Here is a 72,089-nt window from a genome sequence, read left to right as displayed (position 1 = left end):
GTTAGGGCACTGATTCCCTGTGCAGCTGAAAATCGGGGTATAGCTTTTGACTCTTCCCAAAATTTAACAGGTATTGGCTGGGAGATTTGCCCACAATATAATCAATTGGTTAACACATATTCTGTATGTTATCTGTGTATTATATAATGTATTCTTACAATGAAATAAGCTAGAAAAAAGGAAGAAAAAATACATTTACAATACTGTAGTGTATTTATTGAAAAAAAATCCACATATACGTGGACCCATGCAGCTCAAACCCATGTTGTTTGTGAATTCAACTGCATAGAATTCAAATATCAAGAGTATGTCAATCACACTTTCCTCCTTCGTAATCATCCCTCAACCCCAAATCTCACAAACCCACAGACTTTTACTTTGGATTCTAAATGTACTCAAGAGTATTACCCCCAGTGAAAAAAGAATGCTCTCTAACTTCAGCTTTCAAATAGATAAGAAAGAATGGGGGCAGTTATCTATACAGTACATTTCAGTTGTGAAAGTTACTTTTCTATGATTCCTTCAGTTTTTTATTTAAGTCTCCAATATGGAAAATATTTCATCTAAATATATCATAACCCTCAAGATAAACATTGTGTTTAAATATACCTCCACATGCTTTTTATGTGACATTATTATCAAGTAAAAAGTATGGAAAATATATTTACTGAAATATGTACAAACTTCAAAAAACACATCCCAGATTTTTAATTGCACATCTTCTGATTTTTATTGACTACATTTTTAAAAATGAAATATCTTTCCTCTTTTCTTTTTGGTTAAATAATGTAGGAAGACAGATCATTAGAAAAAAATCAGAAAATATTGAATGTATAAAAACTGAAAGTACTTTTATAAATCTAGAATATGTATATAAGTATATATGTATGTATTGATACATCTATGTATATATACCTTATAAACATCTGTACTATACATTCACTTATACATTCATATATGCATATATGCATGGATATATTCATATGTATGTATATGCTTTACATATACATATATTATAAAATAGATATTACAAAAACTAAGTCATATTGTTTTTCCACTGGTCTCCTTAATGATGTTTGAACACTTTTCTATGACTGTAATTATAGGCTCCACATCATCATTTCTAAGGTCTACATGGTATTTTACTAAGTGGACATACTGTTTCTTTATACATAGTCCCCTGTAGTTAGGCATTTAGGTTTTAGATGGTTGTTTCCTATTAAAAAAAAAAACAACTCTGTGGTGAATATTTTAGTCATTGTATATCCTATAGCCATATGGTTATTTCCTCAGCATAGACTGTAAGAAGTAGAGTTTTTGGATCTCATGGTATGTTCATTTTTAATACTTAAACATGGTACCAATATTACTCAAAGGTACAGATTATTCAATTTCAATTGTACTCAATTATTGTGCAAATATACATTTATTAAAACTTGTTGGATTTACTTGTTTATTTTTAAGTTTTTATTTAAATTCTAGTAAAAATTGTTCAATTTAAAAATTTCTCAATTTGAATTTTCAACCGAATTTGAACATAGAAATCTATTTTGTAGAAAATAATAAATTGTAGAATCCCAATTTTTAAAAAGCATATAAATATCCAAAATCCCAAATAGCATTTATAAAATATATTTGACCTTATATCAAGCTATAAAGAGTGACATCCTATAGAGCCTCTCAAACACTGCATTTGCCACAACAGTGTCACTTTGGGTAGTGGCTGTTGAATTGTACTCTCTGCTCACTAGCTCAGTGGTTTTCCATCTCACAGCCTGGAAGCAAAACCTATCAATCGTAGGTCTCAGTAAAGTTTTAGCTTGCTAACTCTCATAGGTCTTCTGGATTATTCTAATAGCCATAAAAATTAAGTCTGAAAATGCCACAATCTACAATATTTACACGTTTTGTTTCTACAATATTTACGTTTTGTTTCTCTTAAACTTACCCTATCTAAAATGGACAGATGTATTCTTATTCTCATTAAACCATCATTTAAGAATTAGAAAAATTATTTTTAACTTGGGAATAATTATTTTCTAGAAGACGTAAATGCAAAGATTCTCAAATTCCTAAGACAAAAAAAAAAAAAAAAAGGCGACATTTCGGATGTAAACTTGAATCTTGCAATACCTGAAAATATGAAATGTTAAAAAAATGATTGTAAAAAATACTTTTCTGACATCAAGGACTTTTAATAAGCAATAACATTTTTTCTAATTGAATTCCTTTTCTAAAATTTCAACATCTTGAAACATAAAAAACAGGACTACACTTTATAAAGGTTACATTTGTTTTCACATCTGGAAAAGAATTAAATCAATAGGCATATTTGGAAGAACAAAAATTGGATACTATATTCCACTGGGTGAAGAAAAAGGAGATACCGCAAGGTAAAAGTAGATGTTAACAGACTAATGATCATTTTTTAATAACAGAGGGACCTTTCTGTGGAAAAAAAAAAAAAGCCAATATATTTTTTTCATTGCTGTCTTCTCTTTCAGCTAACCTTTGAATGAGAGAAACTTCTGCTGATGTCAAATGACCACAAGGATATTAACAACTGGACTTGGAGCCTGTCGGCCGCTGTTGGGTATGTCTCCTTCACCAAGCTGGCTTTCTTCACTACTGCCACTGACCTTGCAAACAGCTCCGTCAAAGGTCGGAATGGATTCATTGATCAGCTAGACCAAGCATATGACAGTCTGTGCCTTAATTGAATCCCAAAAGGGGGCAGACTGGGTTTTTATTACAGAGGCCAGCCGATAGCACTCATTAAAAGCTCCACAGACTGTGTGGTTTACTAATTAGTTTATTATACAGACACCTTGACGATGGGCAAAGTTGTCATTTTGCCCTTTATCGCACAGGGGATGTTGTTAAAAGTTTAATCAGCTAACACTGACCAAGTTAGCTTGGCAGGCTGTGGATGGTCATTACTGAGGTCACCCCTGCTGTAGCAATTCTGACAGGGTCACAGCATGAACTTACAATAAAGAGAGTGTTACATAAGGTAAGAGCACACCTGAAAGGGACCCCAGAAAAGAGATGTGCTCTGCGGGGAGTAGGAAACAGATGGGCTGTTAGGACAAGTGAATCCTTTTAAAGTTTATCTTTGCCTGCCCTGTTTAACATATGCTTTCTGAAAAGATGGGGCATACAACAATCACTTTGATATGTTCATCAGAAATAAGACCAGTAACAGGTTTTTTGGGCCAAATATAAGGGTACCTGATTAAAAATTATTTTCCCGTGTTTTACCTAAGCTTTACATAGTTCCAGGGGAGTAGGCAAGATATTTTATACTGTTTAAACCGGCCCTCCTTGTAACAGAAAAACGTTTTAAAAAGCTCTTTTAGAGACTAGTATTATTATTATTTCTACTCAGAAAATCATTTCGAGTACTGCCCAATTCTATAAAATTCCCAAATTTACCAACTTTGTCTCATTTCTTTCAAAGGTTCTAATCATTCTAATGAGTTGATTTCTAGAGTGTATATCATCTAAGGAAATTTTTCATTGTGTGTCTAAGCAATATATACAGTGAGTGAAGTATACATAAATCCACTTTATAAATTTGCTAAAGACTCAGTAGGTGAATATAATATATGTCTCGTTACAAATTATTGATAAATTCAAAATATAGGCATTGTATGAATAAATGTATAAAATAATCTCTTTATGTCCATTTTTGACTGCCATAATGATCCTATTCTGTGTTCTCAGTAGAATAGTTAATGGAATCAATCTAATTCAATTGTTAAGATAGCCCCCATAATATTTTCAAACCACAATTTTGACTTTCTGTACATAGTCTTCATAGTTCTTTGCAAAGCGGTTATTTATGCATTTTAATAGTGAATTTCATTCAGCTCTATGGGTGATCTACACCAATGCAGATAACCAGTTTAGGAAGTGGTATTTACATGTTCTCTGTCTTTTCCTAGGAAAGTCAAATCTCTAGAGATCTTCATGTAACTGAATCTTAGACCCATATATAGTTTATATAATAGAATAGAATATAATAGTTTATATAGTTTATATATATAATATATATTATATAAATATAATATAATAGTTTATATAGTTTATATAATATACAAATTGTGCTGATCCAGACCTGGTCCTTTGAAGTTAAAGATTTTACCTGCATATACTCTTATTTTTTTCTAGCATCAGTTATCATATCTACTACATTATCTGAAGGCTTCATGATAGTAAATCCATATTGCTAAACAAGATAAGAATGTGTTCAAACTACAAGTTTATTTTTGATACAACAAACTTTTATTTTGAGTATGTCATAAGAAATAATGGGTAACACTGGAAGACATCTACCCTGGAAATTATGATATAATTTAATATATATGTGATCACATTGAAGGAGGCTTTATGAAGAGAAATGCAGAAAATATTCTATATTGCATTCAAACTGCAGAAGGAATTTTAGTAAGCACTGCATATTATCCAGGTTGGAACTGATCCAGGAATCTAGGTCTAGCATTTAGGCTAACTATAGGGTTTGTAAAAGGAGGCATCTTCAGAGGTTCACACTTCTTGGTAGTCCTGAGGAAGCTTCCCACAGAGACAGATTGCTCTGTCAAGCCCACACAGGCAAATGCTTCATCATTAACTCACTTTGGAACAAAAAATAAACTGTTTTAACAGTGGAATTAAATGAATCCTTTTATTGTGTATGTTTTCCCCCAGAGGCCATGAAAGAAACTGATAAACTTTTAGTAAGAAATCTGAAACCTCATCTTTTCAAGCATCTGAACAGCAGCACGTTAGTTTCAATACTTCTAAGACTTTATGCTATATAAAAGTTTGATAAATTTAACTATTAAAGATAAAAGCTTTTGTACATCACAAGACTACTTAAGGAAAGTGAAAAGTCGCATTATAGACCATGAAAAGATATTTGCAATACACAAAAACTTAGAAAGGCTCAATATCAACTATGTATGAAAAATGCCTAGAAGTCATCAAGGTAAGGAAAAATACAAGTGGAAGAGTGAACAGAAGGCAATGAAAATGCATTTGGTGGAAGCAAGAAGACATGGGACCAAATACACACACATATATGCGCGTGTGTGCGTGCGCACGCACACACACACGCAATATAAAACTGTATCTATATGTATACACACACATATATGTAAAATTGTATTTATTTATATATATATATGCATACACACATTACACATATAAAATATCTTCAGACATATTTATAATCAGGGAACTACAAGTGAAAACAATAATGACATGCTTCATTTTATATACATTTTGATTGGCAAAAAATTTAACTTCTGGTAACACCAAAGCTAAAAGAAAATACGGATAAATACAATCTTATATATTAATAATACTTTTGAAAATAGCTTGGTATTATATAGAATTGAACGTTCAAGCTGGCAACCATTCTCCTAGGTACAAATCACATGGAACTTTTAACTTTTAACAGGAAATGTGCATGAGATTGTTCACATCCTGACTTGGTACATCCATGGGCACTTGTTTATTAAATTATCAATCCATTAAGCAATCCACAGATATACAAATAAAAGTAGACTATATATAGCTAATGTTATAGATGTGACAGGAAATAAGAATCTTGTTTAGTACGTATTATCTGTAGAACAATAAAAAACTAGAGAATACAAAGAATAAAGAAAAAATGTACAAACGCACAATGAAGAAGAAATTGAGAATGAAATCATGAAGAGATAGATACATGTTGGAGTTTCCTGGATGGGGATAAGGAGCTTTGATCTTGGTAACCTAGACAGTCAGTTTTTATTTCCACTCAGAGACAGGCGATAAATCCTTGGGCCTCAGTGAGACAAGGAGTTAGAATGAATACTGCTGTATAAATCTATTACCTTCAAAGTGCTATGCCCTCCGTGAAAGGATGAACCAATAGCTCAGAGAGATGTTAAAGAGAAGTCTAAGCCTGAATGTTGGGTGAGAAAATAAAATATTTCCCTGAGAAGGTTAACCACTATCCTGATTCTCAAGACAGTTTAGAGTCTTCGTTATCTATATATTCTGCCAATCCTCGTGTCAAAAATAAACATTTTTTAAAAAGGAATAAATATTTCACCATGATTGAAAGACTTTCGACACTGCACAGAATATAAAGTGATTAAAACCACAACTTGATTCTAGCTATCAGGATAACTTTTAAAATATGTAAATATGGGGACACCTGGGTGGCTCAGTCAGTTAAGTATCTGACTTTGGCTCAGGTCATGATGCTGGGGTCCTGGGATGGAGCCCTGTGTGGGGAATCCCTATTCAGTGGGGAGCCTGCTTCTCCTCCCTCTGTCACTATCCCCTGCTTGTTTTCTCCTACTCTCTGCTGTCAAATAAATAAATATTTTTAAAAATGAATAAGTAAATAAATATGTAACTATGATTGAAATAAATAGAAACATTTAAAAATATATACAAACTTGGGGCACCTGGGTGGCTCAGTGGGTTAAGCCTCCGACTTCGGCCCAGGTCATGATCTCAGGGTCCTGGGATCGAGCCCCGCATCTGTTCAGCAGGGAGCCTGCTTCCCTTCCTCTCCTTCTGCCTGTCTCTCTGCCTACTTGTGATCTTTCTCTTTCTGTCAAATAAATAAAATCTTAAAAATATATATATATATATATATATATATATATATATATACACACAAACTATTACTAAAAGACAAAATACAATAAAATCAATGTGGAGAGACAAAGAAAAATAACTAAAACTATTGATGAGTAATATCAATACTTAAAATTTAAAAATATCAATATATATTAAAACGCAATTAAACAAATGATCTGACATAGTTAAGAAGAAAGGACATCAAGAAATATTAATAGGAAAAATAGTTTCAACAGATACTAAATTGTGGTTCCGAAAAAAAAAAAAAATGAAAACATGGAGTATGTGAAGTAATAAGGGATGTCGAAGAATCAGTTAAAAAAATGAAAATATAAACAGAATTCCAGAGAGAAAAAAGATGAAATATTTTGTCTATTCAGATGTTCTTAATTTTTTTAATGTTGATGACAATAAAACTCATTTTAGAGAACAAAACAATTTTAGGTTTCTGACCCACACAAGCAGACCTAATGTGTTATATTTTATTTCTTTGTCTAATGTTTATCTGTCACATAGAACATGAGTAAGAGCTGACATTTCTGTGTCTTGTTCACTTTTTTCCATTTTTTATTTAAAAGAACATAACACAAAGTAGACATAAATATTTCAATAATGAATGAAAGAAGGCAAACAATAATAATGAAAAAAAGGAAATATAGAGGTAAATTGAGAATTTTGTGCCTAGCTGAATTATCATTTTAAGGAAAGCAAAATAATAATATTTTCAGATAAATAGAGATTGAATTATACTCACTTTTTTCCAGAAAATTTTGTTGAATATATTTTAGGAAGAAATAAATTATGTAACAGAAGCAATATGAGCAACTAGTTGGTTAACATGGAAAACATTTAGGTAAATCAATGCCATTGTAACATTAATAATTGATTTATACAGACAAAGTAAAAATGAATTAGTAGCACTGATATTATACATCAGGAATTAATTATAAGGGTTAAAAAAGTTGTAGGGGCACCTGGGTGGCTCAGTGGGTTAAAGTCTCAGCCTTTGGCTCAGGTCATGATCCCAGGGTCCTGGAATCAAGCCCTGCATTGGGCTCTCTGCTTGGCAGGAAACCTGCTTCCTCCTTTCTCTCTCTCTGCCTGTTTCTCTGCCTACTTGTGATCTCTGTCTGTCAAATGAATAAATAAAAAAATCTTAAAAAAAATAAAGTTTTAAACTCCTTGCTTTTTTCCAGATAATTTTAAAGATTGTGCCTCATATTAGATATTATTAAGTAAATGAACACATCAAACACTTAAATGTAATTGATAAAATAACAGAACTAGAAGCTACAATTTCCAAATTACTAGAAAGAAGAAAAGGAGGGGAAGATGGTAAGTACCATGTAATCATTCCAACAGAAAACAGAGGAAATAAAACATACAAAAGAGAAAGCACATAAGACACTTAAAAGAAGTCCACATATACTAGTCATCACTCTAAATAAAAACAAACTAAATTTATAATTCAAAAATAAAAGTAAATAAAATAGTGAACAAAGAAGATTCCAAGTGTAAGTTCCCAAACAAAAACATTGAAAACAATCAGAAACTGGTTGAAATTACAGGAATTTGCACAGCAGTCAAAGGCTCATAGAGAACTAGTAAATGCTCAATCAAGAAATGCCACATTCCAACAGCAGGAAATTTCACCATGCATTTACTCATTGTTATTTTATTCCCTTTCTGCAAGGGATGGAGCTATAAAGAAGTAGAGATTTTTGCATGGAATCCAGCCAATCTAATTTATAAGAATTGTTAAAAGAAGCTCTTCAAGAGAAAGAAAGATGATACCAAATGAATTTTTGGATCTACAAAATGAATGAAAAACACCAAAAAGTTAATATTGAGTACACATAAAATATGATAATTGTCTCTTAGAGTCAGATGTAGATGTCTAAGAAGAATGATAAAGACACCTGACTGGAAGGACAAATCATTAGTCGAAATCATGGGACCTCAGTGGAGTTATCAGAGCATTCATGCAGTTGGGTGACTTAGCACGGGCAGACCAAAGAATGTTAGCATGCTGTCAGTGAACGGACATTGATGTACTTGCATCATTGTATCCCTGCATAGGGTGTCCAATTCTGAACAGAATAAAGACATGTTCCACTCTATGCAAAATAGTCTGTCATAAGATACTGGAGCCCAAGTGTGATGAGGATGAGAATCACATAAGATGGTGCTTAGTGTGGGAAATCTAAGCCCAGAAGAGTTGGGGGGACTCCACACATATCTGAAGTGGTTGAAGAGCTGATTATGGCTGATTAGATTAGAGAGAGAAGGATATATTGAAACATTCTTTTCTACATAATTTAGAAAGTGCTTTCACAACAACTCATTTACCCTTCTAACAACCTAAGGTAGGGAGAAATTCCATTCTGAGATATGAAAATTGAAGTTTAGTAAGTCAATTTGAATTATCCTTCTATTAATTTAAACTGTTGATAATTTTCTTCTTTTATATGACCTCATGGTATTTGTGACAAGAAAGTGCTTTATACAAAAATTGGCATTACCCCAATGGATAAAATCAATTTAGTCTAGTATGCTTTGAGCACAAAAACACTACCATTTTTTCTATCTCCAGTAAGAGAGAAAAAATATTTCTTCATTCCTCTTAGGATCCCTGACCGGGTCTGAAAATTAAACTGAAAGAGACAGATTAATAGAAGAAAAGCATGCAAATTTTATTAAATTTGTACATGCACATGGGAGCTCTCACAAGAGAATGGAGACTCAAAGGAAGGACTAGAGTAGGAAGATTTTATACTTCTTAAACAAAGAAACAATACATTTGTGAGGAATTGGGAAGAAAAAGGGATTGAGGCTACAGCATGTAAATGGCAAAGAACTAGGAAAATAAGGGTTAATTTAATGAGATTTATACAGAGGGAAGGGGAGTATACCTTTTACATAGGAATTTTATGACTTCTTTCAGAGAAGTCATAAAGCAAGGGGGTAGAGGTCAGAGAGTGACGTTCCTGATTCTTCCATTTAAAAAAATTCCTTCAGCTTAAGATATTTAAGATATCAAGCTTCTCTATTTAGGGGTAGTATGTCCTGAAGTGGCTCAAAGAACACAGGAAAACAGTTTACTTACTAGGTTACCAGTTTATTATAAAAAGATATAACTTGGGTATAGTCAGATGGAAGAAATGCATAATATAAAGTATAAGGGAAAAAGGAGAAATGAACAGAGCCTCTATGCCATCTGCAGGCATACCACCCTCCCAGCAATCCCATGTCTTCACCAGACTGGAAGCTCTGGAAACCTATACATAATGGAGTTTTTATGGAGCCCTTATTATATAGGCACAATTGATTAAATAATTGACTATTGATTAATTCAAACTCCAGCCCCCATCTCCTCCCCATTGGTCAGGGGTAAGACTGAAAATTCCAACTCTCTTATCACATGATTAGTTCTTCTGATAACCAGCATCCATCCCATTGGTTATCTAGGGGCTTTCCAAAAATCACCCCATTGACATAAACTCAGCTGTGGTTGAAAGGGGCTTGACAAGTAAAACAAAGGCATTTCTGAAATGGAGCCATTTCAGGAATGGAGGACAAAAGACCAAACATTGTAATAAAAGATGTTCCCATAACTACTGTTATTGAGGAAATGAGAAGGGTTTTCAGAGCTCTGCCAGGAGCAGAGACAAAGACCAAATATCTGTATATAGATATATATAGATATACACAGGCATATATGCATATATACATATATGTATATATATACATGCATATATGTATATATACACACATACATATATATACATATATACACATACATACATATATATAAAGATATACATAAATATCAGTGTCATATAACACCTGGTTTTCTTTCTCATACTAACTTCTCAATTCTTCTTAATATTTTAAGTAGGCACCAAGTTAATTCACTTTTTTATTATAAAAGTGAAATAAGCATTGATTTATTAATTATTTTGATTAATATTTGCATCTATATGTGTTAAATATTATAAAATATTTATTGTAATAGTGTGTTATTATAATAGTATGATTAATAAGAAATATATATTTGGTCTTTGACTCTGTTCCTGTCACAAAGCTCTTAAAACTCTTGGAATTTCCTAAGTAATGGAAAGGATAAATGTATCTTTTATTATGTTATTGAAGTGACTTAAAAAATCACCTCAAGAGGAGGAACTGGTTGCCAGTGGAACCAACTATGTAATTAGAGGGTTTGAGCTTTCACTCCCACCTCCCCTCCACACACACCTCTGAGAAGGCGAGAGGTGCTACAGATTAAGTTCAATCGCCCAAGGCCAATAATTTAATCATGCCAGTGTGATGAAGTCTCCATAAAAACCCAAAAGGACAAGGTTTAGAGAGATTCTGGGTTGGTGAATACATCAAGATTTGGGGAGAGTGGTGCACTCAGACAACATGGAAGCTCCTTGCCCTTTCCCCATAGCTTGCCTTAACTATCTCTTCCATCTGGCTCCTCCTGAGTTATATCCCTTTGTAATAAACTGATAATCTAGCAAGTAGACTGTTTCTCTGAGTTCTGTGAGCTGCTTTGGACAGGTAAACCCAAGGAAGAGGTTGGTCATCCTCTTCCTTGGTTGGGTCAATCCATCCATAGTTGGTCAATTAGAGGCCTAGGTGACAACTGAAGTGTTGAGGTGAGGAGAAGTGTGTAGATGAGGGGAATGGCACAGTCTTGTAGGATTGAGACCTTAATCTGGGGATTTGGTGCTATATCCAGGTAGATAATTTTACAATTTAGTTGAACAGTAGGATAACCAGCTGATGTTAGAGTATTGCTTGTTGGTGAGGTGAAACCACCCTGCACACACATTAGAATTGAGGTGCAGAATTCTTTAGTTTTATATGACCATGCTTACAATTATTTGTTATATTATAAAAAGATATGCAATATATTTATATATTTTATTTTCATGATTTAATCTAAATCAGTTTACATATAAAATTAATATTTTATAACATTTCATGCTTGTTAAATTATATAGTATGTCATTTATAATATATTTGTAACATATCTGTATGCATATCTTTTATAATGGTCTGATCAAGTAATATGTAGAAATCAGTAAATATATGTATTTGAGCTTTTGCCATTTCTGATAATAGATTTTGTGTATTATATCATTATTCTTCCCTTTGTGCCACCCATTTTAAGCATAAAGAGTAGATATCATTGAATTGATTCTTTTTTTTAGAGTCCAATCAACTATAATTAGTTCATTAATAATTTTTTATAACAGATGGCTCAAGTAAAACTATTCTTTAGGGAGAAAAACCCTGAAATTGAGTATTATAATAAATATTAACAAAGATAAATATCTTCTTTTAACTCAGAAGTTAATCAGTTTTAATTGAAATGTTATTTAAAAGCTTTTAATTTTGAGTACTTTTATAATTTGAGTAGATTATTTTTGACTATTGAGTAATACAGTACCCTTAAATAACTATGAGAATTCTCTTTACTACTGATATGTCTCAACAATTCTCTTTTGATATCTGACATTCAGAAAAAATATTTCTGGATTTCCAGCTGCTTTTTTGAAATTGCTTTATTTTTTTCCAAGACAAATAAATAATGTATTTCATTCAGCTGATAGTATAAGGAAGGAAAAATTTTTTCTCTACCTTTCTAAGTTCTTTTGGCTGGTCTACTAATTAAATCGACATAAAAGATTAACAGGGAAAAAAATTAATTTTGTACATATGGGAGCCCCACAAAGACATGAGAGGCTCAAAGACTGTCAGGCAATTGAGGTTTATATTTCACGCGGAGCTAAGGAAAAAGGGATGGGGGCTGGGGCTTCTGAAAGAAAGAAGACAATTCACATGAATATGGACAGAGAGTGTTTGGTAAACACGTATTTGTCATGCCTTGCAGGAACAATAGGAGAAAGAGAGGAATTTGATCATGCAGGCACTTCTGAATGTCCGCCAGCTCACCATACCTAGCCTATACTCTTCCTAGTTACCTCTGGTGACAACTCCCTTCCTTGACCAGCCTTCTAAATTCTTAGAGGCAATTAAGGAGAAGGTAAAAAGCTATCCCTGAGTTCTTTGGCCCTGATTGTCTTCAGCTCAAAAGTAATTCACATGTCATTTTGGGGAAGAATCCTTCTAAACAATAATAGGGGTTTGCTAATTAAGTCATTGATTCATTAATTGATTAAAAAATTTTATGTGTTATTAGTGTCAAGGTAGGCATTCATCAGTTTACTGTAATTTGTTCACAATAAGTGTTTTAGGCATTAGTTTTGTATGGCAGAAATGTTTTCTTGCCTTGGATAATGAAGAATCTCTAAGGGTAGTAGAAATGAGGTGGAAGTCAATGAGAGGAACCTGTGATAAGAAAGAGGAAGAAGGTTCTAGGAAATTTGGCAGAAATATAGATGTAGTATATTATGTTGGAAAGTACAAGCTAAGGGCACCTGGGTGGTACAGTTGGTTAAATGTCTGACTCTTCGTTTCCACTCAGGTTGTGTCTTGGGGGTGGTAAGATCGATCCCTGCATGGGGTTTTGCACTCAGTGTGGAGTCTGCTTGGGATTCTCTCTCCCTCTCACTCTGCACCTCCTCTTCTCTCTCTCTTTCTGTCTAAAATAAATAAGTGAATCTTAAAAAAAAAAAAAAAGAAAGAAAGAAAGAAAGAAAGAAAGAAAGAAAGGAAAAGAAGAAAGAAATAGAGAATAATAAAACTGAAAAAAAGAGGCTAGAATAAATGGGAAAAATTTGCCACATAAGTACAAAAATAATTACTGAAAATGTTTAGACTTGAAGACATTAGACAAAATATTTGCTTCAAACATCTCTTCAAATTCTAAGAAAGTCACCTAACACACTACCAATAGTAACATAGCAGATGGGTGGTGAAAATAAAGCAATATTCTGTAGTTTTTCAACATCCAAAAAATAAGTAATTAGAAATTATAATTGAATTCACATAATGCCTAATAATAATCTCAATGAAAAGCAAAAGGTATAAAATTTAAACACATTTCTCTGTCCTTTAGGACCCCAGATAGTGTAAATTTACAAATATTCATTTTCTTAATCTATAGCCTACATGCACTTATATCAAAAACTTATAGGGGCTTCTTTTAAATGTGATGAAAGTTTCAACTCAGAAGAATATATCAATGTAATGTCACTAAAAATAACCCCCAGAGAAAACCAAAAACAACAACAAAAAAGTTTGGGAAAGGAGAGAGATGTGAATTGCTACACTTTGGTAATCCATCATAATGCTATCTAACCAATGCTGTGATGTTATCAAAATAAGAGACAAATCAGTGAGACTGAACAGAGAGATCAGAAATGGAACATATCTTGCACAAAAACTTAATATAAGGAAAATATGGTGTTTTTATATTGGTTAAAAAAATGGGATTTCTGTCCCCAAATTATTTTGCAGTGTTAATTTTCAATTCAGTGAAAAAAGAATATTAGATAACTTCTTAGCTCCAGATCCCCATATTAACTTCAAATGTGTTAACTCTCTAAACTATAAAGAAAATAAACCTTAAAGTTACTAGAAAAATATAGGTAAGGCTTTGTATTACCTTGCTTTTGAAAGAAAAGCTTCTTGGAAAATTGCTTTTGGAAAATTGTTCATCAACCATAGCCAATATTTAACAACTGTGACCAATATTTACCAACCATAAACAATATTTCCAAGTGTTGCTAGATCTGAGAAACACACACACACATGCATATACAATTTTTCCAGGTAGAAGAAAATTAGCACAATGGCAAAGGGGAAAATAACCTGCCACACCCAAGAAACACAGTTACCACCTGTGATAAAGCACTATTATAAAAATAGGATCAAAAAAATTTCTTCAAGGAAATCAAAGTACATCCCAGTCATTGTTTCCCAGTCATTGCACAAAGAAATATAAATAACCAATAAACAAATAAAGTGATGTTTTACTTTACAAGTTATCTAAAAAATGACAATGGACTATCATTTTGCCCAAATGTTTTAAAAATTTACAAAATCTAATAATCATAACAATGGTGAAATTCTTCCCCAAATTGCTTACTAGTTTGAGTATAGAACTAAAGGATTTCTCTGGAAGGCATTTTGTCAATACTCCATAAAAGCATTAAATGTGAGGAGATTTTTAACTTAGTAACTTCTCATTTAATGAATTTTCTTAAGACATGATATTTTTAGTGTTATTTATAATACGAAAAGTTATCATACCAAAACTTATCTTAATACTAAGTTAGAATTAAAATGTCAAAGATGTGCATTAATTAATTACTTTCTGGTACACCCATAATATGGACTGTGATATAGCCACTGGGGGAAAAATTAAGAGAAATATATAATATAGATGTTGTTTGCATAATCTTTTAAGTGAAAAAAGATACAAACTTGAATTATATAATTTTCTAAAAACATTTATTCCCTTTTTAAGGCTTTCTCAGAAAGCATTTTGTTTAAGCATTTCTCAGAAGCATTTTGTTTAACATATAAGTAAACAACAATTGAAACTGCATATTATATGTGATTACGAGGAAATGTTACCATTGAATGTTTCATATAAAACCACATTTTGATACTCAACTAACCATATTAACAACAAATTTTTATTGTAGGTTATATATTTCATTAAAGTTGTTTATTAAGTATAGTTCATTAAAGATCAATGAACACTTTGAAAGCCTCTGAGTTCATGTTAAATGAGTGTATTTTAAATTAAAAAATATTATATCTGGCATTCAGCTAAATTTATAAATCTTTTTATTTTAGGCACCTGGTACTTTTTCTATGCCCTCTGTGTTTATGGAGACAATGAGGGAAGTGTCCTGCAAACATCTTACTGAACTGTGATGTTTTGACATCTAACAATCTAATTCGAGTTGGCCCTATAGGTATTTACATGAGGATATTTACAGGAAAAACCAACTACTGCAAGAAATGATCTGGATAACTCAGTGGGTGGGCGTTCGTCCATCTGGCTTAGAAGTGAAACCATTCCCTGAGCTGGCCTTTATGAACATAAAGTCTAGCTAACTATAGTTCTTCTACAATTATAAAAGAAATGCTAATGATATATCTTTTCTATTGTGCCTATTTACAAATAATTTAAAGTTTCAAGAATCATATAAAGCTGAAATACAATAGTATAGAAAATAAAAGTCCATTGCTCTTTTTCATTTTTATTAATATATGTTTAATAATTAAAGCAGCATGTCTTTAAATCAAACTCATTACTTACAACCAAGCTTAGTACTACTTAATTTTGATATTAATAATATTTATTTTTCTTGTTTTGTAAGAAATAATTTCTTCTTCTGTGCTTTTGCTGTGCCTTTCATTATCACGCTTACCACTTCACTGACACTAGAGTTTAACCACCTTAAGGGTAGGGATTGTCTTCTTCATAGCTCTGACTTAGCTTTGGTCACCAGCTGTTTCCAGATTCATGGCTTTCATTATGTGTGTATGGATAAAATACACCTAGCTATGAATATAAAAACTAAAAGTCATATAACGCACCAGTCAATGATTCACAATAAAAACAAAAGATTAACCATAAGAAGATATCCTTGCTCGTACAAGAATATGCTACTTCAATGAAATTTGGAATATTACTCTTTGGAAGTCAAGAGTTTAAATTATTTTGGAGTTATACACAAATAATGGAAGCCAAAGAGGTAAAAGTTCCTTAGTTTCATTTTTAGTGATCTTTAAAAAAAATGACAGGGATAATTTAGCTTTATCAAATCAAAATTAAAATGTTAAATTGGGCTGAAAATAATAAAGAGTCAGTTTTATCTGAGATTGTTATTTTTTTAATGATTTGGTTATTTTTAAAATGAGGAGTAATTCATAATTACAGATATCTGGATACATTATAAGAACCACCTTTATAAAATAACTTTATTGCTAAATTCTTAACATTACCAGAACACCATATTTATATTTCTGAAGTTACAATATGTGAAAAGGAAAATACTGTTTAAAATCTGATATTTTTGGCTCATAATTTGGTTAGAATGTGGAGAAACTTGGTAGAAAATAGAACTGTTAGATTTCACTCTACGATAAATATATTTTAGTTTAAGAGGTCGCAGATTTTATAGAAAGATCAATATGATTAGTAGGATCTTTATTAAAATCCCAACAAAGGCTTCCTTTGACTTTAACTTATTTACCTATTCCTATGGTAGAAGTTTGACCATTTGTACAAAGGGAATAATAATAGCAAGGTTAAAGGGTAATTATGATGATGAAGTAATAAAATATTTGTAATATGCCTAGCAAAGGACTTGTGCCTAACAGTTTGTTCCCCTTTTGGAACACTACTTTTAAAGATAAGGGAACAGGGGTGCCTGGGTGGCTCTGTGGGTGGAAGTCTCTGCCTTTAGCTCAGGTCATGATCCCAGAATCCTGGGATCAAGCCCCACGTCAGGCTCTATGCTCAGCGGGGAGCCTGTTTCCACCTCTCTCTCTCTCTCTCTCTCTCTGCCTGCTCTCTGCCTCCTTGTGATCTCTGCCTGTCAAATAAATAAATGAAAACTTAAAAATTAAAAATAAAAAAAGATAACAGAACAAATAAGTAGCAAAAATCTGAACATTTTAAGAGCTTACTACCTCAGTTTTTATACATATATAAAATAAATTAGTTTATTAAAATGTTTGCATTTTTAAGATTTTGCTTGGTCATAAAACATAAATTTAATTCTGTTGAATTATGTTGCATGTTAATATTAGTCTCCTTAGTAAGAAAGAAGAATCTGAAAACAAGTTTTACCTAGAGAAAGTACAAATACTATCAGAGAAGTTGGGGCCATTTAATTACAATAAGATTATTATAAACAGATGGGAATGAACCAAAATAAGTGGATCAAGACCACAAACCAAAATAGTTGCTAACTCCATACTTATGAAACTGGCTCTAATATCATTTTTAAAGTTCATTTATTTATTTACTTCTAAGGTACTTCAAAAGACAATATGACAGTTCAACTGGAGGTATAAAAAAATCACACAAAATCAATTAATTGGAAGAGAAGATGTGAAAAAAATATGAAGAGGATTTTCTATATATAATGTAGAAAATATATGTGGACACAGTCATATCCATGTGCTGTTGACAAAATAATTATGCAATATTTTTCAAAATTGCAAATGTATATAACAAATATCTCTTAATTTTTGAAACATGAGAAACACATAAAGAGAATAGGTTAATAATCTTTCATGTACATTTCACTTAGATTTGATATTTATAAACTTTTGACTATCCCACCCCCTGACTAGTTTCTTCTCTCTTTACTCAATTATGATTAAGAAAATTTAGTGATATTGTTTTGCCTGTAAATACTTCTGTATGTCCTTAGAAAATATAAAGACATGACCTAGAGTTAGACAAAGGTTTCTTAAATAAGATACCAAAGCACAACTCATAAAAATAATAAAAATTTCAAAATTGGGACTTCATTAAACTTAAACAAACAAACAAACAAGGGTCCTGTTTAAAAAAAAAAAAACACAAACATGATCCGCAGACTGCAAGAAAATATTTATAAATCACATATCCTATGAAAGACTTATATCAAGAATATACAAAGAACTCTTTATACTTAACAGTAAATATAATAATAATAATAATACAACTAGAAAATGAGAAGAGACGTGAACAAAACTTTTACCAAAGAGAATGAAATGAAAACAATGAAAGATAAATAAGCATATAAAAAAAAGTCCAACCTCATTAGTGATCCAGGAAATGCATATTAAATCTACAGTGAAATAGCACTTCACATCAGTTAGAATTGCTAAAATAAAAAATAACAAATCAAGTGATGGTGAGGATGTGGAGAAGTTGGATCTCTCTGACATTACTGGAACAGCCACTTTGAAAAACAGTTTTACTGTTTCTTTTAAAGTTAAATGTGGGGGCACCTGGGTGGCTCAGTGGGTTAAAGCCTCTGCCTTCAGCTCAGGTCGGATCAAGCCCCACATCAGGCTCTCTGCTCAGCAGGGAACCTGCTTCCCTTCCTCTCTCTCTGCCTGCCTTTCTGCCTACTTGTGATCTCTGTCTGTCAAATAAATAAAATTTTAAAAACTTCAAAAAAAGGTTAAATGTGCATTTGCCATATAATCTAGTATATAATCTAGTATTCCCACTTTGGGGTGTTAAGCCTGGAAAAATGAAAACAATGTTTGCTCAAAAACCTGTACATAAATATTCATATAAATTTATTTGTAATTGCCAAAATGGGGAAATAATCAAACATCTCTCAATGGGCAAATGGATAAACTATAGTACATCCATACAATGAATATTGGTATAAACATCAATGTGGATGAATCTGATGAATTGTGTTAAAAATGCCAGTCTGAAAGTATTACATACCATAGAACTATTTATTTGATATTCTCAAAATGAAAATATTATAGTGATAACAGATCAGTGCTAGGGGTTAGTGTTGGAAGAAGAGTGTGACCTTGTGGGGGTAGTATCAGAGAACATGTTTCAGGTGATGGAAGAATTCTACATTCTGATTTCTGTGGTAGTTATATAAACTTCTTATATGTGATAAAGTTTTGTAGAACTATACATTAATTGGAAGAGTAGATAAAAACTGTGAAATATGGCTCCACTTCTGGTGGCAGGGTCTCGAGAAGGGGCAGCAGGCACCATGTCTGGCCACAAAGGTGGAGGAGACCTTGAAGCAGCCCAAGAAGGAGACTAGGGAGATGGGTGAGGAAAGAGGACATTCAAGCTGAAACAGAAAAAGAAGCAGAAGAAACTCAAAGAGCTAAAAATGAAGACTGTGGGGAAGGGCCCCTGGGAATTAAGAAATTGGCAAAAAGTATGCTGTTTCTCCTGCCTGAGGCAATGGTGATTCTTAATTCCATTTCTGTTTAAACATCTGGATTCCCTGCCATAACATCTGTTACCACTTATTGCTAGAATAAAGAGCTGTCTTGGAGTCTATTGAACATTTAAGAATAAACTTTGGTAAAAAAAATAAATATAAACTTTGAAAAATGAATAAGACCTCTTGTTTTATAAATAATATTGTATCAGGCTCAACATCTAGTTTTGATAAAGTTCTCTGATTCCCTAAGATGGTAACCACTGGGAGAAGCTGGGTGAAGTGTACTCAGGAACTCATTGAACTATTATTGCAACTTTTGTGACTCTTAAATAATTTTTAAAAAGGTTTTTAAATGTACAAAAAATTAAATATTTAAAAGTATGTAACCATGATTTTATTATGATACCTAAGATATATAGAAATGATTCCTTAATATCATCACCAGCCCATGTTTAAATTTCCCCATATTATTTTACAGTTTGTTTCCCATAATTGGGAATTAAATACTGTCCACTCACTTAATTGATATTTCTGTTAATCTCCTTTTGACCTATACATTCTCTTTTCCTGATTTTTATATTTATAATTTATTAGTTGAACAAACTAGGGGGCTAGTCCTGTAGCATATCCTACTGACACTCATGTTGAGGGTATTCTTTTTTCTTCTTCTTTATTGTTTTTTATTTTAATCCCAGTAGAGAATATCAAGTGTATTCTTATGGTGCCATTAAATATATCTTCTGTATATATTTCCTATGATCTTCTGGTTATAGCTAGAGGGCTGATCTGCCTCAGCTTCAGTTTTTGACAAGAAGATTTCCTAACTGTTTATGTATTAAGATTCACATACACAGCTTCTCATTGTGGGGATGTTAGTTACTATTGATAACCGTTGCCCTGATCCATTATTTCTTTAATGATTATGAAATAGTGAAATTTAAATGCTCTCTTTTCTTTTGCTTGTAGTAGCTGCAGTACCTTAATAGAGACAAATTGCCTGTAATCCACTATTTGCTTTCTTTGAGGTATAGTTCAATAAGAAAACAAAGATTATTTGTTTTTTCTTCCCTCTGCTAACTTTGAGCTAAGATTGTTCTTCTTTTTCTAGTTCCTAGAAATATAAAGTTAGGTTGTATATTTGAGATCTTTTGTTGTCTCTTAAAGTAGGCACTTATCACTATAAACTTCCTTCTTAGACTGCTTACACCGCATCTTGTAAGTTTTGGTATATTATGTTTCCATTTACATTTATTTCATGATATTATTTGATTTCCCTTTTGATTTCTTCTTTGACTCATTGGTTGTTCAGTAGTGTATTGTCTCATTTCCACATATATGTGAATTTTTCAGTTTTCCTCCTGTTACTGATTTCTACTTTCGCATACCATTGTGCTCAGAGAAGATACTTGGTATGATTTCAATCTTTTTAAATTTTCTAAGACTTGCTTTGTGACCTAACATACCTATCCTGGAGACTGTCCCATGTGCACTTGAAAAGAATGTGTATTCTGCTGCTGTTAGATGGAAAGTTCTATATATATCTGTTAGGTCCATTTCGTTTAAAGTATAGTTCAAGTCCGATGTTTCTCATTAATTTTCTTGTCTGGATGATCTATCATTGTCGAAAGTGGGATATTGAAATCACCTACTAGTATTGTGTTGTTATCTGTTTCTCTCTTTAGATCTGTTAGTATTTACTTAATATATTTAGGTGTTCTGACTTTGGGGTGCAGGATAATAAACACTTCCCTTCTTCTCTACCAGTTTTCAAAATAGTATTTTTTTTCCCTCTAGAATCCTTTAAACCTGACCAAAAGCAGTTTTAGTATTTAAGTATTATTACAGATATATTAGTTTTAACATATCCAAGGTGTGTGAATTCCTTTTAGTTATCATTCTTATTGATGGTTAAATTGCTCAATCTTTGACTAATGATAACATCAAGTTAACTTTAATTCTCTTTGCCACATTCCAAAAACTCTTGGAAACCGTGTTTGTCACTATAACAAGATCTTGAAACTCATTTCATATTCATCCCCTGCCAAATATGGTATCAACTATTTTTTTCATTTTTTCTATTTTTTGTAGTTAGAAATGACATTCAGAGACCACAATCTAGGCACCTGAGTTGTTTGTTGCTGTGGTGTTTTCCAGAATCTATCTAAAAAATATAGAAGAGATTAGAAAAGATTATATATCTTGAATTTATAGACCTGATATTTCCAATTCAAATCTAAGATGAAAGTTTTTTTAACAGAAAATTTTTTACTGTTTAAATCTCCTTTTTCTTATGCTGGAATTATTGCTGCTTAATTGCATTTACACATTTTTTCACATATGTATGTGTTTATAGGCATATATATATATATATCTCAGAATAATAATTCCAATGTTATTACTAATAATATGATGATTAAAGGCAGTTTAAGTATTTTGGTAGTTTTATTTTGTTCTTAAGGGATATTTTACAAGGGATAAATGGTCACTTAGTTGTTTTAGAGTCACTTGAAATAATGTTTTTTTGTACGATATACCAACAAGTAGAAATACTGTAACCTCATTTGTCTTATAATGTTTTAGATTTTAAGGCTTTTATAAATTTAGATTTGTCTTATAAATATCTTAATGTCTCTATAGCAACAAAGTCATATCTATAAATTAAGGCATATTTAGAGAAGTCTAGATTGTGCCCCTGTCCCTTTGCTCCTTTTCTATCACACAGGAAACATCCTTTTTTTTCTTTTAGTTTAGCCATCTATCTTTCTAGAGTCACCAAATACATATATTTGTATTTCTCTCTCATAGGTAATCTGCATATACATCACAGCATATACTTTCCCCCATCTTTCTTTTTTTCTTAACTATATTGCCTGAAGATACCTCCATTACATTTACATAGAAAAATATGCTTTATTCTTTCTGGTAGCTGCAATTTACTTCATTGATAAATGTACCATCATTACCAAGTCTCCTATAAATGGATTTTTCAATTGTTTCCAGATTTGTAATTGTTCTGTTACAAATATTATAAAAGTTGTAGTTATCAAAATTTATGTGTGGACATTTTTTCCCCAAATTTTTGGTAACATATTTTTGGGATGGAATTCTAGATATGGAATTTTGAATAAAATAAAAGTTACATGGAGCACCTGGGTGGTTCAGCCAATTAAACATCTAACTCTTGATTTCAGCACAGGTCTTGATCTCAGGATCAGGTCATGAAATTGAGCACTGGGCCAGGGTCTGCATACTCAGTGCAGAGTCTGCCTGAGATTTTCTCTCTCCCTCTTCCTCTGCCCGCCCCACCTCCCCCACTCTCTCTCAATTTTTAAAATAAATAAATAAATAAAATCTTAAAAAAAAAAGAAAAGAAAAAGTCAATGTAATTTTGCTAAATACTGCCAAGTTTTCTCAATGGGGTTATATAATTATACACAAAAATATTTAATTTCCCCATATTTCATCAAAGCTATGTGTTGTTAAAAAAAAAAAAAGAAGAAGAAGAGATCTTTACCAGTATGAGAGTTGAGAAACATTTTGGCATTTAGTTTAATTTTATTGTTTTGTGAGGAGATGTCTCTTTTCAGATGCCTGAAGCCTGATGAGGAGGAAGAGGAAGAAGAGGAAGAGGAGGTTGCTTGTAATAGTCTACCTGGGTCTCTTGCCCACTTGGCTATAGGGTTGTCAGCAATGGTCCTCAATATTTGTACACTCTATAATTTGGAATACTAAATTTTTGTGTTTAACATAAATTATAGTATTTCCTTAATTGGATAATGGTCATTTTTCATTCGTTTCTGGAGTTTTTTTCAAGCAAATACTTAATACAGTTAAATTTATCAACCATTCCCTTTATTGCTTCTAGATTTTTAATCTAGGACTGTTTATTTAACCCTGATTCTTGTATAGTTCCATGTTTTTTTAAACCTAAATCTCTGATTATTCAGAAGTATGCCTCATGATCATCATGTGTAACAAATCTAATTTGACCTTTTTTACATTTGTCTAGCATAGTTTTCCAATATCAGTTCTTTAGAAGTCCAGTTTTTCCCATAGATTCAAGATTTTTTTTTTACCTTATACTAAATTTTCATAACTTGGATATTTCTGGATTTTCTCTTCTGTTCCACTGGTCTTTCTATTCATGAAGTGATATCATACTGTCATTATGAGTTGGCATAGACCGCTTTTTGCTCTTCTAATTGAGATTTTTTTGGTTTATTTTTTATTCTTTTCCTTCCAAATGAATTTCATAATCAACATCTCTTGCTCAAAAAAAAATCATAATATTTTACTGAATGCCATTAATATCAATTATGGAAAATTGCAATATGAATTGTTTCTATCCTTTGACCCAGCAACTTACCTATGTATTCTAGAGTACTACTCATACATGTTCACAAACAGGTGTGTTCAAGGCTACTCATTATAAGAATAATTGTTAGAGGAAAATAGAAACAACTTAAATATGAAAAGGAAGAATATTGAATAAGTACTGGTATATTAATATGTTACTATGCATCATTAATGTAATTATGAAGATTTTATGAACTTATAAAGAAGTATGATATAACATATATGCTTATATGTGACATACAGTTAAAATGTATAAGTGGATCCCTTTATATAAAGAAAAAAATTAAATCATATACATATATAACAGAGATTATGAAAGAAAATGGTTACATGACTGGTGACTTTTAAATATTTTAAATTAAATTAAGATAATTTACTTTTCCTTGAATCATATTTTGTTTCTCTATTTCATTATTTCCATGAACACACCAACATATTATATATCCCTTCTTAGAAAAAAAATGCTCTACTTCATATTCCTGTCTAGTGTCATTGTCTTCTCATAGTCTTCCCATTTTCTGCAAAATTTCTTTGAAGAGTTACATCTATTCACTGTATTTTTAGTCTCACTTTCTCTTGAATATAAGCAAACTGAGATTATTCTCCAAAACTTTAGGACATCAGTGATCTCTGTGTTAGTACACAAAATGATCCATTATTATGCCTGACCTCTCAGCAGCCTTTAAAGCAACCAATTGCTTCTCTCTAAATAGTTTCTGCATTTAGCTTCTAGATACCATACATTCCCATTTTTCTTTCTACCTCATTTTCTTCTTATTGTCTTTAGCTAAATTATCCTTCAGTTTCCAGTTTGCAGATGTTGTAATATCCTAAATTCTTTCCTGAGACCTTTCTTTTCTCTAACTACACTAGTTTCTAAATGAACTAGTAAAGTGTTTTTTTTTTCTTTTTAATTACCATCCATATAATAATGACTTTTAAGATGTCTCTAATTCTAAGTCATGACTGAGCCAAATCTAGTAAACCACCATACTATTTAAGTTCTCTATTTGGTGGTCTAATAACCAACTGAAACTTAGTATATCCAAAATGTATTTTACCCTGCATTCTCTCTACTAACCCTCTTCCTATTAAATAGCATATTATTCACCCAGTTACTAAGGCCAAAAAGTTAGCTATAATTTTACTACTAATTTTTATTTCACACCTCATACTTTGTCCAATAAAGAACTTCTTAGAAGTTCTTAAATTTTTTTTAGGGTTGATGTTGGCAAAATTGGCAGAGAAGGCATCTCTGGAAGCTTATCCTGCCACAGGAATATCAAAATATCATGTACAGATTCATCTGCAAATACTGGGAGAGCTTCTATTTGTTTGTTTATTTTTTCTTCCTTCCTTTCCATTTCTTTTCCTTTTTTTCTGTGCCCTCTTTTCCCTCTTCCTCCTCCTCTTCCTCCTTCTTCTTTTCTTTTTCTTTCTTCTTCCCCCTCTCCCTCCCCAACCCCTTAGCACCCAAGGAAACAAACAATTCCAGCCTACAGCAAGCAGGAAAAGTAAATCTTAACAAGGGTGAGAAACCCATTTTCCAGGTTTACCATATTATAATATTCAAACTGTCCAACATTCAACAAGATACTAACTAAGCATACAAAGAAATAAGTATGGACTATTCACAGAAGAAGTTAACACAAACTTCCCCTGAATAAGCACAAACTTCGGACTTACTAGACAATAACTTTATTTAAAGATTATTAATTTGAGAGAGAGAATGGAGGGAGGAGCAAAGGGAGAGGTAGAGCAAATCCTCAAGCAGCCTCCCCACTGGGTGCAGAGTCTGACGCAGGGTTTAATCCCAGAACCCGAGATCATGACCTGAGCTGAAATCAAGAGTCAGCCACCAGACTGAGCCACCCAGGTGCCCCTGGTAGACAATAAATTTAAACCAACTATTTTAATTATGCTCAGAGAACTGAAGAAAACATGGACAAAATGCTAAACAATATATGAACAAATAGAGAATATCAATAAAGAGAGAAATATTATATAAAGAACCAAATAGAAATCCTGAACCTGAAAAGTACAATTATTGGCATGAAAAACTCACTATAGATTTCCAATAACAGGTTTCAGAAAGCAGAAGAATCATTGAAAATCTTCCAACAAAGGAACTCCTATAACTTAATGCTTTCACTGGTGAAATCTACCAAATATTTAAAGAGAGAATGAATACTCATCCTTCTCAAGTTTTAAAAAAAATAGGATATTAAACACTTCCTAACATATCTTATAAGCCAGCATTACTCTGGTATCAAAGCCAGACAAAGATATCTCAAAAAGAGGAAACTACAGACAAATATCCCTAATGAATATAGATGCCAAAACCCTCAAAAACTACTAGCAAACTGAATTCAAAAGGATATTAAAAGGCTTATACACCATAAACCAGAGGTATTTATCAAATTTAGATACAAGATAGCAGACATAATCAGTTTTATTTTCTCATACCTGCAATGAACAATCCAAAAAGGATATTGAAAAGGCAACTGCATTTACAATAATATATCAAAGAATTAAATACTTAGGAATAAATGTAACTAAAGGAATAAAAGACTCATAGATTGCAAATGACAGAAATTAAAGAAGAACTAAACAAACAAAAAAAATCTTGTGTTCATGAATTGGAAGGTGTAACCAAAGACTAACCAAACTTAACTATAGATTCATCACAATCTCTATCAAAACCCTAATGATGTTTTCTACAAAAATAGAAAAGTTGTTTTTTAAAATTCACATGGAATCTTGAAGGGTTCTAAATTGCCAAAATAATATAAAAAAAAAAAACAAAGTTGGAAGATTCATCTTCCTCACTGAAGAATTTATTATAAATCTACAGTAATCAAAACAGTGTAGTACTGGCATTAAGACAAACATATAAACCAATTGAATAGAATAGAGAGACCAATAACAAATCCTCACATATATAAACAAATGATTTCAGAAGGGTACTAAGACCATTCAATGGTGAAAATAATAGTCTCTTCACAAAATGGTGCTAGAACATGTAGGTATCCATATGGAAAAAAGTGAAGTTGGCCCCCTACCTTATACCATATGCAAAAACTAGTTAAAAAGGAATCAACAATCTACATTAGATAACCAAAGGGGGTAAGATGCTTAGAAAACATAGGGGAATAAATCATGACCTTCAATTTGACAGTGGACTCTTAGAAATGACACCAAAATAACAAGTAACAAAAGAAAAAAATAGATAAACTGGACTTCTTAAAATTAAAAATGTTTTATACCAAAGGACGTTATTAAGAAAATGGAAAGATAGCCTATATAATGAGAGAAAATATTTGTAAATAATATATATGAATATGATCTAGTATTTATAATATATAAAGAACTCTTACATCTGAAAAACTGACAGGCAAACACCCAATTAAAAATGGACCAAGGTTTTGAATAGACATTTATCCATGAATATATACAAATGGCCAAAAGTACATGAAATGTTGCTCAACATTATAACTAATTAGGAAAATGCAAATAAAAACCACTGCACACCCACCAGGATGGCTATAACTGAAACAAAACTACTCCATAATGTAACAAATTTTGGCAAGGACATGGAAAAATTGATGTAGGTAGCAATGTGAAATGGTTCCACCATGAGGAACCAATATTTTGGGATTCCTCAGAGAGTTAAATATGTAATTACCCTATGACTCTGATATTCCACTTCTAGGTATAGATCCAAAAGAATTGAAAACAGATAAACAAGTACATTAATGTATGTGCATGTTCATAGCAGCAGTATCCATAATAACTAAAAGGTGGAAACAACTTAAATGTCTTTCAACAGATAGCCAGATAAACACATTATTGGATATCCATATAATGAAAATACTACTTAACCACTAAAAACAAAATAAAACAAAAAACAAAACAAAACAAAAAACTGAAGTACTGATATATCAACAACATACGTGGACTTCTTATACTGAGTGAAAGTAGCCATGCACAAAAGGGCACCTGTTGTATTACTCCATTTTTATGAAATACACATATTAGGCATGTATAGATGAATCCATGAGACAGAATGCAGATTAGAGGCTGCCAGTTTTGGTATGGGGAGAGAATTGGGAGCCTGTGCTCAATAGGTACAGAGTTTCCTTTTGGGATGATGAAAATGTCTTGGGACCAGATAAAGGGGACAGTTCTGTAACATTGTGAATGTACTAAATGATGCTGAACTGTTCACTTTAAAATGGTTAATTTTAGGGGCATCTGGGTAGCTCAGTGGGTTGAAGCCTCTGCCTTTGGCTTGGGTAATGGTCCTGGGGTCCTGGGGTCCTGGGGTCCTGGGATCAGACCCCACATTGGGTTCTCTACTCAGCAGGGAGCCTGCTTCCCTTCCTCTCTCTACCAGTCTCTCTGCCTGCTTGAGATCTCTCTCTGTCAAATAAATAAATACAATCTTAAAAAAAAAAAAGGTTAATTTTACATTCTGTAAATTTTACCTCAGTAAAGCTTAAAAGAAAACATTAAGAATGATAAAATGTATATTTAAATATCTACTTTTTATCAACTCCAAAATTATCAATCCAGGTGCTGTCTTACCTAGACCACTGCTACCTCACCTATACTTCTAATACCCCTGGTACTCTTTCTGCTTTCAGTCTTACCTGACTACAGTGCATTCACAGAGCTAGGAGTCATCCTTTTAAAATATAAATCTGCTTATGGCATTCACCAGCATCCCCCAACAAATAGTTTTTCCATTTTCATAAAATAAAATCTGAAGTCCAGGTTTCATCTGTTATTCATCTACCTTTCTTTCTCTCTTGACCAGCCAGTTTGAGTAGGTACACCAACCCGCAATCATGATTCTTTGACCAGAAGGAGGCAACCCCTGCTCAGGATCTCTGTATCCATGTTTTCTCTTACTGGTATCTCTTACAGATGTCCCACAGACATCTCCATGTGCTTTCACTTTATCTAGGTCTCTTTTCAGTTGTCATCTCTCAAAAGGGCTATTTTTTTTTAAAGATTTTATTTATTTATTTGACAGAGAGAGATCACAAGTAGGCAGAGAGGCAGGCAGAGAGAGAGGAAGGGAAGCAGGCTCCCTGCTGAGCAGAGAGCCCGATGCGGGACTCGATCCCAGCACCCTGAGATCATGACCTGAGCCAAAGGCAGCGGCTTAACCCACTGAGCCACCCAGGCGCCCTCAAAAGGGCTATTAATTAGCACCCCTCACTCTGTTTTTCACTCTACTGTTTTTGTCATAGTGCTTACTTCATCTATCATTATATATTTGTTTTTCATTTATTTCAGTCCCCTCTAGGTTTTAAGGTCTTAAGTGTAAGGATTTTGTCTGGTGGTGGTTGTTTCTGTGTTTGTATCCTCCGTGCATAGAAGAGTGTCTAGCCCAGAGAAGTTAATCAACAAATATTTACAGTTGTTAAATTAATAACAGTATGTAATTTCAATGAAAATTTGGTAGTCATAAAAAGTCTAGAAGGAAGAGCATTGTGATTTATAAAAGAAATCCTAAACGAGACCTCTACTTCTTTTGGTTATTCAACCAATCTTTCTGAATTTCAAATTTTAAAATGGAAATGATAGTCTTACATTTTTTCTTTCAGCTCTAAATGTAAATGCCTTCTAGGAAGATTTAATACCTTTCATCATATATTAATAGTCAATCCTTTTTAGTGTAAGAAAACTGATTACCTGTCCTCTCTGGGTTATTTGAATCTATATATTATTGTGTTTGTTTGTTTTTTTCCTTTCCTCACTTTACTTTTTTTAAAGGGTTTGCATTTATGAGGTCAAAGGAAGTTGATATAACTATAAAATAGTAACAATCTGAATTTTTACCTTTAATAATTTAAGGAAAAATTCAATATATGTTATAAAAAGAAAAAGACAAACATAAATAAAGACAATTTTCCTCATTGTTCTTGAAAAATCTCATCTGGTGACACATGTTTAGGCCAACCCGTGTTGGTCATAGAAATGTTGACTCAAACCCATGTTAGTTCTACCAGTAGAGTGAAATAAGGAGGTTGTCTGGGTGATAAAAACCTTTATGATCTGGGTGCCTGGGTGGCTCAGTGGGTTAAAGCCTCTGCCTTCAGCTCAGGTCAGGATCTCAGGGTTCTGGGATCAAGCCCCGCATCGGGCTCTCTGTTAGTGGGGAGGCTGCTTCCTCCTCTCTCTCTGCCTGCCTCTCTGCCTACTTGTGACCTCTATCTGTCAAATAAATAAATAAAATCTTTAAAAAAAAAAAACAAGCCTTTATGATCTAGCAACTCTTGTGTGTCCCCCGAGTCATTTGTTTCAGCTGCTCCTCAACACTGTAAGGAAAAAGAACTCATTTGAGGAAATCTTACACATGAAGAAAAATCTCGGGGAATGTTCTGCAATTGCCCATTTCATACCCAACCGTGGTGAGTGGAGCTGGATATGCTATAAAATCAGGTGCTCTGCTCTCTGACAGAAACTACCATGAAGAAGAAAAGTAACTGATGAAAGCCAGGGGATGTGTGTATGCACACTGGTGAGCAGCTGAGGTTTCATCTTGTTTTCAGTGACTGTAGCGTGAAGGACAAGAGGAGAGCCAGTCACAAACCTGAACTCCCTCTGCTCCTCTCCAGAAACTGAAGAAAGCATCAAAGAAAATGAAAGTGAATATCCCACAGAAGAGTATTGTATATTTTTGCTTTGGGTCACAGCCATGGTTTGCATTATAAAGTAAAAACTTTCTAATATAACATTTATGAATGTCTTAGTCTTCCGTTATCCATTAAGAAGTTGTGAAAAATCTGATCGTATGTTAGGAGTAATTATAAGCTATGGATCAATTGATATATTATCTTTTGAAATCCGAGATGTAATAACCAAATCTATAATTGCTACTTCTCAGCTTTATTCTTCCCCTTCAGTACATTTGAATGTTGTTCACCTCGTAATTGTACACAGTAAATGCATAATGACTATTACTCAAAGAAGTTACTTGCACTACCTAGAGATTGAGGTGCCAAGGAATTGTTTCCTTAAAAACATTACGTTATTGGGGCACACGGGTGACTCAGTTGCTTAAGCATCTTCCTTCGGCTCAGACTGTGAACCCAGGGTCTAGAATTGGGCACCCTGCTCAGTGGGGAGCCTTCTTCTCCCTCTGCCCTTCCCCCGATTTGTACATGCTTTCTCTCTCTCTCTCTCTCAAATAAGTTAATAAAATCTTTAAAAAAAAAAAGCCTTTATGTTATTATTAGTAAATTAGCAGTTCTAATCCATTCATGGAGTTTGTTAACTGAAACATTCCAAATAATAAATAGCATTAAGTAAATTATGGAGTTTTCAAAAAACTAGCTAAAATTTTTAAATTCCCTATTCAATAAAATAGAATGAAATATTTCCTTCCCATTGCTCTAGATATAGCTTCTGAGATTCGCTGAGCTTATGTCTATGCCAGCACAAGTTTGAGTTCTCATCACAATTATTTTTCTAGTTTAAATCTGTCCAATGTAAATAAAAAGCTTCCAGACTATTTTGGATGTTTAAACACAGTAACTGTTTCTTTTTCTCGTGAGCATGCAACTGCTAGAAACAATCTTTAATGTTTTGGACATCTTACCTGCCTAACCTCCCACACTGTCCTATCCCCATCTCTGCCTTCACTGATTTCACTTCTAACATAATATGTGTCTGTCATCTAAACATAGCAAAAGCTGCATAGGTCAACTGTTTCTGGCTCAGTGTTCCAAAGTCATGTTTTGATGTTCACATTTTTCTGGAGTAAATATCAGTACATATTTCCAGAAAGTGTCTCCTGCAACTTTGTTATAGGTAGAAGAGATCTGTTTATTTCTTTTTGTAACATAATCACTAGTGAGAAGACAGGATGTAGTACTTTGCCAAAATGCCCATTCTATGCTTTTGTTTCTGGACATAGTTTTTTTATGTCCTTAATTCACATGTGAATTAAGACTGATAGACATTTAATGGCCTAATTAATAAAGGCTTTCATTTTACCATTCAATTAGGTTAGCATAAATAGTGTGGCCAAAGAATATTTACATAGCAACAAAATCCTGGGTTAGCAAACAATAAGAAAATTCGGAGAAACATAATATCTTAGATTAGGGATGTGACTAAATTGGATAATTCTAAAAGGATTGGCACTTCAGATTTTATTCAGATGGCCCAGTACAGGTCCAACAGGAGCATTTAACACACTTGAGTATCTTCATCCATGCCGCTTCTGGACTAGCAAGGTGGGGCCGAAATTGTTTAACCTAGAAGCATCATCTTCTTATACCTTAAAACTGCACCTCATCCATAGATGCTTACTCCAATTTTCCAGCTAAACCAGAGGATAGGATGAGAGTGCAGATGAGCTTGCTTTTACAGTTGCATTCTCTCCTGTGATCATTAAATGTGTTTTATCTTTAACGTGCTAAAATGCTCCAGTACCACAAGGGAGTCCTAACTCTAGAATTAACCTGTTACATATAAGAAATCCTACAGAGTTGTACATTAAGGCCTCTTGCAAGATTTCATTTTCAATGTTATTTTCCAAGAGATACTCCAAAGTTTTATTGGCGGAAGTCCAGGACATTTCTTAGAATATATTCAAACTTTTAATAGAATTTAATTTTTAGGATAATACAATTAATTGAATGGTAAAAAGAGGTTGAGCCTATTCGGGTTTATTCATATCCGAAGCTTTATTCAATGAAGGAGCGACACTTACTCCATCATACATGGTGTTATGAATCACCATGTTAGGAATTAAGGGTATTAGATGTGGTCGATTACCTCATATCTATGCCTCTCACCTTACTCTGTGTATTAATTTCTTATTGCCACTATTACTACAAATTTAGTGACTTTAGTACATATAAATTTATTGTCTTACAATTCTGGAGATCATTACTCCAAAATGGGTGTCACTGAGCTAAAGTCAATGTGTCTATGGGGCTCTGTTCCTTTTAAAATTTCTAGAAAAATATGTGTCCTTCCCCTCTCCAAATTCTAGAGGCTGCCTGCATTCCTTGGCTGATGTCCCCCTTCCATGTTCAAAGCTAGCAACAGTGGATTGAGTCTTCATAACACATCATTCTAAAGTTTCTTCTTTCCTGCATCTTTTCTAACTCTTGCGCTTAACTCTTCCACATTTAAAGGAAATTTATAATTATATTGGGTCTACCTAAATAATCCAGGATAGTCTTTTTATTTTAAAATCAACTGATTAGCAGCCTTAATTCCATCTGCAATCTTAATTCCTTCTATCCATGAAACATAACATATTCATGGGTTCTAGGGATTTGGATATAAACATCTTTAGGGTAGAAGGAGGGCACTATTTTATTGGCCATACTCTGCTTTGCCTTTCAGTCAACCATATTTCTAAATTTCCTTTTACAACTATTTCAAGCTAGTTTCTGCTACTAGTTCATACTGAGAGGATATTGGGACTTAGAAAGAAGGGGGAATCAGATATTCCTTTGCTTGGACAGTGACCAGATTTTTTCCTCTTATTCCATGTTAATTAGTGTTCTCAACAATTCTAGTATCTTTGTTAAAAAATCGCTTTCATTGAATTTCATCTATTTAAAATTCCAAATTGTTTCTATATTCCTGACTGAACTTTGATTCATGGAGTTCTTGGTACATGGGTGGTCCTAGGAAGTAGACCTCAAAGATGAGAAAGTGGAAATGAGTTGTTTACCCGTTAGAAACTGAATATAGCAATAATATTCTTGCAAACAGAAAATCAGATAACAAGTACATATGCCTTCAGTGGCATAATTATTACATGTATTATCATGTGTGTTAGCTTTGGAAGAAGTTATGATTGAAGGAAAAGCTTTGGAAAATCAAGCAGCTGTTGTATCTTTCAAGTGTGCTGATAATGATGACAAGATCGCAAGATTCTTTGCTATTTTAGTGGGATAAAGTTTAGTTAAATTACATAATAAACTCAAGGACTTAAAATTGACATTCAAAGCAAGGATAGAAACCCAGAGTGCTTATACATAGGTAGAGTGAGCAACTTACTTGAAACTTGAATTCATAACCTGACCAATTACTCATATTAAAATTAAGGCATTAACTGGAAATGAAGGGGACCCTAAGATTTGGGATGGCAAATTTTGATCACATTTATATAAATATGAGAACACTGAATTCCAAACCTTCACCTGTAGGGTTTCTAGCAAGGAGATCCGTTTTCTCCTTAGAATTCATCCCCAAATCTCATTGTTTCTGATCCAGAGATTGGGACTACATCATGTCTAGGAAGATCTTTTAAAATAAGTTAGATGACAAAACAATTGAAAAATCTTGTTAATTTTCATCAGCAGACGTGCAAGAAGTATGTACAGAAATAAATTCTAAAAACTGATTTAAGAAGCATCAGGCCAATAAAATAAATGTAACGGAAATGAAAAGTGCAACATAAGTAATATAGTCAATAATAAACATTGTATGGTGACACCTGGTGACTGCATTTATTATGATGAGCACTAGATAACATATAGAATTGTTGAATCACTATATCACACACTAGAAATTTGTATAACATTGTATGTCAACTATACTTCAATAAAACATTTTTTAAAAAGAAATTTCAGGCTGGGGACGCCTGGGTGGCTCAGTTGGTTAAGCAGCTGCCTTCGGCTCAGGTCATGATCCCAGCGTCCTGGGATCGAGTCCCACATCGGGCTCCTTGCTCCGCAGGGAGCCTGCTTCTCCCTCTGACTCTGCCTTCCACTCTGTCTGCCTGTGCTCGATCTCGCTTGCTTTCTCTCTGACAAATAAATAAATAAAATCTTAAAAAAAAAAAAAAAAAAGAAATTTCAGGCTGTATCCTGAATAAGATCTACATAAGAATGTGCCTATCTGACATTTTGCATTTAATAAGCTTAGTAAAGTAACATGGCCCTAACAGTCTGAGTAAAATTTGAGTTCAGTGATAACCTATACTTAATTAGGTCAAAATGCCAGAACTTCCCTATCATTATGTGGAGAAAAGAATTGAAAGACTAAGAAGATAAGAATGTTGTTTGGATTTCTATGTCTTCCCTTTTCATCCTGTCCCACCACCATCTCCTGTTGACTCTGCCAACAAGAGGCCCAGAAGATTCTCTCTCACAAATGCATTGAGAAGCAGTTAATTTGGGGGTACAGCAATTTACAGAAGAATTATTTATTATATTATGAGAAAAAATTATTTATTATATAATAAATATTTATTTATTATAAAATTATTTATTATATTATGAGAAAAAAATTCAGAGTCTGGCTAATAGAAACATGATTTGGATAACTTCAGTTGGAAGTAATTACCTGTTACCATTTTCCAAGCTTAAACCAATTCATACATGTGTTGAGACACAACTCTCCATGGGTCTTTCTTTCTTTTTTTTTTTTTTCTGGCAAGTCTTTGGTCAGAGGTATAAAAATTTTTTTGTCTTGGACTATCTTTACAAAGATATTTTTGTAACAAACTACTGTGGAAGATAGAGCTAGTACCTCCTTCTGGGGCAGAGTACAGATTTGGTTTTTGTCAGGATAATAATGTCTTGTTCTAGGGAAAGTCAGGCAGATTGGTTGGTAATCTGTTATAGAGGAGTGGGGTTTCTTAAACTTGGTGTTCTTTACCTGAGATGCTAAATCACTGCATGCATAGCATCTACCTGGGTCAATCCACATGACCTTGTGGAAATTGTGGGCATCAGAACTTATGCAAACATGAAACTTGTTACCTACTGGGCTTCGAGCAATAAAATCTTTTGTCTTCAACTCAGGAGTCTCTTGTCTTTTGCTAGCATCCATGAAACTGTGATAGGTTAGCTTGTTATCTTGCAAACCGGATACAATTTCAGATTTCTCACAGTTCTTGACAACCTGAAGTTCTATGATTGAAATGGAGACTCATTTCCCTAGGTGAAAGGGTATATATGCTAGATACTATAACGTTTTCCTCCAATTACTTATAGGCCACCACCAAGGGCTTATAGTTATGAGGTGATAAATTGCATTTTGTTCCAGGTGGGTCTCACACTGGGCCCAGTAGATTCTCAAACTGCCCTGTTTATTTTTCCTGTCCTTGAATGTTTCCTTGGGATGGGCATGGCAACTTACAGAATCTCCACAATGGTTCCCTGACCTGGCAATCAGGCTATGGATAACAAGAAAAACTAAGGGTAAACTCTTAGCATAGAATCTCATTATCAAACAGCCATCTAAATGTACCACATTTTTAAGAGAACTTCAGAAGTTAGTACCACAAAGAAAGACTTAAAAGACAAAGGAGTGGCGATTCTTATCACATCACCATTTAAGCTGCTGTTCAAAGGTACAAAAGCCAAATCAACCTCTGACAATGATTAAAGATTAACATAACCTTAAATCAGGAGGTGACTGATTTATTGGAGCAATTTAACTTCTCCATACCTTCCACAAGTACTTTTAAAAGCCAATTATTAAGCAGGGCCAGAAGAAGTTTGTGTTCAAGTAGTAGGATCAACACTGTACCTTCAGTGTGTTACTTAGTGTTTTTACCAGAACCCCTGTTCTTTGACATAATGTTATCTGAATGTATCTGAGTGTACATCTATTATGGGTTGAATTGTGTCTCCCAAAAAGATGTGTTGAAGTTCTAACCCCCAGTTCCTGAGAATGTGACCTTATTTGGAAAGTTTCATTATAGATGTCATTAGTTAAGATGAGATCTTACTCAAGTCAAGTGGGCCCCTGATCCACTATGACTGGCACCCTCATAAGAGGACGGCCACAGGAAGATACAAGACACAGGGAGCAACCCATGTGAGGGTAAAGCTGGGATTTGATGCATTTACAAGCCCAGCAATGTCAAGGATGGCTGCCCATCACCAAAAGGTAGGAGAGTGGCACAGAGCATTCTTCCTCAGAAACTTCCAAAAGAAACAACCCTGCTGACACCTTGACTTGTAGCCTCCAGTACTGTGGAAAAAATACATTCTTGTTGTTTTAAGCCACTCAGTTTGTGGCACTTTGTTATGGCTGTCCGGGACACTAAAACACTCACTGAATTGCACACTGATTTACTGTATGAAGGACTCATGCTAATCAGATCTGGTAAGCAGGAATAACAAATAAAATAGGTGCTTTAACAAGACACTTGTGTAACAGAATTTGTCAATAAAGTCTGGAAAAATTCAATGATGGTCACATCGATGATACTTCTAGTGAGCATCTTGAATAAGATGGGCCTTGAAAGTTGACTGATACTGAAAATGTTGAAAAAAAAAAACAAAAACAGAATTTACCCAATGATTGGACAAAACATGAATAACAGCAAAAGAGAGAGAGAGAATAATTTGTTTTATTTTTACAAGGGTGTATTTAAAAAAAATAGAGTTGTTACCATACATTAGTTTTATTTCTCCAACCACATAATGAGATTGTATTGCTCTAAGATCTGGACTATTCCTTCCTCTTTAATAATAAAGATTATTTAACATAGGCTTGGTGTTCATGAATTCAACAAGTATTTGAATGTCTCTAGGTTTTATCATATGCACTTAAGTAATTAATACCGATTGAAGAGCTATTTTATAGTATTCAGGTCCAAAGAAATTGAAATCTTATAAAAAGATTGCAAAATGTATGTTATAAAGCATGGTATTTCTATGAAAGAACTGATTGAATGACCAGGTAAAATACTAAAAGTCACCATCAAATCTAAACAGTTTTATTGGAGAAGAGTTTTTAGGTCTGAGTGTTGGGCTCAGAACTAAACAGAATAATTAACCAAGCAGGGTGTCTTCGCCTCTTCCAGCCTGAAAGCAGCAATTTGATTTAAAATCCTCTATAGGTATGTAAGGGGTCACTCTTTCTCGGACTCTCCAGCGGGAAAAGAGGCAGGTTCCAAAGAACAGGTTGACCTCTGACCCTGAAAGCACAACTGGACTGATTAGGAACAGAAATTGTTTCCTTTGAGGGAAGAAAGGAGTCGTTGCTTCTTTTGGTGTCCTCATTGTAACTTTCCTGGAGCAAAGCTAGATCAAACTTTAGGAAATCAATAACTCTGTGATTCTATTATTTAAATTCCAATTATAAAGGTAGAACAGATGAGGTGGAGAAATGTCATTCCCTGCCCAAGGCTGTCTTAGAAACCCCTGTCACAGGTAGAATTGGAACACAGGCCTCCTTCCCAGTATTAAGAGTCACGGTCCTATCTGTCATATTCTCTTACTTACCTAAAACAGCTCTTTTTCATATTTAAATAATACATACATTTGAAAGGGTAAAAGCTACTGGTATATAATCTCATTTTCTGTGTCCTATAAGCCAGACCGCTCCCCAGAGTCTCGTAAATGATGACAGAAATTCTTCAAATCATGATACTGTGAATTTAATGTCATCTAAAAGAAGGATTCTTTATGCTAAAAGCAGGTGTGCCAGTGTGAATATGTAGCTGTCCCATATTGAAGAGCCATATATTTCACAGTTAGGCTCTACACACAGAAATAAACAGCCATATGGCAAACAAACTTACTTTTTACTGCTTCATTTCATTTGTTTCAAAATAATGCAATGCCGCAAATCCAGAATATTAACAACACTCCATCTGGAAAAATGTAAGTTTTGGAGCCCCAAACCAGCATGTTAGCTTCCCCACAAAACTTTGGAACCTCAGTTGACTCCAGACTTGGAACAGTCTTCATGTCAACCCAGCATGTCTTCTGAATGTTATGCTAGTGGCTCAGATAAAAAAGTGTATAAAGTGGGAAAAAATTTGAATTCTAGAAATATTTTTAAAGTTGACACCTTTATAGACTGTACTATACTGTATAAAAGAAAGCCATAGTCTAATGTCTAATAGACTCTGTTACAATCTTTATTAATAAATAGCTTTATAAAATTAGCTAACTTTATTTGCCCCTATTTTACAAATGATAAAAAAGAATGTATAGAGTGTTCTGTGGATGTATCTGTTCTGCATTCAGAATCCTAGCTATTTAGGTGAGAAGTGCTTTCTTTCTTGGTTCAACAAAAATTTGATTTAGATTTATGAGGATTTTCTAGGCAGAATATAAGAGATGAAAATGAACAGAAGATGAGTTCTGATTTCAAGGGACTTTACTAAATATAAATATCTATCTTAGATTGCAAAGGATCTGAATTTCTGTTAAGTATATGCTTTATTTGATGAGATGCTAAAGGCGTTAATTGGAAATGATCTCTTTCTGACCATTTGGAAGGTGCAGAATTTGTATGGTGGAATCAGGAAAATGAAGAAAAACCAAAAGAAATTCAGGGTTGCATGTTAATGGAAAGCCCTAGCATATTGGTTTATTTTCTGTTTTCTGTTTTTGTTTTCCTATAAACCATATTTAAGACAACTGTATAACCTGCATAAACACATACACAGTTTACTGAACATTTGTAAGTTGAATGCACATTAAAGAATCACTTAATGTAGGTTAAAATAATAGAATATTAGTAGTGGTGTAGAAACTCCTCATATGTCACTCTGTTTGTATTTATTTATTTATTATTTATTTTATTATGTTCGGTTAGCTAATGTATAATACATCATTAGTTTTTGATGTAGTGTTCAATGATTCATTAGTTGCATATTATTTATTTTAAAAAGGGAAAGAGTTATAGTCAGCTGTGGGAGGGGCACAGGGAGAGGAAGAGGCAGAGAATCCCAAGCTGATTCCACACTGAGCTTGAAGTCAGATGCAGGGCTTATTTTAGGACCATGAGATCACAACCTGAGCCAAAACCAAGAGTCAGGCGCTTAACAGGTGCCCCTGTTTGTTTGTTTTTAATTTTAATTCTGGTATAGTTAGCATACAATGTTACATTAGTTTCAGCTGTACGATATAGTCACTCAACAATTCTATACATCACCCAGTGCTCATCACAAGTGCACTCCTTAATCCCCATCACCTATTTCACCCATCCCCCATGCCCCTCCCCTCCAGTAATCTTCAGTTTGTTCTTTATAGTTATGAGTCTGTTTCTTGATTTGCCTGTCTTTTTATTCCCTTTGCTCACTTTTTTTTCTTAATTTCCACATATGAGTGAAATAATATAATATTTGTCTTTCTCTGATTGATTTCACTTAGCTTTATATACTCTCTAGCTAGATCCATATCATTGCAAATGGCAAGATTTCATTCTTTTTATGGCTGAGTAATATTCCATTGTATATATATAGCACCTCTTCTATCAATGGACATAAGGGCTGTCCCCATAATCCAGCCATTGTAAATAATGCTGCTGGTGCATTTATCCCTTTGAATTAGCATTTTTGTACTTTGGGGGTAAATACTCAGTAGTGCAATTACTGGACCATAGTTCTATTTTTAACTTTTTGAGGAAATTCCATACTGCTTTTCACAGCAGTGACATCAGTTTGCATTCCCACTAATAGTGTAAGAGGGTTCCTTTTTCTCCACATCCTCACCAACATCTGTTGTTTCTTGTGTTTTTATTTTAACCGTTCTGTAGGTGTGAGGTGATATATCATTGTGGTTTTGATTTGCATTTCCCTGATGAAGAATGATGTTGAGCATCTTTTCATGTGTCTGTTGGTCACCTGTGTGTCTTTGGAGAAATGTCTGTTCATGTCTTCCCAATTTTTGATTGGATTATTTGGTTTTCTGATGTTCAGTTGTATCAGTTCTTTATATATTTAGGATACTAACCCTTTATTGGATATATCATTTGCAAATATCTTCCCCCAGTTAGTAGGCTGCCCTCTAGTTTTGTTGATTGTTTCCTTCACTATGCAGAACCTTTTTATTTTGATGTAGTCCAATAGGTTATTTTTGGTTTTGTTTCCCTTACTTCAAGGGACATATCTAGAAAAATATTCCTATGGCCAATGTCAGCGACATTACTGCCTGTGCTCTCTTAGGATTCTTATGGTTTCTGGTCTAAATTTGGGTCTTTTATCCATTTTTAATTTATTTTTGTGTATGGTGTAAGAAGGTGATTCAATTTCATTCTTTTGCATGTGGCTGTCCAGTTTTCCCAACACCATTTGTTGAAGACACTGTCTTTTTCCCATTAGATATTCTTTTCTGTGTTGTTGAAGATTAATTGACCATGTAATTGTGGGTTTATTTCTAGATTTTATATTCTGTTCCATTTGCCTAATGTGTCTATCTTTGTGCCAGTACCATACTGTTTTGATTACTACACTTTTGTGATATAACCTGTGGTCTGGAATTGTGGTACCTCTAATATTGCCTAGCTTTTTAAAATTGCTTTGGCTATACATAGTCTTTTGTGATTCCATACAAATTTTAGGATTGTTCTGTGAAAAATGTTGTTGGTATTTTTTTAAAACATTTTTTTTACCCCTTCTTATTTGGAATATTTAAACTAGATGGGAATGTCTAAAGATATTAGAAGCAAATACACAGATCCAGTCTCAACTTTACTCAGAATTTTCCTTTATTGAAAATATAAAATTTAAAAAAATCCCAAGTTTGAAGATCTTTATTTTGATCTTTGATAAGCAGACCAAGTGAAACACAAACAGAACAGGTAACTAGATATTAAGTAGTAAGTCAAAGTAACGAATGTTGTTGGATACTAACACCAAGGATATAAAGAAATAAAATATATTTATCACAGAAATATCAGCAACATTTTCAACAAACATGAAAGGATTGTGTGGTCTAAAAAACAAACAAAACAAAACAAAAACCTCTAAAAGCTTAAAATGCAAAATTCACACATACTGCTACACATGATCTCAAAACAGAGCAACGAAGCCAGCATTACATTTTGGAAGTGATAAGAATGTCATGAAGTTCAAGTAAATATGTAAAAAATCACAAATTAAAACCAGTTTTTCTAACTTTAAATCATGTCCTCTGTTTCCTGTCTTATACATTCACTTTTCCTTGAAGTGAAAAATATCAGACATTTCTACTTATCCAAAACCATCAAATGTGTAGATTCTTGCCCAATAATAAGATGTTTTTTCAAAAGGAAAAAACAGTTTATGTTAAATTACTTAATTTCCTACTAAGACACAGTGGTAAATCTGAAGACCAAAGAAAAAAAAGCAGATGTTATATTTTGATATCAGTTATAAATTATATATGTCCTGAATTTACTGCAACTAAAGTCATCATATATTTTTTTGACAACAAGCTAAATGGTAGGCCCCTGATGATGCACAAATGTATTTCAGTGAACATAGCATGGTTCCGAATGTCCAATCTTTAAGCTATATTCTTCAGGCTAGCAGTAGAATGATATTTGGGCTAAATACAATTTCTAAAAAGAGACAGGATGTAAAGAAGAAGTGATTGACCCTACTGAAGATAGAAGGAAACTTCTTCCATAAGGGATACTTACCTAAACTAGTTCTAAAGGAAAAGCAGATACCAATTGGGAAGATCTGTTGTGTTTAAGGGAGAAAGCAAGGGCATTCCAGACTGAATGCATAACACTGACCAAAAGACAGCATGCAGTAGTCTGGTGAATCTAGTATCCCCAAGGAAATTTATTTTGTTATGTTATATGAGATGTGAGGAAGGAAGAGGTGCTAAATGGCCCTGGCCAATCAGATGAAGGCAGATTCTGAGAAGGAGAGACTAATAAGCCCAAGGTAATTAACACTTAGCCTATATTTAATGAGGAACTGTTGGTGTATGTTGAGTAGGAAGTAATATGATTAGAAGTTCATTTAGAAAGTCTGCTCTGGTAGTGAGAGGTCTCTGAGACTGCAATAATAAAAGGCAGTTACATGTTGTTATACTTCCACAGAAATACAAGAGTTGTATTGGGGGGACGTTGAAGAAATGCATTTCTTCAAGAAGCACAGAAAATTAAGTTCAGTTTGCTAATACTAAAAAGGCTACACAGGAGAAAAAAGAATACAGACAATCAACTACCAAGGCCAAAATTATCTAGAACTATAATTCTGTCCTTAAAACTTCTGTTAATTGGTCTCTCATTTGAAAGGAACCATTTACATAAGAGGTTGGCTAATTGGCTACGGAGACAGGTAAAGGCAAACCCAATGGCATTGCAGAACTATAAAAGAATGTCATAATTAATGAAATACAGTAGTTAGCTTTATTAGTGAACATAAACCTGAACTGAAGAATAATGGACTTTAATAGAACAACCAAGCTGGAAAAAAGACAGAGATGTGCGAAAGCCCAGGAACACATAGAACTTTTTCATAAAGAGTGGTTTCCGCTTTCACTATACACAAGGGAAAAAATATGTCACTAATATCTCTCAATCTTTATATCTCCCAAGTTTGATATCACGAAGAAGGACTGCTTCAACTCACTAGACCCCCTTAAGACCCAGGGGAGGGAACTGGCCCAGGCACATAGGGGCCAAAGAGCATTTGCTGCATAAATGAAGGGACTGAGTCAAAGAAGAATGTGAGAGAAGGGAGTCAGCTGCAGACACCCAGTATCCTGGTTGTCTAATACAGAAGAAAACTATAATCGTGATACCTAGTTTGTAACATTGACCAAAGAGCAGGCAATAATAAATTAACATTTGAGTGTTTACTGTATGCCCTATGTTTTGTGAGATTTTTAGATCTCTCATCTCATTTGATTTTAGCAGTGGACGTTATTGCATTTTTACTTTAGAGATGAAAAACTAAGACATGGAAGGATTAAATAACTTGTCCAATGTCACATGAACTCCAAAACCAGAATTTTTTTTTTTTTAATTTAATTTTTTTTTATTTAATTTTTTTTTTTTTGAGAGAGAGAATAAGAGTGGAGAGGTTAGAGGGAGAACAGACTCCCTGCAGAGCAGGGAGCCCGATTCAGGACTTGATTCTGGGACTCCTAGATCATGACCTGAGCCCAAGGCAGTTGCTTAACCAACTGAGCCACCCAGGCACCCCTGAAACCAGGATTTTAATTTTTTAACTTTTTTATAAAAATATAATGTATTATTAGCCCCAGGGGTACAGGTCTGTGAATCGCCAGGTTTACACACTTCACAGCACTCACCATATCACATACCTTCCCCAATGTCCATAACCCTACCACCCTCTCCCTACCCCCCCCCCAGTCACCCTCAGTTTGTTTTGTGACAATAAGAGTCTCTTATGGAAACCAGGATTTTAAACCATAGAGTAAAAGGTGTGACTTAGAAACAAAGATATAAGCATTTTGTCATCCTGAGAAGGATGTTTTCATCAGATGATTCTCTATAATATTTGACCCTTGGTACCATACTATAATCTAGATAGATAATCTTACCTAGGTCTTGAACAACTGAAAAGAGGGAGCATTTGAACTGTTTTGGGGAAAAAGAGAGAGAGACAAAGAGAGGGAAACAAACTATAAGAGACTCTTAAGGATAGAGAACAAACTGAGGGTTGATGGGGGGGCGGGCTAGATGGGTGAGGGTATTAAGGAGGGCACTTGTTATGATGAGCATTGGATAGGATATGTAAGTGATGAATCACTAAATTCTACTCCTGAAACCAATATTATGCTATATGCTAACTGACTAGAATTTAAATAAAACATTAAAAGAAAAAAAATGAAATGTTTTTAGTAATTCACTCTGGGATTTGAAACACTTTGAAATATAAAACTAAAATTTTAATGAAAATAACACGCTTTAAAAATAATAGGTAAAAGTAATAAATCTAATGATCTAACTTACTCTGTGGAAAAACAAAAAACTTTTTATCACAAAAATGAACAAAAACTTCCCAAAATAAAGAGCCAACTTCAGATATCAAGTCTATCCCCATTACTTTGCCAGTTTGTCTCTTTCCCTCAAAATCACATGCACGGCACAATGATGAAGAAATAAAGGCATTTACAAGTACAGGAAATCGCCTTCCACCCTATATGTTAAAGAAAAAGAAACTATTAAAAACCTCTGATACTGGGCGCCTGGGTGGCTCAGTGGGTTAAGCCACTGCCTTCGGCTCAGGTCATGATCTCAGGGTCCTGGGATCGAGTCCCGCATCGGGCTCTCTGCTCAGCAGGGAGCCTGCTTCCTTCTCTCTCTCTCTCTGCCTACTTGTAATCTCTCTCTGTCAAATAAATAAATAAAATCTTTAAAAAAAAAAAAACAAAAAAACAAAAAAAAAACCTCTGATAGAAAGGAATTTCGGACAAATGCACAAGAGATGGGACAAGATTAAGGAGGAATATCCATCATAGGTGCACAAATGATCTTCCTCTTTTTCGAAAGGAAACAAATATACCTAAACCCCACGGATTCCCCGGGTTTGAAGCACTGGTGAACTGTGGAGAGGTGTGTCAGGACTGGATTGTACATGTCAAAGTGACTGACTTTGTCAGAATGAATGTAGAAAAAGTAAAGAGTACGAAATAATAATTGGATGAATGAAGATAACTATTAAAGTATCCAAAATTCAAAATTATAAAACCAGTCTTATAATATGAATGAAGACCATGATTGAATGAATGATTGAAAAACCATGATTGAATGAATTTTAATATTGGGAGGATGACTTGGTACTAGATATATGCTTTATCATTTGAATATTCCAAATAACTAATCCTTATGGTCACCTTATAGATACCGAAAGTTGTCTTAAGAAATATGTTTTTCCAACAAAAATAAAACGGGGGGCATCACATTACCTGATTTCAAGCTTTACTACAAAGCCAACACAGCAAGGTATTGGCATAAAAACAGATACATAGACCAGTGGAACAGAGTAGAGAGCCCAGATATGGACCCTCAACTCTATGGTCAAATAATCTTCGACAAAGCAGGAACAAATATAAAGTGGAAAAAAGACAGTCTCTTCAATAAATGGCGCTGGGAAAACTGGACAGCTATATGCAGAAGAATGAAACTCGACCATTCTCTTACACAGTACACAAAGATAAACTTAAAATGGATAAAAGACCTCAAGTGACACAGGAATCCATCAGAATCCTAGAGGAGAACATAGGCAGTAACCTCTTCGATATCAGCCACAGCAACTTCTTTCAAGATATGTCTCCAAAGGCAAAGGAAACAAAAGCGAAGATGAACTTTTGTTACTTCATCAAGATCAAAAGCTTCTGCACAGCAAAGGAAACAGTCAACAAAACAAAGAGCCAACCCATGGAATGGGAGAAGATATTTGCAAATGACAGTACAGACAAAAGGCTGATATCCAGGATCTATAAAGAACTCCTGAAACTCAACACACACAAAACAGACAATCATATAAAAAAATGGGCAGAAGATGTGAACAGACACTTCTACAATGAAGACATACAAATGGCTATCAGACACATGAAAAAATGTTCATCATCACTAGCCATCAGGGAGATTCAAATTAAAACCACATTGAGATACCACCTTACACCAGTTAGAATGGCCAAAATTAGCAAGACAGGAAACAACATGTGTTGGAGAGGATGTGGAGAAAGGGGAACCCTCTTACACTATTGGTGGGAATGCAAGTTGGTGCAGCCACTTTGGAAAACAGTGCGGAGATTCCTCAAGAAATTAAAAATAGAGCTTCTCTATGACCCTGCCATTGCACTACTGGGTATTTACCCCAAAGATATAGATGTAGTGAAAAGAAGGGCCATCTGTACCCCAATGTTTATAGCAGCAATAACCACGGTCGCCAAACTGTGTAAAGAACCAAGATGCCCTTCAGTGGACGAATGGATAAGGAAGATGTGGTCCATATACACTATGGAGTATGATGCCTCCATCAGAAAGGATTAATACCCAACTTTTGTAGCAACATGGACAGGACTGGAAGAGATTATGCTGAGTGAAATAAGTCAAGCAGAGAGAGTCAATTATCATCTGATTTCACTTATTTGTGGAGCATAACAAATAGCATGGAGGACAAGGGGAGATGGAGAGGAGAAGGGAGTTGAGGGAAATTGGAAGGGGAGGTGAACCATGAGAGACTATGGACTCTGAAAAACAATCTGAGGGTTTTGAAGGGGGGGGGGTGGGAGGTTGGAGGATCCAGGTGGTGGGTATTAGAGAGGGCACGGATTGCATGGAGCACTGGGTGTGGTGCAAAAACAATGAATACTGTTACGCTGAATAGAAATTAAAAAAAAAATATATATATATATGTTTTTCCTAAGGAAAAGGTTATAAGGATAAAGGTATTTAAGTAAATGCACACATATATAGAAACACAAAGAGCACAATGTATACAGTGAGCGTAGCATAGAAACGGCTGTTTACCCCATCTGTGAACAATTGGTAATTCTCAGTAGATGTTTATACACTGCAAAACAACAGAAAAACAGACAAAAGTATAATGTCTATAGCAGAACTACCTATAAATTGAATTAAAATTTCATCAACTTTGAAGATTTAGTACTTAAACAACTCTTGAAAATCACTTACGGAATGATTTAGACACATATGTGGGAAAAGTTTACAGATCTTTAGAAGAAAGCAAAATCATAGGGCCTCTCTATAACAAGATCAGTAACCCAAGAAAATAGAATGTGCTGAAAAGAAAGAAAAGGTTTAAAATTTAGTTAAGAAAGATGAGAGACCTATTTAGCTATTGCTGCTGTCACATTTGTTCTGACCTCGTAGACACAGCAATTACATCATATAGTTATGATTTTCTCTATAGTTAATAACTTTACTCCCATTATTCTTTTTCCTGGTCATTTTCATTCCTGACCTTAGATGGGATGATCTCAAGTTATACTTTAAATTGCCTATTCTACTAATATTATAAAGCTTTAAATATTTCTTTTTACAACTCCTGATGTAGATTTCAATTCTGTTATTGTATCTTTTTGCTTGTTGCAGTCTTGCTTTACCTCATCCAGATCCCTTTTTATTGCATTCATTTGCCTCATTTATCTTTACAAATCATGTAGCTGGAGGAGAGTCTGTGTCTTCCTACACACTTTAACAGTGTCAAAAACATAAGAAATTTCTTCTAGATCTTGCAGTAGATATTTTCAAAGGAACATTCTTCCTCTGATTCTTCTAGATGCTGACAACTTTGGCAAAGATTTACCAGGCCTATATTTTTGTTGGTTGACAGGAAAGTTTTTTTTTGTTTTTTTTGTTTTTTTCTGCACAGTATTAGCCAATATGTATGATGCATGATTTGCCTTGTTGTCTTTTGACCTTTAGTGTCATTGAACCTACAATATTCAGAATATATTATACCGTAATACCACTTCTTTCAAAGACTTCTTTTTCCCACAATTGCAGTCTCCAGGAATACAGAAAAAATGGTGGCATGGGCCAGCATTTTGCCTACCTTTCAGATTAATATATTTTTTAAAGATTTTATTTATTTATTAGAGAGACAGAGATCACAAGTAGGCAGAGAGACAGGCAGAGAGAGAGGAAGGGAAGTGGGCTCCCCCTAAGCAGAGAGCCCAACGCGGGGCTCAATCCCAGGACCCTGGGATCATGACCTGAGCCAAAGGCAGAGGCTTTAACCCACCGAGCCACCCAGGCACCCCCAGATTAATATTTTAATGACAAATAAGTTTAAACTAGGTCTGCATCGAAGAATTTCAATGGAAGTTGGTTTTTCTTTTTCCTCCAAATTATAGTATAAGCCAATTCCAGATACAGTAAATCAGAATCACTAGGAGAGGCAGATGTGGAGAGCAGGAAAGTATAGATATTTTTTCTAACCTCAGCAACATTAATCCTGACTTTTGGTAAAGGATTGTCTAATAGAGAGAGAGCTATCTGATTTTTCAGTTAATACAGGCCCTGATTCACAACCAATCAACCACCACCAACAACAAAAACCCACAATGGAATTAACAATAAGAGATATACATTTCTTTCTACATGATTTTGGGTTTCATGAGAACCCAAGAAATTATAGCCTGCCAAAATCAAAGGTAATTTTTCTCTTTGGTTCCATTTTTCTAAGTAGGGATTCCTAACTACATTTTGATGTCACATTGTCTAGAAATCTTAGTATGAAGGATGATTGTGAGTTTCTGTCTTTTTTAACTCATAAGTGGTTTTCATAAAAGTTGGGAAGACTGTATCAAGGGCTTCCAGATAAATAACATTTTGAACCAGAATTCCTGAAAGTTATTTTTAATGGTCCTTAGAACTATGTTGTAGTTATTCAGAAAACTGCCCCTGAAACAGCATATACTTTGATTTATGTAATAAAAAGGATTTTATGTCCATCTAAGTGCTGTTTCACACTCTCCCAAATTGTACATTTTTATGAGCTTAAGCATTTTGAATTTTTTTTTTTAACATAAGCATATGCCACTTGCTTTGCTATACATGCTCTTCACATAAGGGTATGCCACTTGCTTTAATGTCAATGCCATTACAAGGTAATAATCACAAATTCATTCTTTCCTTATTCCTAATTAAAGCATTAAAACATATTGGCTGTGGTGCAAGCTCTTTGATTCTCCTACATATACCTGGGATTGTCTCACTGGATATTTTCAGGTAAGAAGCACAAATGCTAACCAAAATGCAAAATTTCTTTCATTTCCTGCCAAAATGTAAGCCCTCTTTTTGCCAAAGTAGGAAAAAAGCACATTATACAGGATATGCCTCTCTGGTTGTTAGCTGTCCTGCCAGTTTCATGTGAGCACCATAGAGCTATGACAGCAGATGGACTCCCCAAGTTAGCACTTGGAATCAAAGGTGTTTTGAGAACTGTGACACTAAGTGCAATCCCTTAATGAGAGATTATAAAGATGAGAGAAAGGAGAATAACCTTTCAAATTCTGCAACTGAACAGTGGCTTTGAATCCATCAGCAAGTTTTTTGTTTGGAGTGTGTGTATGTGTGAGTGTGTTTTATGTGTGTTTCTGATATGGGACTTGGTATGAAAAGATGACTTTAAGCCTGCTTCTCAAATCCAATGGTCAATCTTTAGTTATCATCTTGTCAGTATTTGGCACAGTTGATTACTCTACCTTCTAAAAAATGCTCTTCACATTTCTATGAACTATACTTGAAGGGTTCTTTTGTTTTCTTCCCTCACTAATTGTTACTTCTCAGTATTCTTTCTGGAATTTTCTCATCTTCAGAAGTTCTAAATTGTAGAATGCCCTGGGAACTTCAAGATCTCTTCCCACCCTCTACCAGGTGATAGATACTATTTAGCCGCATGATTTTAAAAGCCATTTCTATGCAGATGGCTTCAAAATTTAAATATTTAATTCAAACATCTTATATGAACTACAGATTTGATTGTTTTTAATATTTAAAAATGCTTCCTTGGGGGGCGCCTGGGTGGCTCAGTGGGTTAAGCCTCTGCCTTCAGCTCAGGTCATGGTCCCAGGGTTGTGGGATCAAGCCCCGCATCAGGCTCTCTGCTCTGCAGGGAGCCTGCTTCCTCCTCTCTCTCTGCCTGCCTCTCTGCCTACTTGTGATCTCTGTCTGTCAAATAAATAAATAAAAATCTTTAAAAAAAAAAAATGCTTCCTTGGTGGCCTGTTCAGCATTTCAAAAATATGAGTGCAAAATTTCTACTTTCTATAATTTGATTTACCACTTTGTTTTTTATATATTAAAAAGAAATGGTATCATAGTTCTTCTTCCACCCATGAAGGTATATCTTGTGGGATTTGCCTTCTATTGTAAACATCTAGAAAATGTGTCAAATTATATGAAGTGACTGTTCTGAGACTTTGAAGAAGAGATAGTGTATTAACTGGATGCAAGAACTTTTTTCTCAATGGATATGGATATATGTGTATATATATGTGTGTGTGTATATATAATATATATATTATATATATTCATCATATTATTTACTTTAAATAGCTTACAATTTGGTCAATTATAAAGCTGAAGGGTGAAGAAGAGAGAGAACGATAATAACAGTAGCATGGAAGCTAGCATCAAAAATGGCCCTCAAGGATTCTTTCCATCTTGTACTCACATCCTGATGCACTTTCCTCTCCAGTAGAATAAGGATGACCTAAGGAAACAAAGTGATTTTTTAGAAATCATGGGTTGTGACTTCTAAGCTTAGATTGAAAAGAAATTGTGATTTCTACCTTGCTGCCTTTTGGAAGAACTTTCGGTGGGGGAAGCCAGATGAAAAGACATGAAGATTACCAAGGACGCTGTGCAGGGCTCCATGTGGTGAAAGCTGAAATCGCCTGCTTATAGCCATGTGGGTCAGACACAGTCCTAGCTGAGCTTCCAGATAATTGTAGCCTAAAGCAACATGTTGACTGTAACCTCATGAAGGACTTTGATCTGAAACCACCCCCAAAAGACCGTTACTTGGTTCCTGATCTCCCCCAAAAGCCATATGAAAGAATACATCTTTATGGCTTAAACTGCTGTATTTGGAAGCATTAGCTTTCTCGGCGATAAATAACTAAAGGGATCTAGGAACCCAGATGAGGAAAGCTGCTGCAACAAATAACGGCGATGGGGAGGATTTTAGAATCAGACAAGGAGCAGGAGCTGAGAGGAGCCTGATGAGAGAGAGCGAGAGACTGAAATGCCTGCCTGGAAGGCTGGGGGTCTCTGAAGAGGCTGCCAGCAGGGGCTTAAAGGCTAGAGAGGAAACGATTTTAGAGACCAGAGGAATGGAAACACCAATGATTTAGTCGCAGGAAGTTTAGCAGCACAGTCATCGGAAGTAATGTGTACATGAGAAAAGGTGCTAACTAGGTTACCTGGGCAATCAAACTAAGGAAACTTCCAGGCAGAGCGCTGGTGCCCCATGGTTCCTTACTGATGCTTATAGTAAACTGTGAAGTTTGATGCACGTACCAAGTTCCCAAACCACACCCTGGTGCTGATGCCAGCTTGGTCTAGAGCAGTTCTGCCCTAGAGTGCTTCGTTGCTTGCCACTTTAAATACAGTTAATATACAAAACACCACAGTGTCCATACAAACATATTGGCTCCTTTTCTCAACCAGTCCGCTCCTGTTTATTGTATTTGTTCAGAACTTCCAAGAAAGCTTTACAGCTCAGTCTTCACCGACAAGGCCCAAATTTGTCTTCCAAGTTCTTCTCCTAGTCCATGACTCTATGAGAAAGAGAGGGATTGATAAGAAAGTCAGCTCATTTGAGTATGGCTGCCTCAACAATCTGCAAAACTAGAGCAAAAGTGGCCCCCTTTCTTCACGGTTTGAGAACTTAAATTTCCAAACAGGAGGGCAAAGAGAATGGGCGTGGTTACTGGGCCCTCCAGACCTTTAAAGGGGCAGAGCATGAGTGACCTTGGAGCCCCATGATCCCTCCTGTTGAGATGCCCTTGCATTTAGCACATCCGAAAAGAAGTTACTAGAGTTCAGCTCATCGTGTTAGATGAGGATCTGTTCCAGAAACAGCAAGTGTTTAGCCAGCGGACAAGAAAACCTAAGGAAGAGGAAGAGCTACGACAGTTACCTCCAGACATTTTAAGGGAGGTCGTTTGCCAGCAGGATATAATTTGACCCATTTGTCTATAAACCTAGAACTAGAGTTCCTCTTTAAAAATACAAGGGAGGTGTCTTTCTACTCGAGAACCATAGCATAGAATAATTTGCTTATGGAATGACTTACCAACTCGGGTCATGAGTTCTTCATCACTGTCAGAGAAGAGATTCGTGGGGCCCAGGAGACATTTGTACCAAATGATTTGTAATTCCTTCCTAATCCCGAGATTCTGTGCTTTGCTTTTCCTAATCGTTTGTTATTTGGGAAAGGAAAACAGAGATTTCAGTGTTGTAGGAATGAAAAATTAATTCCTTAGTTTAAATTAATTTTAATTAATTAAAAAATTAAAATGGCTGGGGCACCTGGGTGGCTCCGGACATTAAGTCTCAGGTTATATTCTCAGAGTCCTGGGTTGAGGCCCTCATCAGGATCCCTCTCAGAGGGAAGCCTGATTCTCACTCTCCCTCTGCCACTTCCCTCCAGCTTGTGTTCACTTGCTCCCTCACACTCTTTCTCTGTCAAATAAATAAATAAAATCTTTAAAAATAAATTGAAAAATAAAAAAATTAGAATGGTAAATTTTCAAAACACACACCATTTTTAAAACAGCTGCATTAAAAGCAATGGAAAATTGGGAAGTTTTTTTTTCCCCCTGTGTAAATTGGCAAAGCAACTGAAATAGTATTGGATATTAATTCAACTTGTTTAATTTTCTTTTTTCTTTTATATTTTGGAAAAAGTAAAAATATTAGATACATAAGTAGGCTGGTTCCTAAGAGCTGACATTCACCATTAACATAAAAAATATTTAATAATGATTATGATACAGGCACCGAAATATCCGAAAAAATATAAACAGTTGGTAAATGATGGATTCAGCTGTACCAGTATCTTCCTAGAAATCAAATGCGTTTATATTCATCTATTTATTCACTGGGGAAAATAAAAACAACAAAACTCTGTTAGAAGCTGAGGGTATAAAAAAATAAATTTAGTTCTCAGGATCTCATGGTCTAGAGGACAGTTAAATCTTCAAAACATAAACTCAGAAGAGTTAGATAAGGAAATAAAAACAAGGTAAAGAATGTATGGTGTTTTAAGGGTGAGGACTTATTCTCCGCCCCAACCCCCCCCCCACGCCCTTGGCAGGGGAGACCTAGTAACTGTTTTTCTTGAGAGTGTCATTCAGTCCTTTCTTGGAAAGAAGAGGCAAACATCTTACTTGATTGGTGAGATTAGTTGCATTAGAGATTGGGGGGAGGGTATAGCTTCCACCTTCCTCCTGGGAGCCAATCTGTCCGTAGAGACCATGTGTTCTGCTCTATGCTGGAGGGATCTTGGATGATCACACACAGCTTGTGAAAATTTCAGTATCAGGAATTCCACGTACTGGAAGCAACATGCAAGAGTCCAATATTTATCATTTATCAAATATTGATTTATCAAAATTGATATTTTGGGTTTGGTTTGGTTTGGTTTCTTTTTCAAACTGTCCCCTTCATATACAAGTTTTGGTTTTTGTTTTTTGTGTTTTTTTCCCCAGCCTTACCGAGGTATAATTGCAGTCTAACTGTTAGGGATTACTTAGAGGATGCTCTCAGATTCTTGCCACACTGCTGCCTCCATAGGTATTTCACAGCATGAGTGCTTTTTGCAAGGCTGGCAGGAGAACATCTCACACTCAGCTCATACAGCATAACAATCATCACTGTCTCCTCACCTTTGACATATTACTTAATCTCATCACATTAATGACCCTACCATTGTATTCACAGTTACCACCAATCTTTAGAAGAGAGATCAAAGAATGCACCAGGGGCAGGGAAACTTGGGGACCATCTTCTAATTCTCCCTACCATCCTTCCTCATTTCCTATGTGGATTTCGTATTAGAGATTTCAGAAAATATATTTTTCTCTTAAATATCTGACTTCTTTAATTTGGCCAATAGCGATCTTACTATAAGGTTACTTGAGGTTTTTTCATCTCCAGGAAAAAAAAAAAAAAAAGATAAAATTTTAAAGATATTATTTCAGAGACACCTGGGTGGCTCAGTGGGTTAAAGCCTCTGCCTTCAGCTTAGGTCATGATCTCAGAGTCCTGGGATTGAGCCTTGCATTGGGCTCTCTGCTCAGCAGGAGCCTGCTTCCTCCTCTCTCTCTCTCTCTGCCTGCCTTTCTGCCTACTTGTGATCTCCGTCTGTCAAAAAAATAAATAAAATCTTTAAAAAAAAAAGATATTATTTCAGTGATTTTTGTGTTTGTGAAGAAATCTTCCCTGTTAATATTAGAATCCTACATTATCTAAGAACTGAATATCAGAAACAGCATGTATTGCTAAGGTATTTGCTTATCACTTACTCATACATGCTCATGTATATACTGTTTGTAAAGGAAGTCCGGGGGAGTTCTAAAGAAATGGTCCAGAAAGTATTTTTCCACAGGAATAAAATGTGTATATTTGTGACCCAGCGAGGGGAGCCATAACCTTCAGTTACCATTGTGATCTTGAGTTCTTATGATGCAAATATAATTTCTGATACCATATATTACATATAAATTAGAACAAAAACTGTATATTTATAGGCAATGCTTGCTTTTACCAGCAATTCTGTTCACTACTTTGCTTTTTCTAAACCAAAATTTGTGTTGACTCAAATGTTCTATTTGAGTCAAACACATAATCCAAAAATTTGGATTTTTCTCCCCTTCTGTTCAGTAAAATTAGAAATGTCCTCTTAGCTTTGGTTAGGTTAAAAATTCAAATTTAGCAGTAAAATAAATTGTATTTTTAAAAAATTAATTTGTTTATATTCTTGAGCTAAGTGATACAGGACTGTTTTACACTAAGTATATATATGCTCTGAATTTTTCTCTGGCCAGATACTCAAATATAACTTCAGACTAGTACTCTCTGGACTGCTGAAAAAATCATAGAAAGTTAAAATTAGACACAAACAAGGATTAAAGGGTCTTCCTCACCACTTAGAGCCTGCTATGTACCAGATAAGAATATAAGTATAAAAATTAATATAGTAAATGTGGCCGACAAATCACCATTGTATTATTATCAAAGAAGGAAATGAGAAACAATAATTTCAGGTAGATTTATGTAAACAATGTATCAGGATGTATCTGTAGTTGCTGGATAGACAGGAGAGTCCAGAGTTCAGACACCAACACATGAAGCTAGATGCAGGTTTTCTCTTTCCTGTTGATATATCCAACCCCCTAATAAAATACATTTATTGAACATTATAAATGATGGCTGCTGCATAAAAACATTATACTTATTACTTCATTTAATCCTCACAACATTAGTACAATTTCCATTTCACTCACATGGAAACAAAGGCACAGTATTAAGGATCATGTTTTAACAGTAGATCTGGAATTTAAACTCACATAAACACACTTTTCACAATGTGTTATAAGAGTTGGCTTTTCAGAGTCAAAGCTGTCTCCAAAGTAAGAGGCATTTCCAATACAATCTTACTAAGAAAGAGAAAATAAATAAAAATAAATAAAATGAGTAAGTGTCTCTTGGTTTCAGCTCAGGTCATGATCTCAGGGTCTTGAGATTGAGTCCCGCGACAGAACACCCCTGCTCACGTGTGGGCACACACATGCGTGCTGTCTCCCTCCCTCTCTCTTTCTCTCTCTCTAAAATAAATAATCTATAAAAAACAATTTCCATATCTGAATCCCTAATAGTAAGTCCATGATTAGGTTTGAGGTTTTTGAAATTTTTAAATCTCTAACAGTATCTTGTGGAGGTTTTTTTGTAGGTTGTTAATTTGGGGGGGTATCTTGTGAAGTTTCAAAGAATCAAGATTTCCAAGTCCATTTCCAAAAATCCTTATTTAACACGGATATTAATCATATTAATAACCTATGCATTGATATGATATTCTTATCACCTGCGTTAATGTCAAAACGTACTTGTGATAAATAAATTTATATTTCACTTAAATTATGACCTATAAATTGTTTTTGGTCCTCCATTTGTTTTACCATTTAATGCTATATTCTTCAATACAAATTCTCTCTACTCTATAAGTTATCAAATATAAAACCTTTTGACATCTTAGCTTTCCACTTCATTGCCTTTCTTTTCTATTTGTATTTTTTTTACCTAGAAGACTCTGTGCTGGATCAGAGGTAGACAGCTACCTTTGTTTTCTGATTGAATCTGACATCTACACATGAAAAAGTGCAGGGAATTCAGTTTGGGCAATTACTATCACAGCTTCCTCCACAATATCTGGAACTGAAGTATCTTCCAAACAGGCTTGAACTCCTGAAATTGTCTGGCTTACACTTCCCTTGTGGCCCTTTGTCCAGACTTGTAGATTGTTACTCCCTGCAGGTGCAGCTTAACATTCAAAGACTCAACATCGCCCTTATTCAAATACTGAACTTTTCTGGGACGCTCCTATTTTTCCAGTACTCTTCCTCTAATTCCAGTGCCCCAAGCCTTCTAAACCTCCACTTCATTCGCCTCAATTTAGCAAGACTTTTGGGACTCCCTTTGGGATTCCCTTCCTACTCTGAAAATAGTTATATTATTATTTTGTCCATTTGAAATGTGTCTATGGTGGAAGGGTAAGCTTATGTTCCCAGTTATTCCATTAAGAGCAATAAAAGGAAGTCTCTCACTAGTATTTTTTTAAAAATTGAGATAGTATTTACCACAGTAAAATTTTTCTCTTTTTGGATTTTGGTGTACACTTCTGGAAATTTTGCCAAGGCATCCTGTCTTGTAATGACCATTATAATCAGGGTATAGAAAGGTTCTATCACCTCTCCAAGTTCTTCTTTGCATATCTAAATTGATTTTTTTTACTAGTTTTTAACAAAATTTGTTCATTATACCTTGAATATTTTTTTCTATTCTCTCTTGTTTAATTATTTGATACTTGAATAATATGAATGTTAGAAATTTGATATTGTCTCACAAATCTCAAAAACAGTTTTCCTGTTTTTCCATTATTTTACTCATTATATTCATATGTATTGATCAGGCTTCAATTCACTGTTTCTTTGCTGTGTTCAATCTAATGCTAAGGCCATCAGATTAGTTTTTCAATGCAATTTATGATTTTTTCCAGAATTCATCATGGTGGTTTTATAGGTGTCCATTTTTCTATTGAAATTTCCTATCTCTTCCTCTTTTGTCCCTCTTGTCACCTAACTTATCTAACATAGTCTTTCATATAAAATAGTTATTTTAAAATCTTGTTGATTCTAGTATTAGGATCGTGTGACAGTATGCATTAATTATTTTTTTTCCTTTTATCTATAGTAATTCCTTTGTCTTGGATTTTTTTTTCTTTGATTGGCATTGTGGATAATATATTTTAGAATCTGGGTTATATCATCTTTTCTTAAATAGCTCTGAGTTTTAACCAGGCAGTTCACTTACTGGAAGTTTGTATTCATCTTACTGAGACATTTTAAAATTTGTATCCATGTGTCTGTTTCAAATTTTCCCTTTGTCTATGGCACAGACCTTATTCTTAGTGCATAGCCCTTGGCCTTGCTGGCATCTCAACTAAATACTCTTCTCCCACATAAATCTATCCTGGTTGGAAGGAGTTCCAATGTATCCCTTGGAATTCTCTGTTCCATTTTCAGATTCCCAGGAGAGGTTCATGATATGCCTCAGAATCTCATCCTGTAGATGTGTAGTTTGGAATTCAGCCAAGGACTGGGCTAACTCCAATGCCATTGTTTCCTGGGCTTCTTCTCTTGGCCTCTTTCTTTTCTATCCCCTGCTTTTCACAAATTTAGCCGTTTTAACTACCTCGAACTCCATTCTCTCTGTCTTCTCTTCAGGGACACTTCTCTTTTCTGTATGGCTCCATTTACTTGCTTTGCAGTTTTGAAAATGATCCAACAAATATATTCATGAAAAACTAGATTTCACCACAGGCAAGATAGTTAACCTATCAAATTCCATTTTCTTCAACTGTTTAAGGACATGTTTGGACACAAAGTTTTCTAAATTTCCTATTAATTTTAAAATAGTTTTGTTGTGGGGTATCTGGGTGGCTCAGTCAGTTAAGCATCCTAATCTTGATCTCAGTTCAGGTCTTGATCTCAGGGTCAGGAATTCAGGTCCCACACTGAGTGTGAAATCTACTTTAAAAAATAGTTTTCTCTATAAGCCAGTCATTTTCCTTTATTCAACTAACTTCACAAAAGTTTTTGACCTATATCTTAGGCCAGTGTATTCATAACCATATGCCAAATAAAAATCAATTATAAGTTATTTCATTCCTTCAATTGAAGAAGGATTCCTTAAAGAATGGATTTTTCTCCTCAGATTAATCAATTTTGAATAAATGATATATGTCTCCATAATTTAAGATAGATACTATTTAAGGGTTTATATTTAATCATGTTGATAATATATATGATCATTTTTAACTTAAAATTCAAACATACAAAAAAGTTCAAAACAATAATGTTTTAACATTATTGTTAAAATAATTTTAACATTATTGTTAAAAACATAGCTTTAATTGCTACATTGCTTATTCACTTAGACCTTAAAAGGCTTACATAAAAATATAAACTTAAATATTATAAGCTATTGATACTGGAAGTAATTCTTGGTATCATCTAGTCTAACTTCTTGATTACAACATGTATTATGTTATAGGAAAGAAGCAAAGAAACCAGGAAATTGGGTGATTTGTATAAGGTCTCACAAGTAAGTAATGGCAAAACTGGGATTCACATTAAGCCTCCTTAAGTCATGCCATAATTCTTTCCTTTATGCTTTAAATAATATCTAATATTTCTTTCCTTGTTTTCCTTTTTTTATTTTTATTTTTTAGAAAAAACCTACTAATAGAATGAAAATGGCTTTCTCTACAGTGGGTGAGTGGAAGTTTTTTATTTATTGGACCAAGTTTAGTTTTAAAATGTCATTATATAAACAAATGTTTAAATTTAAATGTACTTTCTTCATATTATCTGATCAATATAGAGTAGAATAGTATTTTGCTTCCCAGGAAGCTGAGTATACTTGGTTGATGATGCACTTATGGGCCATTGAAACTACTGCGCATATTCTGATACCTCTCTGCCATATATTTGAAGAATTGATAAATATTAAGTTCAAGCCTGCATGCTATTTACTACTTAAGTTTATCTTGGATTTTGAACATGATTCTGGTATGTTATAAGCTTCTTGAAACTGAATATGCTTTATAGAATATTGTCATTCTCTCCTTATATTTTGATTTTGAAGAATTGATATAGCATATATTCTGTATTTTATAGAAAGTATTGGTTAAAATATTGAAAAGGCAGGTATTTATTTTCAAAACTGCATTATAGGGAAACACGGACAAGATAAGAAAAACAAATAAGGACACTGGAGGAATTCAAAGCTGCTGACGTGCAGCAAAAACAAACATTAAATACAGCTTAACTCCCAAACTGATAAACATAAAATCCCACATGAAGACCTATGTATCTCAGTTCCTATTAACTGATGTAATATTTTGGGGGTTTTGTGTGTGTGTGTGTGTGTGTGTGTGTGTGTGTTTGTGCACCAAAATTCAAGGAAAAAAGAGTTTGAAGAAGCAAAGCAAGCATCAGAACTAGACGCAGATGTGGCAGAGAGTTTAGATTTATCAAACAAGAAATTTAAATTGGTATATTAGGAGCTTTAATGGAAGAAGTAGACAATATACAAGAACAGACGGTAATGAGAACAAGAGAGATGACAATGCAAAGAGAATTTAAAAACACTAGAGATCAAAAACAATAACAAAAATGAAGACTATCTTTGATAAGTTCATAGTAGACTAAAGAGAGCTAAGGAAAGAATTAGTGACCTTGATGACATGTCAATAAAGACTAGCAAACTGAAATCCAAAGGGGGAAAAATGGGGAAGAAAATTGAACAGAATGATGAAGAACCATGTGCCAATTGCAAAAGATGTGACATACAAGTAGTAGAAATAATAGAAGAAAGAGTAGAGACAAACTGAAGAAATAATGACAGAATTTTTTTTTTTTTAATTTAGTTACCGACACTGAACTGCAGATCCAAGAAACTCACAAACTATGATGCAGGATATATATATATGTATATATATATATATATATATATAAGCACTTTCATACACATATATACACACATACACATAGGTGTATCATACTCAAACTTAAGAAAATAAAAGACAAAAAGAAAACTTGGAGGAAAAGAAAAAACACCTTGGAGATGAACAAGGGTAAGAATTGCATAGGACTTGCCTTTGGAACCATGCAAATCAGACAATGAAGTAAAATATTTAAAGTGTTTAATGATAAAATCCTCAAGCTATAATTCAGTAGTCAATAAAGTTTATTTTATAAATAAAGACAAACAAATATAAACAGATAAAATTTTCTCAGTCAAACCAAAACTGGGCAAATTTTTTCCAAGAGAACTGTCTTAAAGAAATGTTAAAAGAAGTTCTTCAAAGAAAAGGAAATTATGTAGGTCAAAAACTTGAATCTATATTTGGAAAGAAAGAATAGAAAAAGAATAAATGAAGATTTAAAAAATTTTATTTTTACAAAAAAATCTTATTTGTGATGTTTAAAAAAATATATTTTATTTTTCCTGTTCTTAACTGATATAATGGGTAAGTACAAAATGATAGCAGCAATCTATCTGCTGATGACAGGTTATGGATAAAAGAACAGAATTACAGTGTTAAAGGGATGAGGAGAGAGAGTGAAGTGGTATAGTGTTATTTGAATTATATTAGTTGTAAAAATATATTTCAAGCCTTATGTCAACCAATAAATTTTAAATATATGGAAATTGTTATGCTAAAGAGAAGAGAACATGAGATTATATAAAATAATCAAACCATAAACAGATGATTAAAAAAGAGAAACAAGAACAGTAAATAAAAATATTTGTGAAATATGAGAATGAATTAAAGCAAGAAAACAGCTACATACTCTGAATTTAATTGTGTATTTAGTTGTTTTCTAATAGGAATTTTCACAGAAGATATAATTCAACCTAGATAAGACTGAGCTAATGAATGAGAAAGAAACAAATTAAACTTCTGCCAGACATTGATGGGTTGCAAATTTGTTTAATTTCTAAGGAAAGAGATCCAGGTGTCATGGTGATCAGCTCAATAAAGATGTCAACTTAATATTCAACAATAGCTAAACATGATGTTTATTTGAATTATGAGAAGTGGAAAGTGCATGGAACATAAGAAAATAAAATTGTATAAAGAGATCAACCAATTAGCAATTGTCTTTATTGTTAGATATTTCCTCTTCAAGATATTTCATCAATTTTGCATTCATTAAATATATATATATATATATAGAGAGAGAGAGAGAGAGAGAGAGATCCTACTTATATAACGGGGGGAAATGGTCAGAAATAATCCATAGAAAAAGTAATTTTGAACCTCATTTGAATAGTTAGCAACAGATGCCAAACTGCCAATGGTATTAAAAGCACTCAGGAAAAAAGAACAGCGTCAGGAAAACCTTGGATATTTAAAACAAACTTGTATTTGGAAGACAGCATATAGCTCAGTAAAGTTTCTCTTTGTGTTACCCAAAGAGTAGATGCAGTCAGATAACAGAATTCTCAAATGTCATGGAAGAGAGGATTTGGAATTACATAATAATACAAATAAAAATAACACTTTAATACATGTTTGCACGTGTACGTGTATGCATATCAGATAGCTTCCTGAGGACTCTATGAAGTGTTTTTATGAGAATGAGAAAGCCAAGAAATAAAAGGAGTAATTTGCTCAATGTCCAGAATAGTTGGTAATAACTAGTATGGCAGGAATCGAACCCAGCATGTTTAACTTTCAAGCGTCACACTTAAGTAGATATCAACAAGGCAATTTAGTCTTATGCACTGAGCAAGAACTCCTAGTGCACAGAGCCTTGTTCTAATAGCTTGAAGGAAAGTCCCTCTGACTCACTAGTAAATTCTTTCCTAGGAAGCATGCTTGTTCTTCACTGCTCTATATTTATTTTTATAGGTCTTTATCTGTCTCTATGTCTTTTGAGTGATGGGACATTTTTTATTTAATCTCCTGAGATTTACCAATGATTTTTAGCCATTCTTTCTAATTTCTGCATTTAAGTTTGTGTATTTCCCTCTAAGCCTTGCTTTAGCCACATACCACAAGCTTTCTTACCCTTTAGCTCAAAATACTTTTTATTGTTAATTGTATTTTTAAATCACTGGCTTATATGGAACGCATTGGGCTCACCTGATAATTACTGCTTAGTTTAAAAAAATAAATGTCAGGTACAAAGGATAATAAGAAACATATGGGGTCATAAAAACTTTAATCTTGTCTCCCTAATTGTCAAAACAGTTTTCTATTTTAAGTCAATTTTCATTTATCATCAGATAAATGAACCTAGGTTAGAATTAGTAGTTCTTTAAAAATGCTGTTAATGAATATGAGGGATAGTATGTTCACATTTAAACTAAAAGTCATGCTACATTGGGACCTGGGGAGCTTTAGATTTCAGGCTGGAGTTTTAACTAGAAATGGAGGATTGGCTTTTTATTTATTATCGATTTGGAACCATAAAATTAAGATGTGTCCATATCTATAAAAGAAAATAAAACATCACTATTTTCACAACACTGATTTTAGAAGTGTTTATATCTTGCTATATTTTTTCATGTTCTATATATGCATATATGTAGATGTATGTACATACCTTAAATACATATATACATGTTTTACATGCCTTTATAATTCTGATAATATTGAAAATAGTGCACCTAACCATGTTCACAGTAATTCTATGATTAGCTCTCATTAGAAATCTTATACCTAATTTCAAGAAACAGGTTTCTCATGGGACCAAAGTTCTACAATGCCCAGAGACCACAGCTCCCATGTGCACCAGTGCAGCCTGGATGATGCAAGGTCTTGTGGGATGACAGGTCTTAAAGTCTTACCGATAATGTAAGCGGAGGCCAAGGGTGAGAATCTCAATGATCTATGAGAGCTTGAGAGAAGTCACTCACTTAGAAATGGACTTCTGGCTCTCACCTTTGTGATGGTAGTGTTTTCAGTTGTGGTAGGAATTTTCAGCTGGTATTTTCATTGGAGGTTAAAGCAAGATAAACAGCACAGTGCATGACAGCCAACATAACTGGCAGAATCTTCTGCACTGTATTTGTTTAAAAATATTTTTTAAAATAATGTACTGTAGAGAGAATTTAGAAATCATAATAGTAAACACATAACACTTATTGTAAGCCAGATATTGTAGTAAAAGCTTTAAATACATTGTCTCTGATCTTCAAAATGTATCAGGTAGCTGTAATATTATCATCCCTAGAGTGATAGAGATTATGAATCTTGTTTGTATACTCAGAATTCTGTATTCCATTAATTAACGTCTCTGTGCTCAGGAAGTTAGAACTTTTGTTCATTGGAAAAATGAAGTATCCCAAAACTCTTAGGTCTAAAAGTGGTTCTTAAATAAAAAAGCTTTGGCTTCAATGCTAGGGGGAAAAAAATGGATGAAAAATCACCCTGAATTTGTTAGTACTATGTCAGGAAAAGGAATTAAAGAAGCAATGCAAGGTAAACTCTAGGGCAAGTTAGAAGTTTTCTAATAAAATGGATAAAGACAATTGAAAATATCCCTGTTGTCTAATATAATGACTTTGCTTATCCAATTATTTAAAAAAATCTTTTAGTAGTTCCATATCTAAGAAGCTTCCAGATATTTTAAAAAGGATACCAGGGAAGTAGAAAATAGTAAATTAAGACATACATATGCTTTTTTGTTTAATCAAGTTTAGATATAGAGAACATAATTTTATAAATTCTTATTTAATTATAGCCTAAGATTAATTTATTTATTTTGAAATTTATTTGAAATTTGAAATTTGAAATATTTGAAATTTATTTATTTCTTTTGAAAAAGTTTTCTAAAGGTTTCAGTCACATTGAAAATAATTGATTGTAATACAAATGATAAATATGGATGAAAGAGGTTGGAAATAGCTATGCCAACTTAACTATTGGTTAAAATCAATACTTTTTTTTCTAATTTTTAAGATTATCAGGCAAAAATTTAGAAGTTGTTTTTTTCTATAATGTACCTCTTTCCTTGGCCTTTCATTTCAAATATAGTCAGAATGGTTCTGGATCTAAATACTCCTTTTTTTCTATGCAGAATATGCATCTTTCATATAAAAGCCAGGTAGCCTTTCCTTAAAAAGAAAAGAAAAGAAAAGAAAAGATTTATTTAGTTTTACAGAGAGAGAGAGCGAGAGAAAGAGCGAGTGAGCGCACACAGGCAGGAGTGGGGCAAAGGCAGAGGAGGAGAGAGTCTTAAGCAGAGTCCATGCTGAGCACAGAGCCTGACTCTGGAGACTCTGTCTCACGACCCTGAGATCATGACCTGAGCTGAAGCCAAAAGCGGGTAGCTTCGTCAAATGCACCACCCAAGAACCCAATATTGTCCTTTCTTATGAAACAATTTACTCAAAGAAATCACCGTCTGGGTATGATGCAGGCATTCAAATGCCAAGGTTGTTCCAATTAGTATTTAGTATTTCACTTGAGGAAGCTTTTGCAGGTCTGTGAATTAGTAATGATCAAGAAACAATGAACAATGAGCTAAAGATGCCTGCAGAAAATAGGGTAGGTAGGTCAGAGGTTATAAGTAAAGAACTCAGGACTGGAGGAATGGGTGGCTGGGTGATGGATGCTGGGGAGGGTCTGTGCTATGGTGAGGGCTGTGAATTGTTTAAGACTGATGATTCATAGACCTGTACCCCTGAAACAAGTAATACATTTTATGTGAAAGAAAGAGAGGAAGGGAGGGAGGAAGGGAGAAAAAAAAGGAAAAGAGAAAGAGAAAGGAAGGAAGAAAAGAAGAGAGGAAAGAATGGAGAGGGAGAGAAAGGAAGGACCCTCAGGTACAAATCTGCATGTGTTCACGTGTTAAAAACGAGCTAATTAAACATCACAAGATGGAAAATATGATCCATTTTGAGAAAGAATTGTCTGAAATTGGGCTTTGTAGTCTTTATACCAAAGGTACAGAAGTTTGATTTTAAATTAAATGCATAAAACTTAAGACTGTCCTAAAATATCTCCCCCCCTCCCATTTCTTCTATTATTTTCTTGCTTCATTCTCTTCTTATTTCTTCCTCTCTCCTTCTCATATTTTTTTTTCCTCTCCTACTTATTTTCTCTTTTCTCTCTCTCTTTTCTTCCTGTGTTTTCCTGCCCCTTATCTCAAAATGGGGTCTCCAAGCATGGCAGTAATATTTTGCCTTCTAAAAAATCAGGAATATGTAAATATGCTTTTCAGACCCAAAGAATATAAAACAAGCAATTTACACACACACACACACACACTTCACTTACTGGCATCACTATGCAATGAAAACATTTAGAATATTTCTAAGAAGAAACAAATTAAATACTAGGCTACTGCTTTTCCGGGCAAAACGAACTAACACAAATTGTGTAGCATCCCTGCTAACCAGAAAATATATCTTACTCTGACTTTTGGGCATAAGGGAGAACTGCTCCTTTTTGAAGTTAGCTGTGGCCAAATGACTTGCTTTGGTCTACAAAAATGTGAGTGGAAGTGACATGTGTCACTTTTGAACAAAAGCCTGAAAACAGAAATGATTCGCCCCATTCTCTCCTCCCTGCTGTGGCCATCCTAGAAGTGTGTTTCCAGATGGAGCAGCTGTCAGTCTGGGAGCCTGCGTGCCTGCGATGAGTACAAGCCTCCTTGTTAACCTGAAATGGACATGGAGTGAAGAGCGAGAAATAAAATTTAGTTTTGTTAAGCCTCAGATTTTCGAGTAGTTTCCTGTTACACAAACCAGACCTATTTTTGAAATATTTCTGAAGCTAAAAATGTATCTAGAATGGGAAATCCTAGAGGAGCTCTGGAAAGAATCATTCCAAGTAATGTATGCCAATATTAGATACGACCAACAATCAAAGCAGAATGACCAATATTTATTTGAAAACAAATATCCAACATTTATTTGAAAAGAATCTTTTTTTTTTTCTGTCTGAATCATATTTGATCATGTTGGGAAGAATTGACATTTTAACAATATTGAGTCTTCTTATCCATGTATATGGAATATCTACCCCATTTGAATATTATTTTATTTCTTTATTCAAATCTGTAATTTTCCTTATATAGTTCTTATACATGTTTTGTTATATTTAACCCTAAGTATAGTGTGAGTTTTTGTTTGACTAGGACCTGGCCGTGTTACTTTTACTGTAGCTATAGGTGTCATAGGCTAAATTTTTCCCTAGTAACTTGTTTTTTGTCTCGCCTGCTAGAGACCTTTTCTTAGACAAGATCTGACATCAGCAGTTCTTTTCGTTGTAATCCCTTATTATTATATAGAGCACTATTGATGTGGTAATAATTTGTGGGGAAGGTGGAAGGAATGGTTGTATAGTCCTACAATTGGTCTCAGTCTTTTAGAGAGCCTTTGTACCTACCTTGTCTGGGAACTTCATAAGGACAGAGACCAGCTATTTTCTTCCCCATGTGAGATTCTAGAACATGCTGACATTGTAGTCCTTTTCGCCCAGGCTGGGTAGGTTCTGGTAAAACTCCAATTGATTTATTCTAGTAAAATACTTTTCCTTGAGAACAGAGTGTTCTCAGTTTTTGAAAAGACTAGCTTTCAAAATGACTAACCTGAAATGGTCAATAATCTATTCTCCAGTTGTATCCAATCTCTCCTTTAGGCTACATTATCATTATTATTATTATTACTATTATTATTATTATTTATTATCATTATTTTAAAGAACTTAATAAATTATTTCTACATTTTAAGGATACTTGCTTTTATTTATTGTCAATATTTTTTATTAACATATCCATTATTTGTTTATAACACTGAGTGCTCATCACACAACCTGTGTCCTCCTTAATACCTATCATCTGGCTACCCCATCACTTGACCCCCCCCCCCTCTTAAACCCTCAGTTTGTTTCTTGGAGTCCATAGTCTCTCATGGTTCATGTTCCCCTCTGATTCCTCCCCCTTCATTTTTTCCTTCCTTCTCCTAATATCTTCCATGCTATTCCTTATGTTCAACAAATAAGTGAAACCATGTGATAACTGACTTTCTCTGCTTGACTTATTTTACTTCGCATAATCTCCTCCATTCCCATCCATATTGCTGCAAAAGTTGGGTAATCATCTTTTCTGATGGCTGAGTAATATTCCCTTGTATATATAGACCACATCTTCTTTATCCATTCATTTGTTAAAGGGCATCTTGGCTCTTTCCACAGTTTGGCTATTGTGGACATTGCTGCTATGAACACTGGGGTGTACATGGCCCTTCTTTTCACTACATCTGTATCTTTGGGGTAAATACCTAGTAGTGCAATTGCAGGGTCACAGGGTAGTTCTATTTTTAATTTTTTGAGGAATCTCCACACTGTTTTCCAAAGTGGTTGTATCAACTTAGAGTCTCACTAACAGTGTAAGAGGGTTCCTCTTTATCCACAACCTCTCCAACATTTGTTGTTTCTTGCCCTGTCAACTTTTTTCCATTCTAACTGGTAGAAGGTGGTATCTTAATGTGGTTTTGATTTGAATTTCCCTGATAGGTAATGATGATGAACATTTTCTCATGTGTCTGATATCCATTTGTATGGCTTCTTTGGAAAGTGTCTGTTCGTGTTTTCTGCCCATTTTTTGACTGGATTATTTGTTTTTTGGGTGTTGAGTTTGAGAAGTTCTTAATAGATCTTGGATATCAGCCCTTTGTCTGTAGTGTCATTTGCAAATATCTTCTTCCATTCTGTGAATTGCCTCTTTCTTTTGTTGACTGTTTCCTTTGCTGTGCAGAAACTTTTTATCTCTCTGATTGATTTATTTCACTTAGCATAATACACTCTAGTTCTATCCACGTCATTGCAAATGACAAATTTTCATTTTTGCTGTCTATGTGATAGTCATATATATATATTCTGTATCCATTTCTTTACCTTCTTTATGCATTCATCTATCGATGGACATCTGGTTGCTGTAAATATTTTTATTAGTCTGGTCATATGATTATTTTTCTTTAAAAAAGTATAAATATTTCTGGGTGACCATAAAGAAACAATATAAACAATGAATTAATAACCACATTCTGATATAAATAGTGCTGAGTACATTAGGACAGCAAGTTATAGAATGAGAGAAAATATTTGCAAGCCATGTATCTAATAAGAGGTTAATATCCAAGACATATAAGGAACTAATACAACTCAATGGAAAAGATCTGATTAAAAAATAAAGGATATGAACATTTTTCCAAAGAAGACATTTAGCAAAAGTTAGGATGAACTAGATTTTCCACACAAGTCAAGTTTGTCACCACTTTTGATCTTAAATTTTACCATAAATATGGAGCTTCTAGTGAAATTGGTACACTACAAGATTTCATATTGTTGCTTCCTTTTATTGTCCCTTTTGCTCAAATTACTTCTTTTAAAAATAAATTTTTATCCAGTATCTAATATATTTTTAAACTATATTATTTTAAAAAGCAAATTCTTCTCCCCCAGAGTTTATTCCATTAAAAAATATTAACTTTCCTCACTCTTCAAATTTGGGGTCAATATTATCTAAAAATTCTTATTAGAACCAAGAGAATTTGCCCTATGGGTCACTTGCAGTGCCCATATATGCCTATTTGCACTTAACATCTTTCCCTTATATTAAAAAATGAACAATGACAAGTAGTTCCCCCATTTCTCCCAAACCCCACTCCCACCTCTGGCAATCTTTAACATGTAACACATTATATTGCCCTTATCTGCTTGTAAATCTGTTGCTCTCATTTTACTATAGGCCTATATCAAGCCAAACACCATCACTTTCTTGAATTTGTATTTCCACAAAAAGTCTATAGCCCTGATGAAGTAAATAGTCATAAACGTTTGAACGTTTGATATGAAAGTAGCTTATTTGATTAATATATAAATTGGGCTAAAATTTTTCAACCATATTTTTTTCACTCAAATTCAGGAAATTGTACTCTAGCAAATTTTCTTGGGAAATTTAATTAAAAACTTTCTCCTTACTAGAATTATGACTAGACTTGTGATTGGTGTGCTGAATGGAATAATGTGCAATGACCTTTATGAGATTAATATAAAGTATCAAGAAAACACAGAATTTAATCTTTTAATCTATTGAAATAAGTTCAAGAGAGAGTTTTACAGTCTCCTGTTGGAAACAAGAACTGCTATTATTTCTCTGTTTATATAGATATTTTCTGCATAGTAAATTTCTTACACATCTATTTCATAGAGAATGTTTTTATTTAGTTGTATTTGCCAAAACAAAAATTCTAATCAAATTACAGAACTTAATCATTTTTAATATGGAAATAGCAAATTATATAGCGTAGAAAACATTTCCTTAAAAATATATGGATATCATAATTTCATAAAATGTATATAGAAATTATGATCACTTTCTCTATTAAACACAATTAACTCTATTTAGTTTTCAAGCATTTCTACAGAGGAAACTTAAGATAGCCAAATTGCTGACAATTAAGAAATAAAGAGTTAATTGCTTCAGGGGTTTTCAATGCCAACATGTTTATAAACAAACTCAAAACAGGTACATACACAAACAAAAATATATATATATACACCTGTACAAAAGCAGACAACATAATAATGGAGACCAAAGTTGTAGGATTGATATTACCCAACTTTAAAAGTTACCATAAAACTATGATAATCCACATAGTATTGGCAAAAAAAAAAAAAAAAAAAGAAAGAAAGAAAAGAAAGGAAAAGAAACAAATAAATCAATGGAACAGAATAGAGTTAAAAAATAAAGCCATGTAAATATGGTCACCTGATCTGTGACAAAACAGTAAAAAAAAGATACAGTGCAAAAAGACAGTCCAACAAATAATGCTGGAATAACTTGACATACACTTGCAAAAAAATTAATTTAGACATGGACATTACCCTCTTTAATATTGTCTAAAAGTGGATCAGAAATGTAAATATAAGATGCAAAACTATACAACTTCTAGAAGATAACATAGAAGAAACATAAATGAGCATACGTAAGGCCAAGGCTTTTAGGTACAACACTGAAGATATGTTCCATAAAAGACACAATGAATAAGCTGAATTTTATTATAATTAAAAACTTCTGGGGCACCCGGGTGGCTCAGGAAGTTAATCATCTGCCTTCATATCAGGTCATGACCCCAGGGTCCTGGGATGGAGCCCTGTGTCAGGCTCCTTGTTCAGTGGAGAGTCAACTTCACCCTCTTTTTCTGCCCCTGACCCAACTTGTGTGCTCTTTTTCTCTCCTTCTCTAGTGCCCATTCTAGCTCTCTCTCTCTCTGGCTTTCAAATAAATAAATAAATAAAATCCTTTAAAAAAGTAGAAGCTTCTGCTCTTTGAAAGACAATGTTAATAGAGCGAGAAGATGAACCACAGACTGGGAGAAAACTTTTGCAAAAACCACATCTGCTAAAAGGACTATTATACAAAACAAGCAAAGAATTCTTTAAACTTAACAATAAGAACACCAACAACCTGATTAAAAAAGGAGCCAAAGTTCTTAAGAGACACCTAACCAAACAAGATATACAGATGGCAATAATCATATGAAAAAATGTTCCACATTCTGTCATCAGGAAGATGTAAATTAAAACAATGAGCTATAACCATACAATTATCAGAATGGTCAAGACTCAGAACACAGACAACATCAAATGCTGATGAAGATGGGGAGTGAAAGGAACTCTCACTCCTTGCTGGTGGGAATGCAAAATAGTACAAATACTATGGAGGACAAACTAAATATGATCTTGCCATGAGATTCAGCAGTTGTAGTTCTCTGTAGTTACCCAAAGGAGGTGGGAACTGTTGTTCACACAAAAACGTGCACACAAATGTTTACAGCAACTTTACTCATAATTGCCAAAATTTGAAGACAACCAAGATGTCTTTCAGTAGGTGAGTGGAACATGCAGATAATGGAAGACCATTCAGTCCCCAAAAGAAAAAAACTACCAAGCCATGAAAAGACATGGAGGAAACTTAAATGCCTAACAATAAGTGAAAGAAGTCAATCAGAAAAGGCTACATACTGTATGATACCAACCATATGAAATTCAGGAAAAGGCAAAACTATGGAGTCAATAAAAATAGCAGCAATTTCCCAAGGATGGCAAGGGGAGATGAATAGGCAGAGTACAGAGGAGTTTTAGGGCAGCAAAAATCCTCTGTATGACATTGTAATGATGGATATATGACATACTAAATCTGTAGAATGTCCAACACTGAGTTGAACTCTGGACTTTATGTGATTGTGATGTGTCAGTATAGGCTCATCCTTGGTCAGAAAATGTACCATTCTAGTGAACTCATGAGAATGGGAGAGTTACACATGTATTGGGGCAGAAAGATATGAGAAACTTTTGCATCTTCCTCTCAATTTTGTTGTTAACATAAAACTGCTCTAGACAACTGAAGTTTAAAAAAAAACCACATAAATTATAATTTGAACCTATTGACCAAGTCTCAGGTATTTATAGTTACGCTTATTTTAAAATTATGACCCCTATGAAATCCACATATGAGTTATTGAAATTGAAATTTCTAGTTTTCATTTATATCAAAGTTTATGAAAGAAAAGGATAGTTACCTTTTGAAAGTTACTTCATAATATTAAAGAAAATTAAGACAATAGTTTTTAATGCTAATGTAACATTACTTGTTTTTCTTCTCCTCCAGTAATAAGTATGATAACTTGAGTTACATATTAGCTTATGTAAAACATGAATTTTTGGTCTCAAGTATC

This window comes from Mustela putorius, unplaced genomic scaffold (genome assembly GCF_011764305.1).
Source record: "Mustela putorius furo isolate JIRA1106 unplaced genomic scaffold, ASM1176430v1.1 tig00537227_pilon_pilon_pilon, whole genome shotgun sequence".
NCBI lineage: Eukaryota > Metazoa > Chordata > Mammalia > Carnivora > Mustelidae > Mustela > Mustela putorius.
The sequence above is the reverse complement of the archived record's forward strand: the minus strand, read 5'-3'. Positions refer to the sequence as shown.